We start from the raw sequence: 71,472 nt of genomic DNA, 5'->3' as shown, positions 1-71,472 counted from the left end.
TTAAATCAAAAAGGGCAAAATAGTCAACTTTATGCATAAACCGGGAACAAGCATTCGAATAGGCTAAGCATAGACTCAATCAAAGAAAATTCCAGAAAGTTTAACTAAAATAAAAATAGTCAAAAATACTTTCCAATACAGATCTTGTACATGCATGTACGAGTCCGAATCGATAGTCTACGAAATAATCGTTTTACAAGACTTTCGGTTCCGATTCGTGTCTACACTATAGATTGTCGAGTTGATGATGGTTAAAACACCTTTACATATATATTACAAGTCATTTTTAATGATCAATCAGTTTGCATGTCATCTATATCATTAATCATGTCATTTTTCACAAAACTCACTTCTGTTGACTTTTTAGAAACAGGTTTGACTCGACATTAAGCATGCATGTAGTGGGAATCAGTTAGTAACCTTTAGAGGGTTTGTTTCCCACATAAATACCAATCTATAACAAGTTTCAATTCGAGAAATTACTGAAAGAAATCCGTTTAATCAGAAAGTCAAAGGTTATGAACACCCAGTTTGACTTTTACTAATAATCATAGCAAAAACGGGTTAAAGAACGAATTGAATGCTTACAATAGTTCTATAGGTGTTAAATGATCACTAGGAGTCGGCCTTGAGGATCAGATTATCTCCAGAGAAGCTTTGAGAGCTCTTGCAAGTCTTGGTGTTCTTGTTTACTATGAAAATGCTCAAGAAATGGATGCAAATTCGGATTTAAAGCAGGTAATTGAGGTTTACTGTTGTAGTAGGCTTGCATGTAATGTTATTGGTGCAAGAGGAGGCAAGACCAGCTGTAATACACTTGAATTCGGACCCAAATAACCCATAATTGAATTTCTGGTCGCTGGCAGTCCCACGCGGCCCGCTTGGGCTTTCCCAGGCGGGTCGCCTGACCCTTGTTTCAGCCAAACAACTTTCCAATGTTGACAGCTTTGACCCCTGAACTTGTTCGTGATGTTTCGGCTACTTTTCTCGACCCGTAAACCCCCAAACTTGGTTTTTAAGAACCTTAGGACTTTTACCAACATGGTAATGCCCTCGGATAACTTTGCGCTCAACCGAAAAGCCCTGAATTCGACGTTGACGCTTTTAGTCCCTTAAGTACGGTTTTGGCCATAACTTTCTCATACGTTGACGAAACTTCATGAAATTTTTACCACATATTCTAGTGAGTATATTTTAGCTATACAAAGCTTCGGGTCTGCCAAAAGTTCACTCAGAGGTATAAATTAAACATGTTGACACTTTTGGCCCCTATAGTTTACAATACTCCACTTTTGGGCAATTTCCGCGTCGTATGATCCATGAACCATCCGTTAAAGGTTATAAACATTATGTGGGGTTATCATAGAGCCTATTTATCCATTGTTGTCACTTTGGACCCTTACGTTCCATAGTTTTCACTGTTTGTCACTTTTAGTCCCTCTAAAGTATGTTTTCACATAACGGAACCTTATGACACGTGTCAAGACATTATTGGACGAAATTTTTCGAGGTGTTACAACGATGTATCTTAAATGTGTTAAATAATAATCACGTTTGTGTTTGTTCAATATATGCGTTACATCACGTTAAAACCGAATGTCACCGACACGACCCAATCAGATTCAATACGCACTTGTACGACCCAAAATGACAATATACATCATAATACTACAATTAATGAAAAAATACGTCATGTTCATGTACGGTAGGCGGCTGATACACATAACACTTCTCACAGGAGTACTTGTGCTTTCAAACAATGATACGAAATAACGGAATAAGACATCACACGTAACCGATTTGATCCGGAACTTGCAGTATAGTCCATATATATTAAAAAATGATGTATAATGGAAAAAACATGAAATTTAGACTATTTATCGACGCGTTTGTGAATTAAAAACAATTTTAAAAAATTTAAAAAAGGCCCAAAGCGCCCCGCTTTGGCCATAACGCAGCGTTTTGGACACCAAAGCGCCGCGCTATGGCCATAGCGGGGCGCTTCGGTCCGTCGTTATACACTGAAGCGGGGCAGCTTCTCCCCCACTTCACCCAAACACAAAAAACACACACATAAGGTGCGATCTCACACACTAGAGCCGGATTTCGATTTTTTCAAGCTTTCAACCGCTAAAAGGTAAGATCGAACACCCTTAATCGTTTCGGTATAACCTAACTGTTGATTATTGTGTTGATTTGGGCCGGTTGCACAGATTCGGGGTTGGTTCTGTTCTTCAAAATGAAGAACCAAAGCGCCGCGCCGAGGCCAAAGCGGGGCGCTTTGGTTCATGTTTATTTTTTTTATTTGTTATTAGTTTAATTATTATTATTTGTTTAATACTATTTGTTTATTAATATTTGTTTAATATTATTATTTGTTTAATATTATTTGTTTATTAATATTTGTTTAATATTATTATTTGTTTAATATTATTTGTTTATTAATATTTGTTTAATATTATTATTTATTAATATTGTTATTTGTTTAATATTACTAGGATTTTGACGCGCCGCGCGTTGCGGCGGCGTCGAAAGTTAAAATAACTCGTATTTATACTGTATATTTGACCCGACTCTTTACTTAAAAAAATTACATCGCCATCGAATGAAAACGTAGTATATTTGACCTGACTTGCTTTCAAATACAGTTTACGAACATACACAAAATAAGTAGAACATAGATAAAAAAAATAATAATTTGTCCACCATGCGGTGTAAAGTCGTAAAAGTCATTTAAACCAAAGGAGGTGTCAAGTTATTAAGTAGAAAAGGTTAAGAATGTCAAAGTTGTCAATTACTGAAAGTTAGAAGTGAATATACAACTTACTTAAAGATAAGGGTTAATATTGTTTCATGTCAAAAGATTAAGGGTGTAAAGTGAAAATACTTGAAAGTGTAAGGGCCCTAAAGAAATGAAAAAGTCAAAAACTTGAGGGTTAAAAAGAGAAAGGTCTCCACCGACCTTTCTCTTTAATAGTCTATAAATTTGTTTAATATTATTTGTTTATTTAATATTATTATTTGTTTATTTAATATTATTATCTGTTTATTTAATATTAGTATTTGTTTATTTAATCTTATTATTTGTTTAATATTATTTGTTTATTTAATATTATTATTTGTTTATTTAATATTATTATTTGTTTAATGTTATTTGTTTAATATTATTTGTTTATTTAATATTATATTTTCAATGTGCAGGGATGGATTCCTCCGATGACGAGATTGAGCATATGGAGGCTGAGGGAGAGGTGGGGGACGAGGGAGAGCCGGCATGTTCGTACCTGCAGTTTCCGCAGGGGTCACGGGCGAGGGGGAGATGCGCTAGGTTGCGCACCATAGAGATTGGGGAGCATGTAGGGATAGACTGGGAGCTGCTGACTACCTTGGGAGAGGTCGAGCGGGCGCGTGATATAGTTGGACTAGATACTCCTTGGTCGCGCCTATTTGAGTTAGCGATGGAGGACTCGTACCCTGAGCTTACGGTCAAGTTTCTTTCTACGTTTACATACGCGCCGCATCCGGCGGATTACGTGGAGGACCCGGATTTTCCAGTCCACGAGATTACATTCCGTCTCGCCGGTCAGGAGTTTCAGATGAGTGTGCGAGAGTTTGCTGTCGTTACAGGTTTGTACACAGAGCCTGAGCTTGATACTGATTTATATACGCAGGCGGTTACGATGATGGACAGGCAGACGCTTATCAGTTTCTGGAGGGCCATTTCCAGGGCTCCCTTTGGGAAATCCTAGCAAAAGGCCACCACCATTAGAGACCCCTTGTACCGATACCTGCACCATGTTATCGCGTCGACTATCGTGCCGCGGGGTTCCAACAAGGAGAAGGTCAACCTCAGTGACCTTTTCTTTCTATACTGCCTACTACGCCGCCAGCCCTGCGATCTAGCAACCAGCCTGGCAGATTACTTTTCTACAGCATACCACCGGCAGCTCCGCGGGCAGCTGCACACTGGCTCATACATCACCGCCATTGCACGCTCGCTAGGGATCGTGCCCGAGCATGATCCGCTGCTGTCCGATCCGGTCCCGTCATCCAGGTTGGGCCGTGCGTCAGTATCTAGCATGCAGATCACCCGTACCTTTGATGTCGGTCTGAGGTTCAGGGGTGCTGACGGGCTGATTTGGCAGCCGGAGGTGTTGCCGGAGGTCATCCCGGTTGTTATTGAGGTAAGGCCTGGAGTGTTAGCCCCTCCTGATGTTCAGCAGGCCGCTCGGCAGGCTCAGCTACAGGCTCTGGGCATCGATCAGCCTCAGGCTCAGCCTCAAGATCCGGCTCAGGAGGAGCATGTCGAGGAGATCCCGTTACCACCAGTTCAGCCAGCTCCTGATCCGCCACAGTACCCGCAGCACGTTTACGCTGACCTGCCTCCGGCAGCGCGTGAGGTGGCTCGGGACTTCGACCGGCGCCTCAGACGTCAGGGCGCACACATTGACTGGATCGTCCAGACTCTCGTTGATCTACGAGAGCTCGCTGCGTTGCCTCCACTTCCCCTCCCACCGTCCCCGCCGCACGAGGATTAGTACATTACTTTGTTTGTTTAGTGTTTTGTTATGTATTATGTACTCAGTTGTACCTTTTTGTTGTGTATTGTATGTACAAACTGATATATATATATATATATATATATATTGCAGTTAATCTTCTATTTACATCACGTTGGTTCTGGATTGTTTACGTTTAATTCTTATGGCTTTCTGTACATTTTATTTAACGTGTTCGTTTAATTTAACAAAATAAACAACGTTAAGAACTTATATTATACACATTCTATAAAAATAATGACGTAATTATAAAACAACTATGAATTATATGTAACAAAACTAAAATAAAAATTTTTCCTCCAAAAATCTCTATCAAACTAATTCAAACAAAAATCCCTACCAAACTAACCCACATCAACCCAAATTCAATCTGTTGACCAAGACCAAAGCGCCCGCTTTGGCCATAGCGCGGCGCTTTGGATGTGCAAAAAGACAAAATGCGTGTGCGAATAGACCAGGCCTTAAAAAATCATGTGTATAATCGGGTTGAATAAATCTACCAAATAATAAAAAATTACATCCTTAAAACCCCGTATATTACAAGTGTTGAATAGATCTAAAAAAGTGTTATATCTTTAAAAACCATGTGTATTACACAGATTCAATAAATGTAATTTTGTATATTAAATACTAAAACGCCGTATCTTTCGAAAACCCGTGTATAGTCGGGTTGAAAAATCTACCAAATAAAAAAAAAATTATATCCTTAAAAACCCCGCGTTTTACACGAGTTAAATAAACATAATTTTGTATACCAAATAATAAAAAAGTTATATTTTTAATAAATTAGGATAAAATTTAATATTAATTTATTATTTATATATTTAATATAAGATAAGTAGATAAGAGTGGTATTTGTTTTAAAAATATATTAAATTAACAATTTAGATTTGAGGATAATATTTTATCAAATTATGATAAGATTAATATTAATATATTATTTATTTGTTTAGATAAATATAGATTTGAGAATACCTTCAATGAATGACACGTGTCCAAAAATTGGTTTCTTAGATTAGATTAGATTAGATTTAACTCTCACATAGACGAAAAAAAGTAATTAACTTTAACAATAATAATGTTTATGTTTATCAGTAAAAACTCACAAAACTCAAAATTCATAATATATCTATTTAGATATAAACCACCGTTAGACTGGTGGCAGTCTCCGTCCACCTGAAACCCGCCGGCGTTAGGGCAAAATCACCGCCCTCCGTCCTCCTCTACGCCACCACTTTCAACCTAATTATCTTAACAACTTTACCGGAGAGGAAGGTGTGAGCTTCCGTACGGAGCGATGTCAGACCTAGACAAGCAAATTGAGAAGCTCAAGAACTGTGAACCATTAGAAGAATCTGAAGTCAAAGCTCTATGTTTAAAGGCTATGGAAATCCTCGTTGAAGAGAGCAACGTCCAACGAGTCGATGCTCCCGTTACCGTAAGAAAATAATAGATTATGATTTGTTTGCTTACTGATTGTAGAGTTTTGTATAATTCTAGTTTAATCTGAAGTTTGTGAAAGTGCGATGAATTCGTTTACTGAATCTGTTGTATTTTGAGTTGAAGATATTGTTTTAGATTGATGTGAAATTATGAATGCCAGTCGTGGATTGGTGTTTTTGTTATAGTAGGATTTGAGATTGAAGATTAAGTGATAATTTGTTAATCTGAAATGATTTTGAGCTTTTGGTAGATAAGTGTGGGAAATGATTATATAGTTTACAGTGATTTAGGGTTCTTAAGTTTAGTATGGGGAGTGATTTCCACTCAGCATTGATGACACCGCCGCTTTAGCCTTGGATGGTATAGGATAAAATACACGGAAGATGAGATGTTTTAGCATAGATAGAGTTGGAAGTTTGTTGAAGACTTTCTACTGGATCTAAAGTCACTTTCGTTGGTTTGATATTGTATCTTGGTTTAGTATAAAGCGTGAAGCGCTCTGAGGTGTTTAGGTCCCAAAAGCCAAGTACGCGCATCATATACGTGAGGCATTGCTCTATCACTTTATGTACAAGTATTGCATTATATGCAGAAAGTTTGTCATGCTTCATGCCATGGGAATTTTAAGTGTATTTTGAAATGTCGTGGTAGAACGCTCGTAACTGGAGTGTTTTGTCATTAGCCTTTTAGGATAGTTCTGTTCAAGTTTTTTTCGGTTACACTCTAATGATTTCTTCTACTGTAAAGTGGTATAATCTTAGCCGTAATAATGACTTCTGGTGATTGGAGTTTTCTCCACACAGTTCATTATTCAGTGATGTAACTCACCGTAAGTTCCCAAGCTTTTATTCATAAAGGCAACCCTATGCTTCATAGTCACATTTTATTTCTAGTTTCTCAAACTGTAATTACAGGCGAGTACTAGATGAATACATTTTCCCATTTGCTCGTGGACATATCATACCCTTACCTCACAACTTATTCAGTCGTGTATCCTTATTATGTGGCTTAATAATGCACACATGCCAAAGGTATATTCATTGGTTTGTCACCCTAGGTACAGCATGGGATGGTTCATTTAATGGTTTTTATGATATTTGCTTGATGAATGGAAATTTATGGATGCGTTTTTTCTTATAACCATAAGAAAGTGTTTTTTTTTTTGCATGGAAAAAGAGATTGTCGCAGTGTAACTGTTTTGATCGCATACTCTAATAGTTCTCTTTTGTGCTGTATTAGATATGTGGCGACATCCACGGACAATTTTATGACATGATACAACTTTTTAAAGTAGGCGGTGATTGCCCAAAAACCAGCTACTTGTTTCTTGGCGACTTTGTGGACCGAGGGTTCTACTCTGTCGAGACATTTCTGCTTTTGCTTGCCTTAAAGGTAAATCCGTGCTTTTGATCTATTGAGATGAGTTGTGCAATGTGTTCCAATATATTTGCTTTACTCAAAATAAACAAATGTTGTAATAGGAAATTTTGTATTATCAATAACGAGGCTATTTTCTTTTCACACATTATTTTAATTATTTGTTTTCGATCCGAGTTGTACATCAGTATTGGTTATCAAGCCATGAATAGAATGAAGTCTGAAGAACTTTTTTCCTTGTTTTAGTTTCCTGTTCCAAGAACCGTTTATTTTATTTGGAGTAAAGTACACGGATGGTCCCTGTTGTTCCCCAAAACTTTGAATTTGGTCCCTAGCTTTCCAAAAGTACACGGATGGTTCTTGTGGTTTACACTTTGTAACGCATTTGGTCCCCAACTTTTTTTCCAAAAGTACATGAATGGTCCCTATGGTTTGCACTTTGTAACGCATTTAGTCTATAACTTGGACCTTCTGAAACCTTTAGATGTGTTTGCTGGGGACTAAATGTGTTACAAAGTGCAAACCACAGGGACCATCCGTATACTTTTGAAAAGCTAGAGACCAAATTCAAAATTCCGGTAAACCACAGGAGCCAGCCGTGTACTTTACTTTTTATTTTATAATTTGATATATGTGTACTCTTTTAGCTAAAGCGCTCTTGTAATTAGGTGAGGTATCCGGATAGGATAACGCTGATTAGGGGCAACCACGAGAGTCGACAGATCACACAGGTATACGATATATCATTTTCACCTGATTTGTTGGTCCCACATTGAATTTGTTTGAAAATGTACAGTTATTCCCTATGGTAGGTGTATGGATTCTATGATGAGTGCTTAAGGAAGTATGGCTCTGTTAATGTTTGGAGATATTGCACCGATATATTCGATTACTTAAGGTTTGCTAAATTTCTTTTCCGATACGTAAACTTTTCTGATATATTTGCACCATTTAAATATATAATTTTTACAGTTTGTCCGCTCTCATTGAGAACAAAATATTTACAGTTCACGGTGGCCTCTCTCCTTCCATCAACACATTAGACCAGGTTTGACAAGTCAAAATATATAGAGTAAAATGACATTTTCGTCCCTGATGTTTGGTCAGTTTTGCGACTTTTGCCCAAAGGTTTGTTTTTCCGCATCTGGATCCAAAAGGTTTAAAATCTTGCCATTTTCATCCGGCTCGTTAACTCCATCCATTTTTCTCCGTTAAATCAGAGGTGTTTCCGTCTTTTTTGCTAACTTAAAGGGCAATTTGGTCCTCACTTTATGTATTAAGACTTAATTTACTTGAAAAAGACTAAATTGCCCTTTAAGTTAACAAAAAAGACGGAAATACCCCTGACTTAACGGAGAAAAATGGATGGAGTTAACGAGCCGGATGAAAATGGCAAAAGATTTAAAACCTTATGGATCCAGGTGTGGAAAATCAAACCTTTGGACGAAAGTCGCAAAACTGGTCAAACCCCAGTGACGAAAATGGCATTTCATTCCAAAATATTTTAATCCTTCCCACGTTAATGATATTTTTATTATGTTTGACTATCTAGATTCGATCAATTGACCGGAAGCAAGAAGTACCTCACGAAGGTGCGATGTGTGACCTCATGTGGTCAGACCCAGAGGATATTGACGGCTGGGGTTTGAGTCCACGTGGCGCTGGTTTCTTGTTTGGCGGCGGTGTTGTCACGTCTTTTAATCACAACAACAACATTGATTATATTTGTCGGGCTCACCAGTTGGTAATGGAAGGTTATAAATGGATGTTTAATAAGCAGATAGTTACCGTTTGGTCGGCTCCAAATTACTGTTACCGGTGCGTTTACGTTTACTAACCCTCCATTGTTTCATTGTTTAATGATTAACTATTAGTAAATAATTTTCCGAATTTCATGTTTCAGGTGCGGCAACGTAGCTGCTATTCTTGAGCTGGATGAGAACCTTAATAAACAGTTTCGTGTGTTTGAAGCAGCCCCTTACGTATGTACCCTGGGATCGGACTCGTTTCGACTTATTTATAAGAATTTACAAAAAAAAAATGGCAAAAGCGAATAGTTAGCTGGTCAAATCAGCCCTATTTACTGGGCTGTAAAAGAACCGAACATTCAGCGAACTGTTCGACGGAAAGTTTGTTTATGTTTGTTTATTAAACGAACAAACATGAAAAGGATTTATGTTTGTTTGCTTAAACGAACAAACACAAACAAGTTTCTTGTTTGTCATTTTATGTACAAATATTATATATATATAATATTTGTTATATAACAAATCACGCACGTTGTTGTACGTGAAGTACGTTAAGCCGTAATGTACGATATACTTTTTCTATATATATATATAGGTAGAGGATCCTGTAAAAAGTGCTCAAAGTGTGATAATGTATTATAACACTATATCTATCTACTATAATAAAAGAAACCAAGTTTTAGACACGTGTCATTCATAGAAGGTATCCTCAAATTTATATTTATCTTATATTAACTAAATAACTAAATAAATAAATAATAAATTAATATTAAATCTTATCATACTTTAATAAAATATTATCCTCAAATCTAAATTGTTAATTTAATATATGTTTAAAACAAGTACCTCTCTTTCCTACTTATTTTATATTAAATATATAAATAATAAATTAATATTAAATGTTATCCTAATTTATTAAAAATATAACTTTTTTTATTAATTGGTAAACAAAATTATATTTATTCAACTCGTGTAAAACGCGGTGTTTTTAAAAATATAACTTTTTTAATTATTTACTATACAAAGTTACATTTATATAACACGTGTAATACACGAAGTTTTTAAAGATATAACTTTTTATCATTTGCTATGTAAAATTAGATTTATTCAACACGTGTAATACACGGGATTTATAAGGATACAATTTTTTATATTATTTGGTAGATTTTTCAACCCGACTATACACGGGTTTTTTAAAGATACGACGTTTTTAGTATTTAATATACAAAATTACATTTATTTAATATGTGTAATACACTAATACATATGGTTTTCAAAGATATAACTCTTTTTTAGATCTATTCAACACGTGTAACATACAGGGTTTTTAAGGATGTAATATTTTTATTATTTGGTAGATTTATTCAACCCGATTATACACGGGTTTTTTAAAGATATGACGTTTTTAGTATTTAGTATATAAAATTACATTTATTTAATATGTGTAATACACATGGTTTTTAAAGATATAACTATTTTTTATTATTTGATATATAAAATTACATTTATTTAACCCGTACAATATATGAGGTTCATAAAGATATAACTTTATTATTTAATATATAAAATTACATTTATTCAACCCGTGTAATACATGGGATTCTAACCTAGTATAATACTATATAACACCATATAAACACCGTATAACAATATGTAACACCATATAATACCATATAACACTATGTAACACTATATATCATTATATAACAAATATAACACTATAGTTTGTCTGATAGCATGTCTATGATAGATGTATAGTGTTATATTTGTTATATAATGATATATAGTGTTACATAGTGTTATATGGTATTATATGGTGTTACATATTGTTATACGGTGTTTATATGGTGTTATATAGTATTATATATAGTGTTATAATACACTTCTCACACTTTAGGCCCTTTTTACACTATCCTTACCCTATATATATATATATATATAGGATAAGGATCATGTGAGAAGTAGTAGGCTATTTGAGAAACTTGAGAAGCATTCTAGACCACACATTTTCCTTAAGCAAAAAAAAATGCAAAAAAATGTAAAAAAATGCAAATTTTTTTTTTTTTTTTTTTGGAAAAATCGCTGGTTTTTCTTTAAGAAATTAATTTTTTATTTATTTTTAAAAAAAATGGGATTTATACATATGTGTATATTGTTAATCTTTTTAACTATACATATATGTATATTGTCAATTATACATATATGTATATACATGTTTAAAATTGAAAAATAAGTGTTATTTAGGATTTAGCATTAGTATTTAGGGTTTAGCATTAGGGTTTAGGGTTTAACTTTATGGTTTAGGGTTTAGCATTAAGGTTTAGTAATAGTATTTAGGGTTTAGCATTAGGGTTTAGCTTTTGGGTTTAGCATTAGGGCTTAGCTTTAACTTTTGGGTTTAGCTTTATCTTTAGGGTTTGCATCAGGGTTTAGCTTTAGGGTTTAGTTTTAGCTTTAGGGTTTAGCATTAGGGTTTAGCTTTAGGGTTTAGAATTAAGGTTTAGCTTTAGGGTTTAGAATTAAGGTTTAGCTTTAGGGTTTAGAATTAAGGTTTAGCTTTAGGGTTTAGGGTTTAGGGTTTAGCATTAAGGTTTAGCTTTAGTGTTTATGGTATAAGGTTTAGGATTTATAACACATATTTTTTCAATTTTAAACATGTATATACATATATGTATAATTGTCAATATACATATATGTATAGTTAAAAAATTAACAATATACACATGTGTATAAATCCCAAAAAAAATAAAAAATTAAAAAAAAAATAAAAAATTTAATCCTTAAAGTAAAAGCTGCGATTTTTCCAAAAAAAAAAAAAAAATTGCATTTTTTTCACTTTTTTTTTGTATTTTTTGCTTAGGGAAAATGTGTGGTCCAGATTGCTTCTCAAGTTTCTCAAATAGGGTGGACTTCTCTTAGGATCCCTACCCTATATATATATATATATATAGAGAGAGAGAAAGTATAATGTACAAAAACCCTTAACCTACATTAACGTACGACAACTAGCGTAATTAGAGTCCATGCATGATTATCAACAAGGTTTCATAAAATGAACTAGCGTAATTAGGGTCCAATGCGTGATTATCTTACAAAAATGATCCCATGCGTTATTTTTGTGTTCCATGCGCCGGATCCGACGGTTCCCTGCTTCGCGTATGTGATGTACGATAACACTTAATGTACGTTAACCCCTCCCTATATATATATATATATATATATATATATATATATATATAAAGATAAAACGACCCTTAAATAATATTAGATACATAAAATACGTATAAAAAATGATTGGTTGTCAGGAGCTCTCGTTCTTCAAATTTTTTGAGTTTTGAAGTGATCCTGGCAAAATGAATATTATGTATATTTTAACTATGAAACTTTGATGTTATGGGCTATATGCTATACTTTTGTTTATGTTCTTATATTATCTCTATTAAAGGAACGAATATAAACAAACATATATTCTGAACTAACAAACACAAAAACATGTTCGTTTAAGTGTTCATGTTTGTTGATATTAATTAAACTGCAGGAATCAAGAGGAGCTTCTGCCAAAAAGCTTGCACCAGATTACTTTTTGTGATTTTCTTTGATGATTTTTTGTCCAATCTCTTTGCTCAAATCATTGATTTCATTTTGTTCATGGGTAGTGTACTAGTATTAGTGTGCATGTGCAAGGTGTTTGTATTGGGAACAATAGGCACATACCTGACTTCAACCCTCACAGGGGTCTGAGTTTTCAATTATATTATATTGGATTTTAATGAGATTTTTGTACCATCATCTTAGATTCATGTGAAACCCTAAAAAGTTGTTATATTATGTCATCTACTTTGTTATGTTATTGTCAAGTTTGTAGCTTAGTATGTTCTTCCTCTATATATACAATATTGTTTAAGGCGCACGTTGGGTGAGGTGCTTAAGGCACCCTGAAAAGCGGCTTGAGGCGTAGGGGAGCCGCCCCCTCAAATTGAGAGCTTTTGCGAATTAGGAAGTTGTACATACATTTATAAGGCCATCCGTAGTCATAAGGCCCTTTGGGGGGCGTTATGTGACATGTGGCATGCCACGTCACCACGGGGCTTTATGGGGCGTTATGCAAGTTGAGGCCGTAGTCATAAAGCCCCTTTGTCATCATTACTCATTATTTTAATTTTTCGTTTTTTTTAATTAATTTCTAAGTTTTTTAAAATTAAAAATCATTTCATTAAATAAAAAAAAGAGTACAATAAAATTAAAAAAAAAACATTAAACTAGAATAAAAGTAGAAAATAAATTTAAAAAAAAGCTGCAAATAAATAAAAACAGAAAATTAATTAAAAAAACTAAAATATGTTTAATTGCAGGGGCCAAATATGTTTAAAAACCAATTTTGTAGGGACCAATTATAAACCCTTCTTCCTTCTTCAATACCTACAACAAACAGAAATAAACAGAGCATATATGTATGTATAATTGTAGAGGAGAAAATCTGAAAATAAAAATAAAAAATATTCAAACAATCCAAAAAAATCACGCCGCTAAAATTCTTGCGCCACACCCCCATTTTTCATTTATAGCGCCGAGAGTTTTGGTGTTTGGGGCGTTTTTCCGGCGCCATCTCCGGGCATAGCGTCCCACTACGGATCACCTAATAAACAAGTGGGATAAAACCCGATTTTCATTTATAATACATTTATAGGGAGGGTTAGGATATAATAGGAAGTTTATTTGGCTAAGAAGGCTAGGAAGTAATCTTGACCATCCATTTAGTTAATCAAGGGCTAAGATTAAATGAGGAAAATTGAAGGGAAGAAAAGAGGCGCGTGGGTTTGTTTAGGGGCATTCTAGTCAATCCAAGGCAATAGTTTATCTCTCCTCCAATTTCCCCTCACTTTTTAAACGTTAATAACTCTTTCATACGACATTAATTTTTTATAAAAATTGCAACAAAAAAACGAGCGTTTTTTATCTTTAAAACGAGTATACTATTGCTATATTTTTGAAAAAAAAAATTTAAAACCCAGTTGTGTAAAACGCAATGGAAAAAACACAGTTGCGTAAAACACAATGAAAAAAAAAACCTAAAAAATGACATTTTTCTAAAACGCAATGCACCAAAAACACAAAGAAGTGTCTTATTTGTAAAACGCAATGGCCAGAAAACACAAATAAATGTCTTATTTCTAAAACGCAATAGCCTAAAAACACAAAAGAAAGTATACTTTCTAAAACGCAATGGACTGAAAACACATAAAAATGTGTTTTACCTAAAACGCAATGCACCAAAAACACAAGGAAATGTCTTGTTTCTAAAATGCAATGGCCAGAAAACACTTAAAATGTCTGTTTTCTAAAACGCAATGGACTGAAAACACATAAAAATCTGTTTTACCTAAAACGCAATGCACAAAAAACACAAAGAAATGTCTTATTTATAAAACGCAATGGCCAGAAAACACTTAAAAATGTCTCCTTTCTAAAACGCAATGGCCTAAAAAACAAAAGAAAGTGTTCTCTCTAAAACGCAATGGACTAAAAACACCTAAAAATGTGTTTTACCTAAAACGCAATGACTAAAAACACTTCAAAAATGTGTTTTGTTTTTCTAAAACGTAATGGCCAGAAAACACATAAAAATGTCTTAGTTCTAAAACGCAATGGCCTAAAAACACCAAAGAAAGTGTTTTCTCTCTAAACCGCATTGAACCAGGACAATAGTTTTGTCTGTGAATTGTCTGAACCAGGAAGGAAGTAGGAGATCAAAAGACTGTCTACGAATGCAGTTTTCCAGAGACAATTTACAGAAAATTAAATTTTCTGATGCATTTTTATTAAAGCAATTTAATCGAAAACGACGCCTACTATGTTAACGGACGCATCTGGGTTCCACTTAATGGAGACTTACGCGAGCTTGTGATGGATGAAGCACATAAGTCTCGTTATTCAGTACATCCTGGTTCGGATAAGATGTACCACAACCTAAGGACTACATACTGGTGGCCTGGTATGAAAGCCTGCATAGCAACCTACGTCAGTAAATGTTTGACTTGTGCTAGGGTGTAACACCTCGAAAATTCATGTCCAGTATTATATCGACACGTGTCAGGGACTTAAAACGTGTAAATGATTGAATTAGAGGGACTAAAGTTGACAAACAGGGAATCTATGTGTGTAAAAGGATTCAAAATGTCAACAATGAATAAATATGTCTTTCAATAACCCTACATGATGTTTATACCCTTAAACGAATAAATCATGGATCATACGAAGCTAATCGTGAAAGAAAGTGAGGAATTACAAACTACAGGGGCTAAATGTGTCAACATGTTTAAAGTATACCTCTGGGTGATCTTTTAGCAGACCCGAAGCTTTTTAATGATAAATTATACTCACAAGAATGTGTGATAAAAATTTCACAAGGTTTCGATAAAGTATGAGAAAGTTATGACAATATTCGTATACGAGGGGTTAAAAGCGTCAATATTGAAATTTAAGACTTTTCGGTGAACGTATGAATAACCGGGGACCAAACAAAGTTGGTTTATGACTTGGAGTCCTTAAAAGTCAAGTTTGGGGGTTTATAGTGCAAGAAATGAGCTTAAAATCAAGTTTGGAAGGACCAGGGACCAAAATTGCAATTTATGAAACTTTGTAACCGGATCAGACTAGCCACACGGGGCGCGTAAGATCCTTATGGATCCTTACGCGGGCCGCCTAAGGTCCCCAGATACAGAAAATGTTGGCAGCTGCCTGTTACAGTCGGTTTAACCGACTTAGATGTTTGGTTTTCAATACTTGGAGCTTGTTTGATGGTTTTAAAGAATATAGGGACACTTGGAATGATCCCATAACATTCCTAGACTTGTTTGGCATGATCTTAATGATCCAAGAAACCTATATAAAGCCATGAACTTTGGGTTTTCATTTGCTCATTCACTTGTAACCATCACAACTCACTTCTTGGAGGTTCCTGGAGCTCAAGCATCTTTCCTAGTGATCATTAGTTGTGCTTAGGACTATTGTAAGTATGCTTAACCTCCTTTAATCCAATTTTGCTTAGTTTATTAGTGTTTAGTCAAACCGTCGTAATTAAGGTTTGACTTCGTCATTAATCTTAATCCCCTCAGTCAAAATTCAAATTGAAGGTACCTATGAGTTGGTAATTATGTGGGCATTAAACCCTTAAAAGGTCACCCTCTGATTCCCACTCTAATTAGGTCAATTGTCGAGTCAAACTTGATTATAAAAAGTCAACAAAGCTAATTTTCAAATAAATGCATAATTAGCAATGTAGAAGCTATGCAACCTGTTTTGACATTAATATAACTTGGTAATTAATGTAAGAACATGTCTAAACATGTTCAACTCGACAATTTTTAGTTTAAGCTTGGTTCGGGACCGAAAGTCGCATAGTTTGACTTATGCTTTGACTTTCAGTTCTGACCCGTTTGAGCATCATTTAGGAATGCCTTAGAGCTCTAATAGGACCAAGTTACCTATAAGTATAACCCTCTGAGATTATACAACTTGGTTCATTAGTTATCCGATTCATATGCATGATTCCGTTAAATGCTTAAATGTTGACTATTATGCCCTTATGACCTTAAAACATGAATTTTGAAAATGTAAAAGAGTGGAAACCTTAGGTACTGATTTATAAACTTGTCCCTAAAATTTGACATCAGTTTGAGGTTTAGATTAGGAGTTATGCTCATTAGCGTAAATAAGAAGCTTTTTAGTAATTAAACCGGATAATTAGCATATAGCATATCTAAACCTAATTTTTGATACCAAACTTTTTACCCACTGATGTTATATAATATTTTGGGATTTTTGAAGATTTTTATTTATTTTTAGGCTGAGCATAACTTAGGATTCTAAGCTTGATTCGGTAATTGCCGGTTTTGCCCTTTTGGGCTATAAAATGAGTTTTACAAATCCTTTTGACCCCAAACCTTTTTCTACTGATCATATATGATAAATAAAGTATTTTGAGCCTTCTGGAATAATAAAATTATCATCTTTCCTTTGAAAACCTGGAAATGGCTCCAAATCGCCTTTTTAAGCGTTTTAACGCATAGTATATATTAAAACCATTTTATAAATATAAGGTTTGATGCTTACTGATATTTTTAGTAAATATTTACATTCTAACAGTAAGCAAAGGTCTTAAGCTCAGATTTCCGATTTTGACCTTTTAGGCTTATGTGAAATTACCAAAATGCCCTTAAGATGCATAGTTCGGTCATAAATGATTGATTTCACATATAAGTTATACCTTACTGATATAACTTAGTAAATTGAGTATTTTTACTGATTACATCAGATCCGAAACTCAGAAACATGTTTAAACCCTTTTATAATCTTTTAAATGACCAAAATACCCTTACGAGGCGTAATTCGAGTTTAAAATCATTTGGGGCATAATAGAAGATATCCTACTAATATCGCAACATATTTAAGGCATATTAACTTAAGGAACATGTTCATGACTCTTATGGTTGCCCGTGCATGTTTCGCGTTCGGATCGGTCTATGTAACTAATTTACATATATTAGCCGAAACGGGGCAAACCATATCATTTTTGTCTCAAAATTCAGAATGTGTTTAAGTTACCCATATCAAACATGTATACAAGCTTGTCGGGTCAAAACCACATTCTAAGCAGGTCTTCGCTTTATCATGCGTTTGAACCGTGCCTTCTTTTGAAAACTAACCGGTCTAAGCTTAGGCTAAATTAAAGACCCGTTAGGATTCTAATAGGTTATTAAAACCTTCGTTCCAGATTAGGAGCCCAGTAAAAGCTATGTGCACTTGCTGTATTTGATTTATACATTGCTCAGGTAAATACCCTTAACTTATTTTCCCTATACGGGCTTGGGATACGGTACTATAAAAGCACCGCTTGGTCGGGTATATGTAGTCATTTAAATCGTATTGTGATTGATGTATTTACATAACCTGTTTGATATGTATTATTTGGTGTATGGCCCTTGGGGGTTAAATGACCATGTCCCGGATATCCTTGGCATCATTCATGAAATGGCCACGACCTAAGCACGGGGTGTAGGCGTACACCTGACAGTTTCATTATGTAAAAACTGGTATCCCACTATAAGGAATCGACCTTGTGGGCATTATACCTGTGGCGTGTCAGTTAACTTAAGTCCGGCCCTACAAACCGGCCCTAATGGACGACAAATGAGTAAAACTGTATACAAGATTATTTTGAATAATTGTCCCAAGTTATAAAATATTTTTGCCGAAGTGCATTTAAATCAATTTTCAAACTCTTTTCAAAATGAGTCAGTTAAGTCGTATTTACCAGTGCAAACTGACGTATTTTCCAAAAAGGCTAAGTGCAGTGCAGGTACTAAACGAAATAGGCTGGCTACTCCAGGCATCATTACTCAAGTCTCGCAAGCTTTAGATGTCAAAGTCTGTTGAACAGTTTCCTTTTTATTTGATCCGCCTGTGGATCTGTTTCGACTGTTTTGTGATACTTAAACATTACAATTTATTCAGTTGAAATAAATCTATATATTTTGCTTCCGCTGTGCATTTATATGTTGTGTTGTTTGACTATGATGATATCAATTACGTCACGATACTTCCCACCGGGTCCACCGGTGACACGTGGAAATTAGGGGTGTGACATAGGGTCAAGGACGAATACCAGAAACCATCAGGCCCACTCCAACAACCAGAGATCCCGAAATGGAAATGGGAGCAAATTTCCGTGGATTTTGTTACTGGCCTGCCCAGATCTCAACGCATAAATGATACCATTTGGGTGATCGTGGATCGACTGACCAAGTCTGCACATTTTCTGCCTATCAAGGAAACGGATAAGTTTTCTACTCTAGCAGACATTTACCTAAAGGAAGTGGTATCAAGGCACGGAGTGCCAACCTCCATCATTTTTTATCGTGACGCGCGTTTTACCTCTGAACTGTGGCAAGCTATGCACAAGTCTTTTGGCTCACGTTTAGATATGAGCACCGCTTATCACCCACAGGCGGATGGGCAATCTGAACACACCATCCAGACCCTTGAAGACATGCTTCGAGCATGTGTAATCGACTTTGGTAATGGCTGGGAGAAGCACCTCCCGTTAGTAGAGTTTTCGTATAACAATAGCTACCACACCAGCATCCAGGCCGCTCCATTTGAGGCGTTGTACGGACGGAAGTGCCGATCACCTCTCTGTCGGGCAGAAGTTGGTGACAGTCAAATCACTGGCCCAGAACTGGTAGTAGATACAACCGAAATGATTGCTCAAATACGACAACGAATGGCGGCAGCTCGCGACCGTCAGAAAAGCTATGCCGATAAGCGAAGAAAGCCACTCGAGTTCCAGGTTGGGGATCGAGTGCTACTCAAAGTCTCACCTTGGAAAGGTGTAGTTCGATTTGGCAAATTGAACAAGCTAAATCCGCGTTATGTCGGACCATTCGAAATCATTGAGAAAACTGGCAAGGTCGCCTACAGGTTGAATCTACCTGAAGAACTCAGCGGAGTTCACAATGTTTTCCATGTGTCGAATCTGAAGAAGTGTCTGTTAGATGAGGCCCTCATAATTCCCTTAAAGGAGCTCACTATCGACGACCAGCTGCGATTCGTCGAGGAACCAGTAGAGATTACGGATCAAGATGTTAAGATTCTCAAGCACACCAGAATACCTCTCGTCCGAGTTCGTTGGAATTCCCGTCGTGGCCCAGAGTACACCTGGGAACGAGAAGACCAAATGAAACTCAAGTATCCCCAGCTGTTTAAGAAAAATGCAACCACTACTGAGGCTGAAGCTACTGCAGAATTTCGGGACGAAATTCCAAATCAACGAGGGGATGATGTGACACCCCAGGAAAACCAGGAAACCAACGCAACATAACTAGCTTCCTTAGTAACCGCGTGCTAAATTTCGGGACGGAATTTTCTTAACAGGGGGAGAATGTGACAACCCTCAAAATTCCATGTATTCCGTACAATTTATTAGTGATAATTAAAGTGCTTGATGACTGTGGAATCACTTAACTGCTTTCTGATTTCTGTGTTATACTTACAGGTGCTTGTTAACATACTAGTAGTATACAGAAAAGTTACTAAATAGTCCTGTGTGCTTTCCAGAGTGTTGAAAAGTAAAAACGTTACAAAAATATATATGTAGGACACTTTACGGATTAATTAAGCACTTTAACGGAACAACACCGAACGGAACAACCGGACTTTACCCGGAACACAAAAATATTGTCAAACACATTATTTCTATTTTTCTGAGCTAGTTAGGATCCCCGAACACCCTAACACACTATACATTACACAACACACCATAAGACACTAACTAAACCTTTGATTTCCAACCAAGGTCACTAATCATCCATTACAACCCAACCAAGCAACCCCCCCCCCCCTCTTACGGTTACCAACACAAGGACCCACATGGTGACTTCTTTTGATTAAATAAGTTGGTTTGTAGTCTAGATACCAAACACATTACCCATTAGATTTAGAAATGTTGGAAGACTTCTATATAAACCATGAGTCAATCACTTCTTCATCCACACTTCAACAACACACCATAAAAGCTCCCTTCTTCCCCTTGTTCGACCGCCCCTAGCACCACCACCACCACCAACACTTGATCACTTCCAAGCATTCTACAAGCATACAAAGGTGTTAGAAGGTGCACAACGAAGCTTAGTGTTCTCGGAAGTTGAAGGACCTCTTGCAAGCGCTATTAACCATCACTTTTCTACACTTGAACTTCCCTAGTCTTGAACTAGTGGTAAGAACTTAGATCTTTGCTTCTTACATCTTGTTTAGATGGTTAAAGATATGTAGTGATCAAAATGATAAGGAACTCTAAAGAACCTTAAACAAGTCTTGAACATAAACTAGTCTAGTGAGAAAGTGATGTTAATATGATGTTGTTATGATTCTTGTTGATTTCCTGATAATTTGCTGGTTAATATTGATGTTTGATGTTGTTGTGATCACTAAACATGTTAACAGAATCAATCGAACATGCGTTAGAAGGTAGGGAACTAAAACAGAAAGCTGGTTGGTAATTACAGCCAATTTCAGTTGGCTGTAACCAGACCGTAACTTAGCGGAAAATATATTTTCTGAAGTCTAGATTTATGTATTATGAATTACGGTTCTAATCGCACTAGAATCATAATTTTTGGACTTCGTTTACTATTTTTAAAGTGTCGTTTTGTAACAGCAGCTAAAGCTGCATTTTTGCTGCTGAAAATATGTGTTATATTCTTCATCATAACTTGAAACCTGAGTAGAACTAGGTCACGAAATTGGTACTGTAGATGGACACTGATGTCGTAGTAATTGTCCCACTGGAATTTCGTCAATCCGACTTACAATGAATTTTTAATGAATTATTCCGTAGACTGCAGTCAGAAAGTAATGAATCTGATTGCAGTCCAGAAAATGGTTTTTTATAAAATATTGGCAATGAACTGGACCCCGATATTTTTACACAATAATATTTGGATCGTTTAAGATATTCTGTAAAAAATTGGGAATTTTTTTGAATAAGTTCGCTATTTTATTAAAATGCTCGAAAACAGCCCAGTTTTGGATATTTAAGTTGAAATGACATAAGTAGTAATTTGCGTGTCTAAATGTCGAGTATGTTATCTGTGAATGATCTAACATGTTATGTGTCAATAAAAGTGTTATGTGCAATATCGTATGTTTATTTGTGAGCGGGAATGGATGGGGAGTTTATATGGGCATAAACCGTTAAAATAATGCATGTTATGTGATAGATACGTGTAGGAACTTTGTGCTCTATTTGAAAACCGCTAAATGACTAACTGGTAATCATATTAGGACGTGATTGACCGACCTTGACTGTCACACCCCAACCGACGGCGGAATCATCGGGGCGTGGCACTGAGCGAAACAGATTGTTCAGAAGTTCCCACAACAACTATCATACAATTCAGTTATATAACACGTCCCATACCGTGTCCCAAATAATAACAAGTTATCATAGAAATCAACTAAACAATATGGGAACTGTTCCGACAACTCAGATTCTTAATTATTACAGACCGAATTAAATATTGTCTTAAGACTTCTAGACGGTTAACTGTAGATCTTACTGACTACAGGTGCCAGTACAAGATCTACAGAGAATTATGGCCCTGGAGCAGGTATGTGGACACTGTCCTAAGGTCACAGGCTCCTAGAAGCTTATTATTGCCTCGCTTCCCTAGCACGCTAGTAGCTTAAACACCTGTCACATACGTTAAAATAAAAGTCAATACATATAATGTAAAGGTGAGTACACAAGTTTGATATAGCATATAAAGTTCGAAAAGTTTACGCATAACCAAGCACATACACAAGGGCAAACGATGCATGTAAATTATCAACATGGGACCATCGATACCAATGACTTCGAGTTGACTGTCCGCGACAGTTCGCAATACATGATTACCACCGTAATCCATGCAAGTAATTGTCCTTAGCAACCCCCGTGTGAACGGGTGCTGAGTCCAAACTATAGTACTACGTTGCTAAAGCAGGCAGATAGCACTCCACGTGTAAGCATAATAAACAGCAATCATTTAGACAAGTAATACATGCAAGTAGGTTAGCGTTCAAATAGTTTGTGTTGTTCGTGAATTTGATAGATTACGTATGTAACACCCAAAAGTGCTGAAAGCAAAAAGGGATCGAGTATACTCACAGTGGTTGGTTGTGGATTGAAAGGAGCACTGAGAATAGGTTAGCCTGAATAGTTCGATAACAATACCATGAGTAATGCGGAAAAAGTGAACAGTGGAACTGGATCGGATAGACCATTCGATCGGACGGCTGTTCGATCGAGTGGGCTGTTCGATTGGGTTAAAGTCCGTTCGAACGTCCCGTTCGATCGGCCGGCTGGCTCGATCGGCTGGTTCTTTCAAGTGGATTGTTTCTTCCTTTGATGTGAAGGATGTGTTTGTGTATGATGGTTTGTATTACCTTTCAAGTTGGCCGATCGAACAGCTGTTCGATCGGTTAACCCAACCGATCGGTTATCAGCAAGGACTTGACAATATGTCACTCGATCGGGTAGCATGCTCGATCGGGTGACATTCCAATGTTTCGAAAAGGTTAAGTGTTGAAGTATAGTATCTCATGATTCGAGCAGTAATGTTCAATCGAGTGGCGTAGTCGATCGAACAGTACCTTGTCAATACTACACTTTTGTGAGTTGGTGGGTCTGAGTGCTAGTCGATCGGTTAGCCTAGTCGATCGGCTGGTGTTGCTCGATCGGTTGGGCTGTTCGATCGAACAGCCTAGCCGTTCGGCCAGCTTCTCGATTCGGTTAACCTATCACTTAACACTTGGTTATTCCCGTTAATTGTTGATGTTTTAGAGATATTTTGACTACGAGTTGAACCACAAAGCTGAAGTCCCTACTTAGTCTACTGACTCGAGCAGGAATCACCCAAGCTCGGCCAGAGGCGGTTTGGAACTTAAGTTTAACGTTTAACCCGAAATCGGTATATCTCTCGGTAGAACCCGAATCTTGCACCATGTGTTTGTTTAGAATGGTTTATAAGTCGGTTCAAGCTTCGTTTTCACCGGTTTGAGTGTAAAAGAGTTGAAAGATAGATGAAAACCCATCTTCCAATCCTTTCCCACCGTGAAATGTTAAGATCTTTGGTAGATTTTAGGTTATTTATGTGGAAATCGGTTAGATCTAAGCTGTTCATGGTGGAATGATGTCAAAACTTAGTGTTCTTGAAGAACACCATGATGACATCACCCAAGAACACCTAGATTTTGGTGATTTCACGGTTGGAATTCAGATTTTGAAAGATAGAAAGATGTAGAATCGATTATTGAACAAAAACGTACAAGGATTAGAGCGAAATACTTACCGGTTTGAGAGAAATCTGAGATTTAGTGAGAAGAAGAGGCTGGTCGGTCAGAGCTTTTCCAAAAGTGGAAAGTTTGACAAGGACAGCCCTATTTATAGGCTTCCAAAAGAGGAATGGGTTGGCTGATCGAACAGCATCCCTGATCGAGCGGCTGCCCGATCGAACAGCCTGTTCGATCGGCTAGCCTGTTCGATCAGGTTGCCCTGTTCGATCGGCTTGCCTGGTTTTGAGTGTTTCGCGACGATTTTTTTGATATTCCGACTTAGAACGATGATTTGAGGATGATAGAATTTCCTAATCAAATTACTTTTAGTAGTAGTCGGGACTATGTTTAACATACAAGCATCCTTACAACTTATTTCCAAAGTCGGTTTCGATTGAGTTTGATTATCCTTCGATTCTTGATTGATTTTGATTGATTCACCACACCTTTTAGCATAAAAGTAACATGCACAAGTAACACGTAAGGCACACACACACGTATAAAAGCATTAAAATTATCCACACTTGAGTTCGATGATTGATTTGATTGGCTTGATTATTGATTGACTAGCTTTATTGCATTGTTACTTCCTATCATTCACAGTCGGTCGTTGATTCACAGTTCGATTATCAGCCGATTAGTTTGATTATACAACACTTACTCCAAATAATATAAAAATCAAAATGAAACTAAAATAAAATTAATCTTTATTGACCTTTAATTCCAATAACAGTCAACTCTTGACTTGACTTTGACTTCTGGAAAAACACGGGGTGTTACATTGACTGTTAGCTATATTTGAGAATCTAACCGAGCAAACCGAGGTGAGTTCACACACTTTCTAAGGCATGGGATTCCCGGTGGTTGGGAATGGGTTAAATAATTTAAAACGGAATCTACATATCCTCCTTGGGTAGGATATGTGCGGCCATCCTCCATAGGTAGGATGCCAATATTAATCCTGCGTATTCTCCTTGGGTAGAACTACGTACGTTCGTCCTCCTTGGGTAGGACAACAACCTTAAAACTTACTAGACAAAAACTCTATCATGAAGTCCCTCAATTTATATCGACTTAATCGCCGAGGCCAATGGCGAGCGGGTCATTAGTTAGTAGCGCTATTAGGTTTAACAAACCTCACACCGTGCCAGTCGGACGGGCATGTACTAATGGACTATGGCAAACTGTCAGTGATGATAGACACTGATGTAGGGCACAACTTATTTGCGTTAGTAGTCGATATGGTAAGGTCTAGTGGTTCACATGGGGAAGCCCCCACTGATCATGGATATGGTTTGGGTAATAAAGAATGAACTGGTTAATTTTACTTTCAACTACGGGGTAACCCCCACGACAATTACGCCAACGAAAGACAAACCATGTTTTCAGAAATAACTTAAAACTAAACAACCAAACGTGAACTCACTCAACTTTGTTGTTGACTCGTTGTTACATGCCTTACAGGTTGTTAAATGCTGGAGCTTGCACGAGGAAGGAGTCGTTGTGGGATACGGACTGTTATGTTCCGTGCTCAATATATAAATCCTTATGAACTTATTAAACTTACGCCTTGGACTTTAAACTTATGAACTATGGACTTATGTTTTTGGATTTACGTTTATGCTTCCGCTGTTTAATTGAAACTTGGTTAACTAGCTTTTGGTCACCAATTGTATTGTGGTTGGTTTTATTTACTTAAATACGTTGTTCAATATGATTGGTGGCTCGATCCTGGTCACGTCACGCCTCCAAGCGGTGGTACTCCGCATGGTGGATTTTGGGGGTGTGACAAAAACCCCAGCCAGGGGCTCTGTCCCTTGGACCCCGCCAGGGGCTGCCGCCCCTGGGACCCTGCTACCAGGGACGCTTCCCCCGGACCCCCGCCAAGATCGTAAAACGCAATGACAAAATCAAAAACCCAGATAATAAAAATGAAATTAAAGAATTTCTTACATGGATCGAAGTCGGTTTCTTCAACGATTGATGAAAATTGAATGATTGAAACACTTATCAGAGATCGAATCAAACGGATCGAGTGATTATTTTCAAAATCACCGGAAAAAACGAGATTTTGTATGAATTTAAGCTGGGTTTTCTTCAAAAAAGCTGAAGAACATGTTGATCGGGTGTTTGAATAATTGATTGGTGACGAAAATCGCACTATAGTGTAGTCATTATTGAGATAGAAAGTGAAGAAATGGTTGAAGATGGTGGGTTTTGATGTTACTAGGAAGAAGAAAAAGATAAGATTGACTAAAATACCCTTCCTCTTTATTTTAAATTTTGCCACATGACCTAATCCTATTGCTTCCTATACTTCCTAGCCAAAATAAACTTTTTATTTGATCCTCACCCTTTATAGGGAATAACCCTAATTATTAAAAAAAAATCTCCATTTTAATTAGGTGACTTTTATGGCCACTTTTCTAAGCCTTCAGTGCTCTCCAGCTGGCTTTTATTGGCTTCATACTAAGTTACCTGAAACACGTGTTTAAAAACATTTTATCAGCAAGAAATACTGGTGAGTGCATCCCAGTTTAATCAAAACAAGTTTTATCATTTTAGAGTACTGAGGGCAATCTCGCAATTACATTTGCTTATATCTCTACTTTAATTACCATCCACGGTACTGTCAATCTTGACTGGTGGTAATGTTACTACTCACAGTGTAGTAACAAATTTTGTATATAAAACCCCAACATACCGACGATAATTGTAGAATTACTGATACTTAATCACTGTCAATTATAAGATAAAAACAATTGAGGTTTTGTAAAAACAATTTGTGAAAAGAGGAATCACTCACATTGCTACTTTAGGCATTTCCTTGTGACTTCCTGGTTATAATCTATTAAATTAAACAATGCACACACGTTAGTATAATAACCCATATTTACATTAGTTATACCCTCCCCGAGACAGAACTCCAACGACTGAGTCAGGCAGAGCCTCGACATACGTTACGGAGTACTAGATCAATCGGGCAAGTATCTAATACGTAAACGGGGGTTATAATACTTACAACGAGGCAGAGCTTCGCTATTTAGGGGGGGGGGTATTATGCCCGGGAATTATTTTAGCTATTCAGAAGTTGAGAGGATTCGAGAAATGTGAACGATTTCCAACTGAAGCCGTTCTCATCTATTTATAGGGCTGTTCAGTCGCTTTCTCGCGCCCCGCGAGGGAAATAAGGGGGCCGTCGCGCCCCGCCAGAGCCAAAAAGGCGGCGACAGGGTTTGCTGAGTCACCGGTGGTCTCGACTCGTGTCATGCCACGTGGCATCACCTGGTTACGCCACTCATCGCTTGGTCGCGCCCCGCGACAAATGAAGAAGAGTCTGTTGCGCCCCGCGACAGACCATTATTTTTGTTTTTATTTGTTATTTAATGAAATAAAGGTATTTCGGGGCTGGTTTTCGTATACGAGGTGTATTTTAAGACATTTAGGGGTGTCTAAAATATTTTAAGGAGGGTTGTTATAGGTTCTCTACTTGTGTATATATGATCATTGTAAACGATGAAGGGTGGACAAACTGTATTGAAATCAACTGATTGTTGTGTTTCATTCTTTGTTCTTGATATGGATCATGTGGAAATTAATACCTACTGAAGAAACACGGGTTCACCGCCGGGATGACTGGACCAGTTTCTACATGAGGGTGAAGAATCACATCTTGTTCTTCCTCTTGAACCTAGATCTGCAATGGAGAAGAGAAGAAAGTGGAGCTGTAGAGATTGCCGGTAGGAGAAGATTCTCCTGTTTCCAGCTACAAAAAGTGTGGCGGCTCCATATGCTCCCCTTATTCAAGAGGTGAAGACCTCTTTATATAGGGGGATATGGGCCTCCCCTAACCTCAATGGGCCAGGCCCAGTTAGGGGTTATCTCTACAAGCCCCGACCCAAAGTAGTGTAAACTACATCGCGTTGGGCCTCGCGGTTGGGTTAGTAGCAACAATAATAAATAATTAATATAAAAGCAATACGTAACGGGAAGTCTGACCGCTCAGGTCGGGTTTAATACCATACCCCATCAAGTCCCCCAGTCTAGTGCTGCTCCGCGTGCAAGTGTGGTAGGAGTACTAGACTTGTTAGGAGTGCTCGAAAGTAAAGATTGAGTTTTCGGCTTACCAGTCGCCCAGATGCGGGAAAGTTGTTGTCCATGCTTGTTGCGTCTGTCTTTTACTGTGAGTAGAGATAAATGGGATAATGAATATCCCCTGGTTGTTCATCGTGGAAATTGATTGGGCAAACCTGGCGCACACTGTTTGATTGCGGGTAGTGGCTATTGGCGCACTGCCATGAGCTTGTCAAGGTTGCGCGTACGTAACTAGTTTTGGGTTTATGTTTCGACCATAAGGGTTAATCTTCTTAATCCTTCCTGAGCTTAGCTACGGTCCTTTCTATGTATGAAGGACCCTATCTTTAGTCGGAGTAGTTTAGAGGGAGATGGGCCTGAAGACGACGACAAAGAATATCCGCTCTTTCCCTTTGGTGCCAGCCGTTTGTGTCTTCTAGAAGATCTTTTGTGCTGGAGCAAGGCTTAGGGATTGAGGGCCTTCATTCAGGATGCCAAGTGCTCAATCTGATCTTCAATCCTGTTTGAACCTCGCGCTCGGCTTAGGTCTTGTCCAAGCAGCCCGCGCGTGGTCTGTAGATTAGTTTGATTAACGTATAAGGAGTATGGTCTGCACGGCTTTTTGGGACCATACCCCTTCAAGTCCCCCCAGTCCAGTGTTGCTTCCATGCGCGAAGTAAATGGTTGGAGCTCTGGACTCAGAAAAAAGAAAGTGTGTTGGTCTTCAAAGCATTTGTTAGGTCATGGTAGCCGGCGCACGTGTAAGTGTTTGTCAATTAATACGGCGCGGCCACCAGGCTTGCTTACTGATCGGTGTTGCTTTTGAGGGTTGGGGCGCATGATCATCGACTGATGATGCATACGGCGCAACCCTTGCTAGCTTCAGTGTGAAGTCTCGTTGTAAGTTTAAGCGGGAAATTCTTCGAATTTTGAATTCTGACAGGTTGGTGCAAATGTCGTTTGATGGCGACCCTTGAGTTGACTACTGACACGACGATCATCATGCTGACACTGACGGTTCGTCTTTTGTCAGGCGAGTGAGACCAAACTCTAGCAGTGTGCACACAGTCGTATGGTTACTCTAAAATATTCACCTTTTGGTGACTTCTGTTGGTTAGCGCAAGGTGCGCGCGTGTCTTAAGCCATGAAGCGTATGTATATATAGTGTTTGAATCTTTGTAAACTGTTGTCTACAATATTTGCACGTGTTAATCCACTTTGAAAAGGTATCGCGAATGAGAATTGGCATAAAGTTGCGTCAGGAATAATGAACTGGAGATCCGAGCCTGCGCTAATCCTCTGGTGTGACATAACAACAATGTGGCATGACGCAAGGAGATGTGGCTTGTCTTGAAGATTGTAAGTGTAAGCGAAACTTTATTTCAGCCAATGCGTTTTTGCGTATACCCAAAGTGGTGCGTGCATTTGTAGCACAGTTTACGTTTTGTAAGCGCTTTCATATATGGCTAAGCATGCGCGCACGGGTGACACACACGCTCGTATGTAAAGCAGCAGGGTCGCGTGAAGATTAGCGTGCTTATATGTGCAGCAGCAAGGCTCGCATGGAGGCTGAGATGATCGTATGTAGAACAACAGACTCGTATGGAGATCGACGTGTTGGTATGTAAAAGAGCTTGCGCGCATGGCGACTTATGTGCTCGTAAGTAATGGAGTATGCGCGCGAAGCGACTAACGGGCTCGTATGTAGAGGAGCATGTGCGCGTGGCGACTTACGTGCTCGTCTGTAGAGGAGTATGCGCGCGTGGCGACTTACGTGCTCGTATGTAAAAGAGCATGCGCGCGTGGCGACTTACGTGCTCGTATGTAAAAGAGCATGCGCGCGTGGCGACTTACGTGCTCGTATGTAAAAGAGCATGCGCGCGTGGCGACTTACGTGCTCGTATGTAATAGAGCATGCGCGCGTGGCGACTTACGTGCTCGTATGTAAAAGAGCATGCGCGCGTGGCGACTTACGTGCTCGTATTGTAAAAGAGCATGTGCGCGTGGCGACTTACGTGCTCGTATGTAAAAGAGCATGCGCGCGTGGCGACTTACGTGCTCGTATGTAATAGAGCATGCGTGCGTGGCGACTTACGTGCTCGTATGTAATAGAGCATGCGCCAGCCGGCGACTTACGTGCTCGTATGTAATAGAGCATGCGCGCGTGGCGACTTACGTGCTCGTATGTAAAAGAGCATGCGCGCGTGGCGACTTACGTGCTCGTATTGTAAAAGAGCATGCGCGCATGGCGACTTACGTGCTCGTATGTAATAGAGCATGCGTTACGTGCTCGTATGTAAAAGAGCATGCGCGCGTGGCGACTTACGTGCTCGTATGTAATAGAGCATGCGCACGTGGCGACTTACGTGCTCGTATGTAATAGAGCATGCGCCAGCCGGCGACTTACGTGCTCGTAAGTAAAAGAGCATGCGCGCGTGGCGACTTACGTGCTCGTGATTAAAGGAGCATGCGCGCGTGGCGACTTACGTGCTCATATGTCTTGCACCCTTTTTAAGCCTTCATCGGTGTGCGTGAGGATTGCTCGCCGCGTTTTCCCGATTGAATGTATGGCCAAACCTGCGAATGACTTGACAAGGTGAGTTATAATAAAGTGTTTGGCATACGGAAAGTATTGTACCGAAACGTTATCCTTAGGGGGCGCATGTTATGTGCATCCATACTCCGCAAAATGTGAAAGAAATTTTGACCCTTGAAATGGTGTTGCACCATGCTAGTCTCTCAGTTTTTTGCTACTAAATAAAATGTTAGTAGCGTTATATACCCAATACAAGCACAATATATAGAAATAATGCACTTTATCGCGTTTTTTTATAACAACTCGACAAAGTAAGGACCTTTTTGCAAATGGTCTTTGATTGACATATTTTCTTAAAATTGGATATGAAGACAAAAATGCATGGCAGGTACTGACACCATAATGGAGCATCCTGACTTGTCCTTTTCATTGTATTAAAACCATCTTTCTAGAAAACGAAAGTTTTAATAAACCGTCACAAATTCGTTTGAATATTAAAGACGACGACCACGCTGGGATTGTTTATGATATTGCTTGGTGAAATACGGCTGACTAGAATGCATGTGTGGCGCGGGACTTTGCTTGCATGCGGTGGCGCCTTTTGGCGGGAACAAGTTTGTACTTGCTTGGCACTGTTATGGCAGACAAAAGCATGCTCGCGCGGTAGAAGTTGCTCGCGCATGAAAGCTTGGTCGTGCGACGTAACCGTGCCCGCGCATAAAGGATTACTCACGCGGCGGGACCGTATCCGCGCGTGAAGGTCGTGCTCACGTATGAAAGTTTGGTCACGCGGTGTGACCGTGTCCGCACATGAAGGTCGTGCTCGCGCGTGAAAGCATGATCACGCGGTGTGACCGTGTCCGAGCATGAAGGTTTATTCACGCGGCGGGACCGTATCCGCGCATGAAGGTCGTGCTCGCGCGTGAAAGCATGGTCACGCGGTGTGACCGTGTCCGCACATGAAGGTCGCGCTTGCGCGTGAAAGCATGGTCACGCGGTGTGACCGTGTCCGCGCATGAAGGTTGTGCTTGCGCGTGAAAGCATGGTCACGCGGTGTGACCGTGTCCGCGCATGAAGGTTTATTCATGCGGCGGGACCGTATCCGCGCATGGAGGCCTTGCTCGCGCGTGATGGAGTTGTAATTGTTTGAGACATAATCGAGGTGGAGGCAAAGTAGTACCTTGTTTGAAGCTAACTTGTGTCACATATAGGAGATGACTAGTTGATGCGCGCGAGTTCATGATTGCATGCGCAGGTGACTAATCGAGTTCATGATTGCATGCGCAGGTAATTCATTGTGTGCAGGGTGAAGGAGGCGTATCCTTGTTGCGTGACTCATCGAGTTCATGATTGCATGCGCAGGTGACTAATGCACGCGACGTAGTTGATGCTGGAGATGACTAGTTGATGCGCGCGACGTTGTGGAAGAGATATCTTCCTTTGATGGCCGGTGGTGGTAGCGCGACCGGACTCCAGTAATATTAATATTGGGGGTAAATTAGAGAGATCATTTCTCCAGATGGGTGACTAATGCACGTGACGTTACCTTGATGGGTGTAACTAGGAGTCTAGGACATGGCGACAAAATAGGGGAATGTCCAGTACACCTTTTCTATCTTGTCAGTTTGTGTCCCCTCAAATGGAAGTGTATGCATCTAGGGGTTATACCTTGTGCAACATGATTTGTAACTTGACAACTGTACACACTTTCTAAAAAAAAAAATTAATACAGCTGTATACATTCATTGTGAGATATTTTGACTAACCCATGAACAATATGCTTATACATCACGCATAATCACTTGTACCTTTAGGTTACAGGTACATCATGCATCATAACTTATATCATGTATAATTATCATTATAATTTGATACCATGGGGAGTGGTTTGAGACAAGCAATAAAAGGGAATTGTGCAACTCTCACTTGTACATCATGCTTTACCACCTGTAACTTCACTTTTACTATGTGAGAAAAATAATGTAAAATATGATTTAACATTGACATGATAGGATGGACAGGTTTCAAGTTGTATGATAAAACAAGAAGGCAAACATCATCCCATCAGGTCGGATCTGAGTCTTATCGCAAAGAGAAACTTTGAGTTTCAGATCCAAAATTTTATGCCCCCCTCTTTTTTTTTTTTTTTTTTTTTTTTTTTTTGCTAAAAATTAAAAGTTTCCTATCTGAAGCAAGATTCAAGGGTGGAATTCTTCTAGAACTAAGATTTAGAACTTTGTGAAGAGAAGAACCACAAGATGTGTTTTTGAAACCGTAGAAGTATCAGATCTAGGAATAAGAAAACTCAAACCTGAAGTTTTTTACCGATAACCATTTGTAAAAACTCAAGGAAAACAGATCTGGAAGGTCGGGTAGAGAAGAAACCGAGTTGTGATTCTTGTTGGGTTTAGAATTTGATATGGTGGGCGCCAATGAAGAAACACGGGTTCACCGCCGGGATGACTGGACCAGTTTCTACATGAGGGTGAAGAATCACATCTTGTTCTTCCTCTTGAACCTAGATCTGCAATGGAGAAGAGAAGAAAGTGGAGCTGTAGAGATTGCCGGTAGGAGAAGATTCTCCTGTTTCCAGCTACAAAAAGTGTGGCGGCTCCATATGCTCCCCTTATTCAAGAGGTGAAGACCTCTTTATATAGGGGGATATGGGCCTCCCCTAACCTCAATGGGCCAGGCCCAGTTAGGGTTATCTCTACAAGCCCCGACCCAAAGTAGTGTAAACTACATCGCGTTGGGCCTCGCGATTGGGTTAGTAGCAACAATAATAAATAATTAATATAAAAGCAATACGTAACGGGAAGTCTGACCGCTCAGGTCGGGTTTAATACCATACCCCATCACCTATGTTTATCAATTCTTGGTTGGGGTGATTTATAGTTGTTCTCGGTTTAAACGAAGAAAAAAAGGTCCATTTATATAAAAAATTTAACCTAAAAAATAAATTATATGTTTCAAGAATCATCCATGTCACCCGTTATTGTATATACACTTAAAAAGAAAGGTCGGTGGCTGTCACATCACAGCCACCACCTTCCTTTTCAATATAATAAATTGTTTGGCAATTTTAAAATGAATGTCAATCTGTCAAGTGGTTAAGTGCATTTATTGCTAAGCCAGGTCATGGTTTCCAACCGTGTGCTACTCATAATTTTTTTTATTGGACGCCGTTCTACAAAATTCCACTTTTAAGTAGTTCCACAAAATGCCACTTTTACTATTTTTTTAACGGTAAATTTAAATCTGACAAACTACTGGAGTATCATCGTGCCATCAGCGGAACCAGTCAATCATATTCATCTCCACTAAGCATAATGCCTATACACTAATTCAGGATGAAAACTGATAAATAAGGGTGAAACACCGTTGTAGGAATAAAACCCAAGACCTATTAGTCACAAAACCTTATTCTACCCGCAAGATGTCACTAGGTTATAAAGTCATGGTCAAATGCCCTTTTTACCTCCTGATTGAAATTAAGTGTTTTCACCTTTCAGTTATAATACGATCAATATATTCGTATATAAATACTAAATTTATTATTAGTCAACTTGATAACTAATGTTTTTTTGATATATGGACGACCTTTCTACACCAAAATTTCACTTATCTATGAACACACACCATTATATCGTGAGCCAAACATCATACTACTAGACCATAAGTGTTTTTTTAATTATTTAACTAAATAAATTTTTAATTGTTAAAGTCAATTAATTCTTTTAGTTAAATAATAAAAAACCAACGAATCGAATACATGTCAATATTAGTTTTGGCACATTACGATTTTATTTTGTAGGTTTTCTCTTTCAGTTGCTATAACGATTGTTGGTACCGATCTGGTACCTTACCATTCCTATAACAAATCAAACCAATATCGAATTAGTAAAAGACAAGAAACCACCCCAATCTTTCTTAATTGACAAAAACAACCACTAGCTTTTAAAAACTTTCTCAAAAGTTTATAAATTATCATTTTCATCCCTTTGGTTCTAACTTTTGAAATTTACCCTACCCTTCGGTACTTTAATCTTTAGAAGATCTTTCAATTCAATCTGAGGGTTTTTTTTTTTTTTTTTTAACATGGATGTCTTTCTTGGATGTTATAGTATAATAAGTTCAATGTAAATTCTTATGCTTTGATGTCAAAAGACTACAATTCATCAGTTTTTAATAGAATATCATCATACATTAATAAATTCAAAAGTATGTACTTTGGTATATATGTATGCGTAAATTCTTAAACTTTGATATCAAAAGATTACAAATGTGTTCATGTTGAAATGACTCGGTTTAGAAACTTAGGTGAAGCCGCCGCAACGCGCGGCATATGGCACCATTCTAGTTGTTAGTGAAGTATAACTTCCCAAACCTAGATACCAAAACCCTAACATAAAATTTGATTGATCGGGGGTAGACATTTCGTGTTATCTTTGTCCTATTTGTTTGTATGAGGAGGAATCGGCTGTCCTATTTGGTTAGAGGTTGTTTGTTTTTGCTTAAACCGTTTGAAAGGAGCTTATGTCTGTAGGCGGACAGACATAAGACCTTGAAGACTGTTTGTTTTATTTTTTTAAAAAAATCTGAAAAATGCTTTTATTAGTTTAAAAAAAAGCTAACATCTAAGAGCATTCACATCCAATCCACCATTTTATACCCTATAAGACCATGTGTAGTGGTGAACTAACATAATGCCTCCATCATGGGGCATTATCCGACACGTGGCATCCTAGTCAGCGTTGAGGCATTATAGCAAAAGTGGCGTAGTGGGGCATTATCCAATAATGCCCCTTCCAATCAATAAACAATTATTTTTTTTATAGAGAAAAGAAAAAAAAAATGACACTACACTTGGAAGTCTCCCATTGGCCCATGCATTTGACTCATCCATATTAAAACGCTCAGCTTGCCTCCAACTTAGCGTGATTTTTAAAACGCCAGGCTTCAAATTTTTTGAATTATAACGCCCAAAACGCCCGGTGTAGTGGGGGGAGGGGCGTTTTGGGGCGTTTTTTTTTCAATTTTTTTAAAAAAATCACGCCCCACTACACATGGTCTAAATACACTAAAAACAACTAAATATTCTCTCCCCTTTCAATTAAATAATAATATTTTATATCTTTATTATTACTTTTTCTCTCTCCTATACTCACAACCACTTTCAAAATATATTAAAAAATTATACAGGGTGAACAGTGTCACTCCAAATATACAGATGAACAGTAACATTTTCTTTCTCCTCCACTCAGAACCACTTAAACCACTTATTATAATTTAAAAACCTCTCTCTCAAGATTTGATGGATAGAATGTGAATGCTCTAACATCTTCACAACCCATCAGATCTTCAAATCTTCCTCCTCTCTTTCTCCCTCTTTAAAACCCAGCACCACCACCACCTCCACCTTCAACCCACCTCCACCGTCACCTTCAACCCACCACCACATCCACAATTCACCGCGCAAACAACCACCACCCCAGCAACGACCACTCAAACCCTCTGGAAAAACAAATCTGGGCGGAAAAGGGTATTTGGCTGGAAAAACGATTTTGTTTATGCAGCAATATCTGCCAAGCATTACGATGTCGTGACCCCGGAGATGATAAGAAGGGCGTTTCTTCAAACAGAGGATGGATTCACCGCTCTTGTATTGAGTCATTTAATGCACGCCCTAGCATTGCAACCGTTGGATCGTGTTGCTTAGTTGGAGTAGTATATCAGCAAACTCTTTTTATTGCAAATCTTGGAGATATCGTTGCCATGAAGCATGGGGTCTGGAGGGTCAAAAGCATTATTCAGGTTATTTCTAGTATTTTTTGGAATTATAGTTATAAATTATTGTTATTATTCTTGATCTAGTTTATGATATTGTTTGATTTTAAAAGTCAAGGGTTTTTTTTTATGGGGGATTTTGGGAATTTGGATATTGGGTTTATTGAGATTGGATCTGTGTTTGAGTTTGATAGGATAAAGTTTTGAAATTTGTTTGATTTTTTTGTAGGTTTGGAAGATTAGTGGATATTGAAGTTGTTATTTTTTTTTCTGGCCAAATTCTTTTTTTTTTTCGGGGGTTTGAGTGGTTAGTGCTGGTTGTGGTGGTTGTATTATGCTTTTTTTTTTCAACTTATATCCAACTTATAAAACAAACAGTATTATATTTTCAGCTTGCAAACCTTCAGGCAACATCTTCAGTTGCAGACATAAAATCAGCTGAAATCAGACTGCAGACAGTTTTTGTTTGCAAAAACAAACAACACCTAAATGTTTCGAATAAGAAGTGAAAGCTTATTCATGTTATTATTTTAGCAACATGGTGGACGCTTTGGAGATGTCAGAATCAAGACTCTTTTTGCAAGATGTCAGATGAAAACAACATATTCCAACATATTCTTGACAATGTCATTAATTATGTCTTTTGGTGGTATGTCAATAGGAACAGAAATTTAAATATGAGTTAGGTTATTTTAAAATTCACTTCTTGTTTTAGCTATCTCCTTTTAGGGTGGCATCGTCATGTTAAATGTGAATCGAAGTACCTATTAGCTAGCAAACCCTGGCTATAAACTATTTTATTTTATTTTATTAATTTAAAAGAAGTTCAATGCCTCAACCAATTAAAACCCACTAACCAATCCCAAGGTCAACAACATCCTTAAACAACCAATCTCAAGGTATTATGGCACTCGTTCGAACTCGGGAGGCGAGTGCCTTCACCCTAATTCTTCCAAACTAATATAACTTGTACAACTTTATAAAAATCCATGCAAGGACCATTCATGTAACATATACATCAAAAAAAAAAAAAAAAAAACTCAAAATAATATTCTCCTTTTCAAAACTAAACCAAAGCTCAGCGGCTATAGTTGCAAAGCTCTCCGGCTCCATCTTCAACAACATTCATCTACTCTTCAATTACCCGCTTAATACTAATAACAACAATAATAATAAAAAGGTCTTTCTAATTTCAAATCCTCGTAACGAACATAAACCCTAACTCTCTCTCGCTCTAGGGTTTCAATTTCCCCCAATTCTCATGGCATCTAATCTCCTTCAATCTCGCAGGTTTTCTCACAAATTCTCCATCAAATTCATCAATCAACGTAACAATCGATGGACGAAACATCAACCACACCGTTTGTTGGATCAAAGAGAGCGTTCGAGGATGAAATTGGGACCGATTTTGTGCACAAGAAGGTGAAATTGGCGGGAGATTTGAAGAAAGTGGCGGAGATAGTGCTGGTGTTAGCGGCGATGGGGAGGATGAGAGGTGGAAGGGGGCCGACGACGGCGGAGGCGGAGATGATGGTGGAAGCGAGGGGGAGGTTGGTGGAGGTGTGTGAGGAGTTTGCTCCGAAGGATGTGTTTTGTAGAGATGTGTTTGGGACGGTGGTTGAGGATCTAGGGTTTGGTGGAGTGAGGGAGGTGAAGGTGGGGGTGCTTTCGGTCTCGATTAAGCAGAAGTTGGAGCTTGCAAAGCAAAAGGTGATAGCTATTAGTTACTGTTTAGTTAGTTGTTATGATCTATGAACTCATGTTGCCTAATTGCTAAAATTGCTAGTTTGTCAATGCTATTATGTTTTTGTTTGTGTATAGGACATTTTAGTTATATCCTTGGTTCCCACAAAGCCCGAGGTCTACGTGTTATTTAGGACCGTAAGCTTGACTTATAAACCTATTTATTAAGTAAATCTTTGGTTGTTTTTACATATAAACCTTGTGCAGACTCAAATTTGACCCAGAACTACATGGGGTGTGTATTTTCAAGCCAAGGTTTTATTTACATTATGAGGTTATTAACTTTGTGGCTAACCTTTGCTCTTGTTGCTGTTTAACCATTTATGGCACAGAATCATGTGCACTTCCCTCATAGTTATTGCTGTTTAACCTTCTAAATTTATACATAAAAGGTATAAAATTAATTTCTTAAATCTTTAACTACCTTATCGATAAACACGAAGTAGCGGGCACTATTTCATCGCTATCGCTACGTAGCATATAGGTAACTTGTCGCTATATGTCGCTATTCGCTATCGATGACTATGACTTCACTTGCTTCCCATTTAGTGGAGCTGTTGAAATTGAAATAAAAGTATCAAACTCAAAAGAGGTTAACCACACAATGTGGCTCAGTTTTGGTTGGAAAAATGGTGACCCGCAATCCGCATTATTTTGTACTGTTTTGGTTTGCTAATTAAGAAGCGGTTGGTCAAACCAAAGAAGTGAAATAATTTAAGCTGTTGTTATGTCAACACTCAAATTTCTAATGAACAAAGTAGAAAACCGTGACATTTTCTTAGTTTTGAGTCTAGACTTTTTTCATTGATATCTCGTACTCACTTTATATTTACCATTGGCATCAGAATAAACGTAATCTTAGTATACTTAGTAGAGTGGAGTAGATTCAGAAGTTAAGTCTTTTTTTATTTGTATAGAGGTTGACCACTAATAAACATTTCCTGAAATGTGATTAATCGCCAAATTACTTCTTTTACCAAGTTTAAGTATTAAATTCTATAATGTGCTTCTCACTGATGCATTTTTCCCTGTCTTTGCATTTTCAATCAGATGGAAAAATCTGAAGCGTTTGCATTACATTCTGCTACTTATATACCACATGCTGTTGAAACAGTACCATCAGGTAAAGCTGATCATGTACCCGTTTCTTCTAGAAGCTTCCAGAACGTTTCATATGTGGTTCATGCTTCCCCGAATTCCGATTCAAGAACTTTACCGTATCAGTTGCCCACAAGTGAAGTAAGACCTGTGGGGCCCAACGTTTTGACTGGCAGTCATCTCGGAAGATGTTCTATCGCATCGCCTATTGATCATTTGACAAACGTAAATCATCATAAGCAACATCAAACGAACTTTGTTCAACCTCCTGCTGCTAACACGCACAACGAAGTCGCTAAAATCGTTCAAAAAGTATTACAGTCACATATGCCAGATCACCACACATGGAATCCACCTTCAAGAGACTACATGAACAAGCAGTTGACTTGTCAAACATGCAAAAGTATGATCAACGAGGTGGATACTGTACTTATTTGTGATGCTTGTGAAAAAGGGTATCACTTGCGATGTCTGCAATGTAATCCAAAATCGATTTTTGGAGACGAGTGCCGTGAGTGGCATTGTGCAAAGTGTTTGGCAATCAGCAATGGGAAACCCTTACCGCTTAAGTACGGTCGTGTTATGAGAAACGTAAATACACCGAAAAGACCTACCAGCTCATCGGGAGGTCAACCGTCTTTAGAGAAGAAAGTGACATCATCTGATGAGAATTTTAACCAGTGCTTGATGTCAGCAAATGGTGATTCTGTTTCACAAACATCAACAACTCAAAATGGAATAAAATTTGATAGCAACTCGAAAGGTGAAAACGGGAAAACTGAGGAAGTGGTTGAGAAGGGTAATATTGTCAAAAGAAGTGAAAATTGTACGACAGTTAGGGAGAATGAAGGTTCTTCACCGAGTAGTGTGCAGGATGTTGAATGGGTTGGTGGTGTAATAAATGAAATTGATGGGAAAGTGTATTATGGATCTTGCTGCATAAGTGGAACCACATATAAACTGCAGGATTATGCTTTGTTTAGCTTTACTGGCAACCTTATGCCTAATAAACTACAGGTAAGTCGTGTGTTTGTTGCTGTAAATGCAATTTTGTTGCTTTATTCACAGCTCTGCGGCAAGAATCTTATGCCCATCTTGCAGTTTGTTTTAGATATATATATATAGAGAGAGAGAGGCCGATTATTGTACAATATACCTTATCGTACGACGCGTACGAGATTGCCTTGCAACAAGCGAAATTTTCTTTACAACATGCGATTTCCGTCTTTCTTCATTTTTTTTGGTACATGCAATTTTACATTTTTACATTATTTTGTACATGCGATTTTCCCTTTTTAAATGTACATGCGATTTTATTTTTTTAATTTTGTACATGCGATTTTATTTTTTTAATTTTGTACATGCGATTTTATTTTTTTAAAACACAACGTGCGATTTGCCATTGCGTGCGCGTCGTACGTTAAGGCATATTGTACGATATACTTTTTCTATATATATATGGTTAGGACTCCTATGAGTTGTGAGAACTCGGCCAAAACAAGGCTTTTTTTTTACCATAAATCCTTAAAATCAAATTTTCCAAAAAAAAAAAGTTTTTGTTGATTTACACAACTGTAAAAAACCCTTACAGTGGGTGTAAATGCTTTATGTCAGCAGCTATTTCAGTGCTGTAAAAAGGCTGTAAACACCACTCGGAAATTTTTTTTTTACAGCTGTGTTTATAACATTTTTATCGACGTGTGTGCAAAAAATGGTTTTCTTGCAGAGCATGTGTATATATATATATGAGTGCGTGCGTCTTTCGATTATTTTTCTCCCATTACTTGCATATTGAACAGTTTTGCTGCTCTATATGTTTTATTTTACTAAATGTTCGCATAAGATGATAAAAAGGATTTTCTTGTAGAGCATGTGGGAGGATAATAAGACAAATGAGAAGTGGGTTACTGTGACTCGCTGTTTCTTTCCTGATGATTTGCCTGAGGGTGTTGGGCGTCCTTGTGCTCCAGAAAGCAGTGAGGTAGTTAAATCCTTTGACTCGTTAGAGATATCGCCATCTCTACCTACTGTGATTGTATCAAATTTTCTATTGCTTGTTTAGTTTATTGATTCTTACATTTTTCCTACTCTCAAGTAGCTCATTAACTTCACAATAGTTGTCAATACCGTAAACTTTTGCACCTATCATCTTCCTTTATGTACTTTCAAGCAAGCGTGCCGTATTTTTTTTTTTTTTTTTTCGAAAATCTGACATGACCTCATGTTTAGGTATATGAATCCAACCATGAAACAACACTAGCAGCTGGCATGATTCATGGTCCATGTGAAGTTCTTCCTCCACACAAGTTTTCTGAAGAAAGAGTGATTCAAGCTCATTCACAGACAAACGCCTTTGACAAACCAAACCGGGTTTTTCTCTGCAAGTGCGTCTCTTACCTTCACCCTTGCTTGTTCTTTTGTGTTTATTGGTGATTTTATAATTACAGCTTTACTGGATTCTATGCGTGATAATTATGAAAACATTAAGGGTATGTTTGGCATGGAGCTTTTAGGAGCTTCAAGCTTTAAGCTTTTAAGAAAAAGCTCCTACTTAATAAAAAGTCTTGTTTGGTTGAAGGAGCTTTAAGCTTTTAGGTTAGGAGCTTGAAGCTTTTGGTTGAACGCTACTACTAGTAGCGTTTAGAAGGAGCTACAAGCTTTTAGGGAAAAATGACTATTTTAACCTCTCAAAATAAGAAACTTTTTAATGCACCAACTTTCTAAATTTTTAGTTATGTCCATTTTGGTAATTTTATACATTTTATTAAAAGCTTCAGCTACTCTACCAAACACCAAATATATCTAAAAAGCTATAGCTAACAGCTACCAGCCATCAGCTACCAGCCATCAGCTACTTTTGCCAAACATACCCTAAGTAGAATAAGACTTGTTAAAACACAAAGGGTCGACTTCTTTTTAGCTTTTGCTTCCTATAACAACACTTGGTGTTATTTTAATCAGCTGTATGGGGATGTGATCATCAGTATGATAATGAATTATACATTTTTTTTTTTCAGATGGTTTTATGATGAGAAAAAACGTCTGTTTCGAGATGTGACGTGTTAGGAGGGAGCACGATAAATACATATTAGGAAATTCTCCTCTCTTCCAGTGGTGCTCAAGGTTTTCTTTTTGCAGGTACAACTCACATGGTTCTACAGTAGGTAAAAAAAATTCTTTGTTTTGTTTGCAGGGTGGGGGTTTGGAGTAACAAACGGGTTTGGGTCAAATGTGTCAAAATTGGATGGGCCAGCACCCAAACACTTTTTAATCCATTTTTTAATTCTTTAAGTACACTCGGGTTGACTTTCAATCCGTCTTAACTCATTTCTGTTTGATTAGATCTGCTACTTTGTATTCATTTGACCCGTTAGAGATGAAAACATAGCCCAAAACTGACCCATTTACGTATAAATGGGTTGAAATTTGCTCTTGCTTGTTTCGATGTTATAAGTTGCTATGGATTTTGTACCAACACTTGCCACATCTTTTTCTTTTGTTATAGGTCTGATTTCAAGAACGTGAAGCAACAAGCAAGAACTATATTTTTGAGCTGTATATTTATCAGTGTATGAATAAGTTTTCATGGCTTTGATCTAGACGCATGTTTAGTTGTTGAATATAAATACAAATTACAGCTCCCAACATGTGTTAGATCTTTAAGTTGGTGTTTGTTTGCATCTTTATGGGTCTGATATGATATTGTTTGTTAAAGATGGTCATTCTTAAATGTCAAAATACCATTGAATTAATCTAATGTATGCAGGTCAAGGATCACTGTGGTGTGTCAACGGCAGTGGTTAGCAGTGTTGGAGGTGACAAAATGGTCATGGGTGGCGGTGACCCGTTTGAACCTATTTTTAAATTTGCAAGTTTTTAAAAGTGGCCTATTTCTACCCACTGTAACCAAAATTGACCCGCTGGTGCTGTATAAGCTGAAGGGTCCTAAATAATTTTAGTTACAGTTTTCATTTATCCAAGAAAAAAAAACTACTTTTGAAGAATGAGTTATGAGTGTGCAAATGGGTTGACCCCATAAAGTTATGTACAGAAACGATTACATGTATACTCTGAAATCGCTATATGCAACATTCTGCATATATACATTTTTATATGCAGAACGGGTTCAGGTCAAAATTGGTTATGCGGGTCCTGGTTAAAATTGGATAACTTGTGAATGTGAAGCAAGAATTATGTCTTTGAGCTGCATATGTATCGGCGTCTTGAATATGTTTTCATTGCTTTGATCTAATGATAAAAAAGACATGTTTAGTTGTCAATACAAATTACAGCGCCCAACAGTGACGGTGTAGGTGGCACAATTGTGGCTGCAGTGGCTTTGGTAGTAGCAGAGAAGGTGACAGAATGGTCATGGATGGTTTGTACATATTTTAAGCCAGCCAGCAAGCTATATATAATAACCATCTATTTTGACCTAAATTGACCTGTTATAATCTAATGGGAATTTAAACAATTTTCAATATTCCAAAACAAAATATTTTTGAAGAATGAGTTATCATTGTCAACCATATGTCAAAATGGATCTAGAAACTGACATTATCAATACGAAAATGCCTTACGGATGTGACATTTTCCAACTTGATTATCCGTAAACAGTTTGTAACAGGTCAAGCGGAAAAATTAAAAAAAAAAAAAGATATTCTGAATTTCACCCAAACACGTCAATTACAGTCACTGGAAAAAAAAAAGAAAAAAAAACCCTTGCAAAAAAAAAAAAAAAAAAAAAACAAATATCTTTGCAATTTAAACACTCGCAGACGGATTAGTAAGCAGTTCAAGAGACTTTTTAAGATAATCTACAGCAACAAAAACATCATCAAACGCCAAAGCTCCAACAGCAAACCTTGCAGCCTTGTGTGCCTCCGCGATTTTCTCTGGGGCAGGTTGGTAATTACTGTCATACTGATACGACTGTACAGAGGGCGGCGCTGGTGCAGGTGCAGCCACAGGCGCAGGTTCCGGAACCGGACCTGGCCCGTTTGCTGCATTCGGGTTGTACTGAGATGTAAACGGATAATCCGCCGGTCTAGCGGCTGAATTGTAGGATTGTTCAGAGCCCTGATAGTAAGACGATGGGTAATGAGGTGGCACCACCGGAAGGGTAGTTTCGGAAAAACTAGGGTAAGATTGGAAATTTGGATATGAAAAAGACGGATCTTGCGGAGGGTAATTTTGGGAAACGTGATGTTGAGGTTCTTGTGGATAAGATGATTGATGGTGATAAGTCTGAGAAGGATGTTGCTGATAATTATTTGACGGGTAATCATCAGAAGAATATGCTGGCGGTTGCGGTGGAGGCGAGATGGTTGAAGATGGTGGTTGAAAATTTGAAGGTGGGGGTTCGTAATTTGAAGGTGGTGGTTGGAAATTCGACGGTTTTTGGATGTTTGAAAACGGTGGTGGTGGAATATCCTGCTGTGATGATGGATGAGTAGCTGTGAACTGCTTGGAATCACTTCGTTCGTAAAACTGCGGTGCCGGATGGGATTCTGGCGGCGGCCCGGTGGTTGGTGGTGGCTCGCTCCTGCTCGGTTCAAGATTCTGCCAAAAGTAAAACACCCAAAACTTTCAGGCTCGGTTTGACCCACTTTGTAAAAATGTAATGTTATATAATTACTAATAAAAAAGTTATGTTTTATAAAACATATGCACTGTACGTTTGAATAAACCCGTGTACTATACTAATTAATATTAATAGAATAGAATATAATGTAACTTGTTAGCATATACAGTCGTCAAGAAATTTATTTAAAAAAAAAATTGACGTGACAATTATAAATCTTGTTAAGTTAATTATTAAAACACTATTTCTTTCAACTTGGTATTAACTTTGATTTTATAATATCGTCTACGTTTTATTTAACATGTATATTTTTTTTTATCATTTCTTACCATCATACATTCCAACCACATTAAATATTTGAATTTTTTTGGAAATCACTCATAAAAACAGTAATCATACTATCATAGTTATTCCTCCTTTCTTAATATTTTAACCAACATAATTTAGAACTTGGAGAAGCTTTCAAGTGAAATATATAAGTTTTACTTAGAAAACTAATAATTAATTTCATATTAAATTCGTTAGGTTAATGATATAATAATTATTTTTAATTAAAAAATAAGTATCCATAATTAAGTTGGGTAGAGAGGCGGGAAAACCAAAAACTAGATGACTCCAATGGATGACACGTGCCCTTCATTGTTTCTTTTATTATATAGATATAGATATATAAATATAATATATATATATATGTACACAATAAGATCTTACGTATCCGGTGCTTGATGTATCTGAGATATCTTTATCACCACCAGGGGGGCCTGGTACAGGCTTCCTTCCTTCTTTAATAGCTTTTCTTATATCTGCTGCTTTCCATGCTGCATATTTCTGTTTCTGCTCAAGCTTTTATAACAACAAACCAATCGCAACATATCAACATTTTTTTTTTGTTTTGTTCTCCTTTAATTACTAAAAGCAATGAAGCAGATAAATTGCTAGTGACCAGACAATAAGACATATAGAACTGAACTCACATCAGGCTGGAGATCACCGAACTGGTTAAGGATTTCAAAGAAAATGCTGGCAGCATAAAACGTCTTTGCTGTATTACTACAATACGTTAAAATCAAGTTAATACATTAAACTAATAATCACCACTACAGTTATTTGTAGGGGTCGGGTAGAAAGATGTGAGTTTCTAAGATGTACAGGCTTAAAGCATATGAATGAATTCTTTTGCAAATTATTGGTAAAATAAGTTGTAATATAAAAAGAAAACTTATCATACAGATCAGCTTTCCCAGCTCGGTCTTGCTTATCGGCCTTTGCAAAGACGTTTGATGCAAATCCTTCGAGGTGGAGATGGTCATCAGGCCCCAACTGCAGTGACTTCTTATCCTGTAAATGAACAAGCAACCAAAACATTGAACAAAAAACAAAATATCCGCAGCACACACAACAAAAATACCTAACACCCTATCTCAACTTTACAAAATATTATCAGTATTCAGTAGCCACTGCCATAAAATGCAGCATTTTCATAAACTAGGTTGCAACAGAGATTTCCAAATAATCAGACAAACAGAATTTATTTAACACATCACTAACTCTAAACCTTGAACTAACTTATCAAAATAAACATACAATGCGTCAAGAACACAACCGTCTAATAAACTCCAACCTTGATCAAAATCCCTAGTTTCCTCCCACTTTCCCTTTCTAATCGTAAAAATGGCGAACACAGAACAAAATATTCACAACACAAAGAAAACAAAATAACCTAATACCAGAGATATGCAGCAGTCAGTAGCAGTGTGGGATAGCGGTTATCGGGCCTTCCAAAATAGCGGTGCTCAAATAGCAGAACCGCTATTATCGGCGCCATTGACTGATATTGACCGTTATTTTAGATATTGGCACTTTTGAGTTTTGACTTTTGATATTACTATTAATATTATATACATTCTTGGTTTTAAATTGCGTGATGCGCTCCAATGCGTTTAGTCCAAAAATCTGATGCGTGATGCGAGCGCATCACGTATGTGATGCGTTCTTTATAAAAAAAAAAGTTAAAATTTATTTATACATAAAAACTTATAAAAACATACTTAAAGTAAAACAACTGACGTAATTAGAAGATAAGAGTTGTGTTTTTTGGTTCAAATCAAGCATACTAAGATGTTAATTATGGAAAAAAACCGAACACAGTTCATAAAATCTGGAAAAAAAAAAGCATAAGAAACAATGTTGTGTGCATCAGAGCGCATTATGCGAAATGCGCACAATATTCTCGCATCACGTAAACGCATCGCATCAGCTGTTGCGATGCGCTCTCATTAGTGCATCGGGCGCATCACGCATTATGCGCGCATTTTAAAACCAATACATTTTATGTTTTATATATGTACATATAGAAATTCTGCATGATATAGAATTACTGATATCCCACCGCGATAACCTACATAGGCCCTTGACTGCTATTTGATTATGGATTGCTATAACTGTATAGGCAGCAGTTTCATAAATTTTGCTTGCAACAGAACTTCCAAAACAATCAGACTACATGATTCAACCAACTGCTAACTCTAACCCTAGATTCGACTTCCGAGATTACAGAAAACTAATTCATCAAAATAATCATCCCTTAATTAACATCTACAAAACACAACAAAGTAAACTCAGTAGGACTAAAATCAATCAAACAACCAACTCCATAATCCCCAAAACAAAGTTTATAAACCCTAATTTCAAAGGAAACAGTCTCCAAGAAGAAATCAGACCTTTTCAAGCTGTTTTATAAGCGACACAAGCAGCGAACTGGTGGTTTTCGTTCGCTCACTCTGCGGAATCTTCAAACCTCGTTCCATGGCATACAATCGACCTGAAAACACAACAAAAATAAGTGAAATTGTTGGAAATTAGGGTTAGAGTAAAGTGAGAGATGAAATTGAAAGAGTATGCACAGTAGTAGGCGACAAGAGGTTCGTGTTTTTGCAATTCATCGGCACGTTGAAGGTATGGTAGCAGAAGTTTTGCTGGTTCGTTCTCGTTCGCCATTTTTACGATCGGAAAGTGAAAGTGAAAGGAAACCAGGGGTTTTCAACTTTTCGTTTGATCGGTGATGGAGTTGGTTGATTTTGGAAATAATGATATGAGAATAACGACGTCGTGTTGTCATATTTGTAAAATATTATTATCTTGGTACCTAAACTTATATTATCCTGTCAGGGTTGTTTACGAACCGAGTCGAACCAGGGCAAGCTCCGGCTTGACTCGATTATAAACCGAGCTGGAGATCTAAGTTTGAGCTCAACTTGGTTTTAAACCGAGCTGGCTCTGTTTGGCACGATTTTGAAAAAGAAAATTAATATATAGCTCTCAAAATTCGATAATCTAAAGTATTTAGTTCAAAAGAAATTTCCAAAATAAGTTCAACCTAATACATTACAAGCTAAAATCAAGTTCAACAACACAAATTACACTTCTAAATAGATGTGTGTACACTTCTAAGCCGAGCCAAGCTACCAAGCAAGCCAAACTGAGCCAATTCGACTCGTAACGAGCCGAGCCGAGCTAGACTCATTTTCTAACCGAGCCGAGCCGGCTCGACTCATTTTCAAACCGAGCCATATCGAGCGAGCTTTTTCCGAGTTATATCCGAGCGAGCTGCGAACTTTTTGAACAACCCAAATCCTGGTTTCATTGTTTTTAAATTTTAACTCAAGCGTTCGTCACATCAATGTCATCTAGGTATAAACTTTCACTCACTTTTTTTCATCTTTAGTGTGTAATAACTTCACAACTTTTAGCTACCCGTCACGCCATTAAAATAATAACAAATTTAATAAGCTAAAATAAAAAAAGAAAGAAAAATTATGATTGGTTGAAAAGGTTGGCCCATCAACCACACCTTCTCACGCCCGTTAGTAGCATAAGCAAGCGCCCCATAATGCCTCTTATCACGCCCCTTCACTTGCACATCATGGGGTGTTAACCCATAACACATAGCCATATAATGAGCATACAGGTCTTGTTCGTAGAGTATTTTTAATTTTTTGTGTATTCGTATAATATAGTGTTTGAAAACGTACACATGACACCTAGTGGCGACATGGTGTTTGATATAGCACAACACCACTAGGGTGATTTTTTGTTGGTGGTGTCTAGATGAGCGTTTGGAATTCATACGAGAACAAATTGAAAAGTGGTGGGTCTCTCTTTTTCTCTCTCTCTCTCTCTCTCTCACACACATATATATATTTAAAAGGCGTTTGAAAGTGGATGTAGCATTGGAGAGGACATAGGATTGTTTTAAATATATGTAGAAATTTGATAGGGAAGCTAATATAACGACGTTTTAAGATACGTTTGAAAGTGGATGCACCGGAGATGGTCTTATACAATAACACATATAATTGTTTGCAACAATTTGGTTAGTTTGAAACTATAGAACTTTACTCATATATATGAAGTCAATTTTAAAGTGTTTATTATGGTAAATTTATTATATTTGATTTGTAGATTATGTGTTTTAGGCTAGCTAGCATAATCAAATACAATTTATAAAGCAGAGGTTCAAGCTCGTTTTTAAAATACACACAATTTAGGCTTGGACTAGAACTCGTTTAAGTTTTACTTGATTCGGGTTTGAGCGAGCCAATATCAAGCAGCCCACGAGTGGCTGAGATTTGTTTTATCACTATCAAATACTTTATCACTATCATATATTTTCTAACTATAGCGAAACCAAAAAACAATTCATGCAAAAACAGATTAGGAGTTTGAGGACCAAATCTGAAATTTTATAACTAGATGGGTTATTATCAAAATGTCAAGCAGTAAGTAACCAACCTGTTGGAAAGAGCATTGTGAAAGTAGTAACTAAACAACCCCATGTCTGTTCACTTTTCAAAGCTGGCCATGATAACACGACACCACAATAGGTATACATGACTTTTCACATGTACTTCTCTCAACAAAACACCCCTAAGGTGTAATGGGAGACGGGTCCATTTTCGATATAGCCACATAGTTCAAAGGAGCCACAGGCCTCGGGTTGTCCCTCTTCACTGACCTTGGCCCACTTTGATTTATAGATAACCGTCTATTAAGACCTCCATTTAGGGCCGCGTTTACACGTGGACCCAACACCTTCTTCGAGCTACTAACGGGCCGTAAAGGACTAGGTTTTGTACCAAACATGGCTTCTTGCTCTGCGTTCAACTGTTCATTAAATTTCTTCTGATCCTGTAGTCATAGTTTCAGAAATAAAGTGAGTTATAAATGCTTGAGAAATATTTTTTTTATAAGTGGCGGAAATACCAAAACTAACCCGCATCCGTCTTTTCTCTTCTTCTCTGTCATGTCTCATCACAACATATTTGTCCAGCATGGTGAGAAGCGGTTCACCGTCATAAGCAAAAGCCATTCCATGTTCTTCTTCCCATGTTCGGGTTTTGGCAACCAATGTGTCAACAAGACCTGCATACAGGCCATACGGGTCAACTGAATATTAGCTTAAAAAGAAACAGGTTAGCAGTCACACAGAGGGTATTTATAAATTATAATGCATAAAATCACCTGAATTGATTTTTTTAAGTATGTTTTTTATTTTTGTAAGCATAGTTTATTATCTATGTAGCCTTGAGTAAATGGTAAAGATCTAAGTTGTCCAAAAAGGTCGTTAAATTCTCTTAAACACCAAAGTAAATAATATTTGCCTATCGGTTACCTGGGATTTTGCTGACCAAAATTCGGGCCTTTTCAGCCCGCTTGAGATTTAAGTGTGCACCTCTGCTTCCATTGTACCTGTTTTCATCCTGTCACACATATTTCAAACCATCAAAAATGGAATTCTATGAAGATTAATGTTAAAGTTATCAAGCTACAGTAAGGTATACAGGTCGTGATTCTGACCCTTTGAATGGTCAAACAGCTAAAATAAATAGTTAGTCAAACGGGTCAGAACCCAGACGTCACCAAAAACACTTTTTAAGGCACAAAACATTCCTAATTATCTTACTCTACAAATAATTTTTTAACCTGAACAGCATGGCTTCTTTGATCATTTTTAATTACTTACTATTTATAAATAGAAAATAAAATTTGGGAAATAAAATGTTTCCGGTCAGTCAACCGGACCCATACAAGAGTTGAAAGACTAACCATGTTGTAATCCTCAAGCCAACTCTCTTCTTCACAAGCTAACATCCACTTATCTACTTTATCCAATATATCTTTTCTACTAAGAGCTTCTTCTTTTGCTTTAGCGATCTGCGCATCCATGTCAGCTAACAGCTTAGAAGGTTCAACATTCCCAGATTCAATCATTGCCACAGTTTTCTCCCTAGCAGCCTTCATGTCGATCTCGATGTGTGCGCGCGCAAATATCTCTTCAAGGTCCCCTTGCTTCTTAAGAGCAATCTCTTTCATTCTGCTAGCTTTTAGCTGATCCAGTCTTTCAACTTCCACCTCAGCCTTGAGAATGAAAAAGAAAATGTCGATGATTAACAATAGGTATCTACTTTATACTATATTATTATATTTTTATTCTAAGATACCTGTTCAATCAAATACAGTGCAAGAGCCCCTGGGGCTGTCACATCATCAACTGAAGATGAGATGTTGCAGGTAAGATGATCAAACAACCTTCTTTCTTCTTCAGATGTATCCATCAAATTCCAAAGTGCGATTAGCTGAGCTGCAAGATCTTGATGCTGAAGATGGCAAGAAACTTTTAATGTTTAGGCCATAAACAATGGAAGAAGAAATTTCACAAAGTTAGTTAGAGGATATAAAAGTGACAAAATCTATGGGTTGGGTGGGTTGTGTATATGATCAAAACTTCTAAATTTTAGTTTCGGGCAGACCCATAAACACCTTTTCTTTTTTTGGGATGTATAAATAAGTAACATGCTAAACATGACTAAACAGCTATATGATTACAATGATAAAACCGAATTGACCCGTTCAACCCGTTTTCAGTTTAGCTAATTAATAAAATCTGCTCATTTGACCGACCAAAAGGATCTAAGAAGTGAAAGTTTAGGACTTTCAAAAGAAATGAAGTAATGTGAAAGTGTATAGTGTATACCTTGCGTAACCTTTGCTTCTTAACTTCTTCTAAAGATACATCAGACTTCGCAAGCCTCGCTAATGTGTCATTGCTAATGCTTTTAGATTGCGCACCTGTGGCATCAATCAAGCTAGGATGGACATCTTTAAGTGTACTATAAAAATCAATCCCAAGTACACCACACATATCATGTAATTTGTTCACAAATTCAAGAACTTTGTCCAATCTCTGGCTCTGCAAAACAGAACTCAGTATTTATCACCACATATACAAAAGTACCTGTATATATTCTTTGCTCAATAGACGACAGACAAAGTAAAAATATATATTTTATATAAAAATGGAAATAGACGAGTCAAAAGTCACTTAAAGTGCATTCAAACAAATAAAACCTTCTCAGTCATTTCATACAAAATGTTATATCATTATTCAAACAATATAGTTTTTGTAATCCTACTTAACATTTTCATTACCTTTTCTTTATGAAGTTCTTGAAGATGATCATGAAATTCTTTCAACTTCTTCAAGGATAGATCAGATTCATCAACTTTAAAGCTTTGTGTAAGTTTATCACTCCCTGCAATTTCCACACATATTTTCTGAATTTGTGTCTGCACATCTGAAAACTGTTTTATCCTTTCTTCCTTCTGCATCCACAATTGTTCTAGAGCCGGTGCAACAGCAGCAAGACGTGCTTTGATGGTTCCCGAAGCCTTGTCAGGCTGCAATTACACCACAAAAAAGTTAAAAAACGAACACGAAAAATAAATCGATGGGGCCCACTACCCACAATGTTAATAGATGATTTCTCTCCTAGAGATGCAAGAAGGGCGTTGACTTCACGGTTAGCATCTGCCAATGCTTGAAGAAGATGAGCCTTTGACTTTGCAGCCTGGTCAACTTTCCTTTTATACACATTTAAACACTCTTGTTCTAACTGAAGAAGCATCTTATCTCTTTCCTGATCACTTTCTCCAACTTCATCCCATATTTTCTACATCAACACAAAACAGGTTCAACACATCAAACAACAATTACGAAAGAAAACGACATATGACGCTCTTAATGTGGAAAATAACATATAACTAGAGTTAAATAAGTCCCACCTGCAATTGAAGTAGTAAAGATCCACAAGTTGTTTCTGCAAGAAGCGGATTATGAACATCATCCACTGCCATCTAGAAACCTATAAAGAAGACAACAAGTATAAATAACCAAATCTACCAAAAGTCAAAAAAAAATTACCAAAAGCCAAACTACTTTGTTCAAGCTAGCAATATATATAGCATCTGATAATAAGTTGCATGAATCAAAATTCTCTAAGTTACAGATAAAGTTTATCAACACATCAAGCAGCAATGAACTCAATTATTCATGAGACAAAAAGTATAAATGTACCAAGAGTTAACTATTTTGTTCAAACTAGCATTAAATTTCGAATCTGAAAATGATTTTCATAAATCAAAATTCATATAGTTAGAGGTCAACTATTTGTATATCAGTATAGAACAACCAAACAACATACAAGTAAACATTAAGCAGCAACTGTTCTAAACTCAGAAGTCAAATATCATCAAGAACAAACAGAGTATACTCTCACAGTACACAATCATCTCATAATCACTTACAGCAATACAACACTTTATTAGCACCAATTTCAAGCAAAAACTAGAACAGAGTATAGTCAAAAGTACACAATCATATCAAAATCGCACAAAAACTAGCACATTTGTACACAAAACGAATCAAACAAGTAACACAAACACTTAATTAGGGTTTTATCGAACTTCAGACTTAATAAATCACAAAACGAGTACCAATTTCAAGTGGAAACAAGAACAGAGTGTGATAAAAGTACAGAATCATATGAAAATTGCACAAGAAACTAGTGGATTTTGAGAGATAATGAAAAAATTTAGATATACTTACAGCTATACAACACTTGATTAGGGTTTAGTTTTGTGGATTGAGAGAAAAAGAACAGAGCGTGTTTGTGAAAAATGAAAATGAAAATTAAAATGTAGTCGTTTCAGTTATAAAACGTTCTTGATTGTTTTCCTTTTTTTGAAATGGAATATTTAATTGCAATTAAAGTGGTTGGTTTTTTTTTCTTCTACTTTCTATAAATACAAAAAAAATGTAAGTTTTTTTATGTTAAAAAAATTATTATATAACCTTATAGAATCATCAACCTGCTAAATAAAATCGTTTCATTCTGCTACCCAAAAGAAAAAAATAGATTTTTTAGGTATAAGAATTTATACCTATCACGTGTTATAATTAAGTGAGGCTTAAATTATTTTTTTGATTTATTTTAGTTAATCTTTCGTATTCTATTTCTTAATATTAAAAAAAACATAGATGGTAACAAAAACATGTATCCCGCTTTTCTTGTATGTAATTTTAATATTGTATATTATTTCAATATGTCGTTTTATAATTCGTAAAGTGTCATTACTAATCATTTGATATTTTTTTTATTTAACGAGTGTAATATACAAATTTCTAACCTGAAGTATAATAATACATTTGCTTAAACTACTTAATTTCTTAAGTTTAAGGATGAGAAAGTCATTAAATTAAACAAGTTAAATGAAATTAATAAGATGTTACTAATGGTTCTGGTGATAAGTTGAATATGATTTTATAGGAGACGGATACTATCTATCATACTATGAGATTTAGAAGTGAAAACTTTGAATTAATTACAAAATCCAAAACGGCTCCAAATAGTCAAGAACTAAACCTTTACATTTAATTGGTAATTAAATAATTTTAATATGAAAACCATTGTAGTATTTTAAAACAAAAGGAAAGACGCTCCATATCGGTGGAGAGCACATTTTATTCCGAGATAGTTTATGGAAAAGTTATTATTGTTTTATAACCAGGATATAAACTTCGTTTTCTTTCTAAATTGGGATCCCACCATTACATATCATGGGGATGGCAATGGGGCATTACACATGATAAGACATGGATGTTAGTGGGACGCGTTTTAGATGATTATTGATAATTTTAGTATGATATTTGGTTGTAAAACCATGTCTCATAACCATTGGATATGTTGAGTAATTATGCGTTGGGATTTCGAAATGCATGTTTTTTTTCCTTATCATTCTAACTTTTATATTAAACGTATGTTTTAACTACAACAAACTGAAAAAGTTTGAAATGTCTTACATATGTATAATTCATGATATATAAATCTATAAAGATAAGTTAATATACTTCGTATCATATTTGTATATAAATATGATATTATCAAATACATATTCCAAAGAAAAAATATGATTCAGGTAGACGGGGTATATATTTTTGAGTAATCGGGTGGGTATTATCTAATCCCATACGTGTTTCATGTCCGTCAAAAAAATTCTAAACTAATGCCATTCTTTGTCCCATTTGGAAATACCTGTCATGGATCTTTCGAGTTTCAGGTTTGTCCATTAGATTCTTGTTTGATTGTCATCCCTACATCTAGAAAAAGACAAATAACAAATGAAAACTATATCAGAACATGGGTCGATTGGGTCTACTAGATGAACTAAGGCTATGCGTTGTGGGTTAACAAAAAGTGTGTCACGTCACTGCTACGTGGGCAGTGAGATTTTAATTAACCCACCCTTCACAAGGTTGTTATGGTTTGACCATAAAATTATATAAAAGAAAGAGTAAACTGCCAAAATAGTCTCTGAGGTTTGGTCGTTTTTGCCACTTTAGTCCAAAACTCAAACCTTTTGAATCTGGGTCCATGTGGTTTCAAATTTGTTTCCATTTTCATCCAAAAGCAAAACCGGGTCAGATTTTTCAGTTAACATCCAGTTTTTTTGTCTTTTTCCTCCCTTTTAATAAAGGGCAAAATGGTCAGATTTTTTTAATTTGTTATAATAAAACGTTAAAAGACCATTTTGCCATTCATTAAAAGGGAGGAAAAAGACAAAAAACTGGATGTTAACGGAAAAATCTGACCAGATTTTGATTTTGGATAAAAATGACAACAAAATTGAAACCACAAGGATCCAGATTCAAAAGGTTTGAGTTTTAGACTAAAGTGGCAAAAACAACCAAACACCATGAACCATTTTGGCAGTTTACTCTAAAAGATAAAGAAAATTGGTGATTGGTTGATCAAATTATATAAAGAAAATATAGACTTCAATAATGACTTTGAAAAATTTGACGATATCCAATATACATGTATCATACAAGTATGCCATGCACATTTATTTGACTAGACATAAAAGCACACTGTTACTCAAACCCAAAATGTTGGAGGTGTAATTTTAATATGTTAGACAAACTATTGTAATATGTTATAAACTTGTGCGCCAAAACACACAACACTGGGTCAACGTGCAAAGTTTAACGCACCATTGTACATGTTTGAAACCAATTGCAACACTATAGTAACACTGCAACTTTGACACACTATTCTAAAGGCTGTAGTAACCTTGCAATGTTTGACACGCGATTCTAAAGTTTTGAGCGTATCGTTGTATATTTTTTGCACATTGCTATAAACTTTTGCATCAAAACCAATTACAACATTGGAGCAACATTGCAATCTTTGCTGTCTTGTTCTAAAGGTTTGGAGCCACATTGCATACAAACTAATTTTAAGTAGAGAACTACGAGAATCACACAAACATATATAGTATATACATAATGTTTTTTCCGTGATACATAAGACGTTTATGTAGCAATGAACAAGTATCATGGTCTGAGTGTTGAACGCCAACACATTATCACGATTTCATACACTTCAGCCATTGAATCTGTTATGTATGTCATTATTTGTACACAACTCGTCTTCTATGCATTGAGCGTCACATGAATATTCGAACAATACATAGCATAATACGTAGCTAAGATGAACTAAAGAAAGGTTCTTAGTACGCAATGGTTTAGAAGAAGAACTTAGTTTTTAAGGTTGTTTGAAAAAAAATACATTACAGATACATATACAAAACTAGCCGTTTAGATGTTTTTTTCAGAAATTACAACGAAAAAATCTTCGGGTGCCAAGTAATATACTTATTTATTTATCTTCTCTGCTACAAAGGTTCTTGTTCATTTACCGACATTCTAGCTAAGCTACACTTGCCTCCAAAGCTTGATCAGATAGATGTACCTGTGACCAAAAATATTTGTTTGGCTGCTGTTGTTTCTTCATTCGGTTACATACTTAATATCCGCTTGTTCTCTCAACCATTCAAGCACTTTTGCTCCCTCTAATACCTCTTGCACCTAACAACAACAATTGATGAAAAGACAATGCATATAAATTCATCAAGAAAATAGGGTGGGAACCTAGATATTAAGATTCTACAATTCAATATAATTTATATTTTGGATACAATTCAGTTTTACACACACACACACACACAAAAAAAAAAAAAAAAAAAAAAAAAAAAAAAAAAAAAAACTGATAAAAAGTGTATATTTTGTTTTTTATTAAATATTATAAATTATTAGAGAAAAACTAAATTATATCTCGAATAAAACTGTAGAAATAAAAAATTTATATATGAATTTAGGTGAAAGAGAAACCTGGGTTTATCATAAATTAAAATCTACAAAACATGAAGATGGTTATTTAATCACCTGAAAAAAGAAATATTTAAAAACTTATGCGACAAAAGAAAAACAAAATTTTCATTGAACAAGTAAAATACCTGCTCTTGAATGCTTTCCTCATCATAATCCTGCTTGTGTTTTTTGAACTCTGCAACCGAGCTCTCAACCTCTTTCACAATCTCATCAGTTGAAACCTGTGAAAAATCAAATTTTTGGGTAACTTATCATTAGTTCAACACACATTTTTTTTTACTATTCACTTATTTATTAAAAAACGTGCACCCTCCGCAGGACACAAATTTGTGTTTTACCAGATATCCAGGGAATATACTAACTAGGCAGTCAATAGCGGTGGGATAGTGGTTATGAGGCTCTTCCAAAATAGCGGAACCGCTATTGACCGATACCATTATTTTGGATGCTTTGGTCGTGGACTGGGAGGAAGATTTTATGGCTTACAATTAGATCATGTTTCAAATATTGCCACTTTTGAGTTTTAACTTTTGATATCACTATTAATATTCTATATGTTTTACACTTTTACGTTTTACATCTTACTATACTAATAAATAAAAATCTTTTTTGGACACATGTCACTTCCTGGTGTTTTCTCATCTTATTTTCCTGGTTATCTTTCATATTAAACAATAATAATTTTAAACAAAATATTAGATAAGAATAAATATTTAGATAAGAATAAACATTTGTTTTTATTGTGATCATATTAAATAACAATAATAATAATTATAGTAATTTTAAACAAAAAATTAGATAAGAATATGAACGTTTGTTTTATTATGATCATAGTAGATAACGAGTTTTTTAAAGATATATCTTTTTTATTGATTATTATATAAGATTACATTTATGCAAAATAAAAAAAAAAAACAAAGTTAAATGTTACAATAATAAATAGTACATCAATGTTCATTTTTAAAATATAAATCTTGATGAATATTTGTCTTAACATATGACATTATAATTTATTCAACATGTGCAATATACGATTTTTTAAAGATATAACTTTTTTTATTATTTAGTATATAAAATTACATTTATGCAACTTGTGTAATACACGGGGTTCTAACCTAGTATGTACATATATAAATTCTACATGATATTAAATTACCGATATTCCACCACGATAACCTATATCTCAAATATCGGCCCTTGACCGCTATTTAATTTTGGACCGTTATAACTGCATAGTATTTCCTATTGGATACTTATTATTATGTGTGTATTAACATTTTATGATTTGTTAAGGTTTTATTAGATTCTAAAGGTTGTGCAGAGGGTTCAATTTCAAATATTAACATAAGAATTTAAGAACGGGTGTGAGATTTAAAAACATGCACCTGCAGATTTTCACGTTTAAAGATGTCTCCAACAGCAAGATTCTGCTTGATAATATTTTCTATATTCTCCCTCTGGTTTTCCAAGTATTCTCTTACGGCTTTGGGGCTTGAAAGCGTTGCTATTTGCTCTTCATTCAGTTTCATGTTTGCCTACATGTACATTTGACTTTTTCAGGTCAAAGGGAATTTATCTAGCCCCATTTAACTACCTATCACTACAATAAAAGAATCATTTCCGAGAGAAAAACTCGTCTCGATAGTGTTATGTTATTAGACCTGTATTTGTAGTAGTTTGGCTCCGTAAAGCTGCCTGCCTTGTTCTTCAAACAGCGTTTGAGGAATTTCAACTTGAACCATCTGGAAAAAACTTATTAATATGGATGAAAATATAATTATTAGTTAATTCTTGTAGACGCTTAAACACCTGTCGAAGCTGGTCAAGAATTGCGTTGTCGGTTGCTTGATCTTTAGCTGTTTGCTCCAGTTCTATACATCTCTCCAACAAGGACTCCTTAACCTGAAAATCCAAACATCCAAAAAAAAAACATGCTGGATGAGGTTAAGTATTTGTAAAGGTGGAAAATTGGGCGGGCCCCAAACAGTTTTTGCTCATATTAAAATTTTTTAATTATATGAGTAAAATGTCATTTTCGTCCCTGAGGTTTGGCCAACTTTGCGACTTTCGTCCAAAGGTTTGTTTTTCCGCACCTGGATCCGAAAGGTTTAAAATCTTGCCATTTTCACCCAGCTCGTTAACTCCATCCATTTTATCCGTTAAGTCAGGGGTGTTTTTGTCTTTTTTGTTCACTTAAAGGGAAATTCGGTCTTTTTCACTTTATGTACAAGCATTTAGCATAATGTACAAGTATTCAAAAGACCGAATTGCCCTTTAAGTGAACAAAAAGGACAAAAACACCCCTGACTTAACGGAGAAAATGGATGGAATTAACGAGCTGGATGAAAATGGCAAGATTTCAAACCTTTTGGATCCAAATGCGGAAAAACAAACCTTTGGACAAAAATGGCAAAATTGGCCAAACCTCAGGGACGAAATGGCATTTTAATCTAATTAAATACTTGAAACGTTAGTTATGATAACAGAAAAAAAATATTATAACGACTAACCTGGTCGATTGTGGTGCAGCCAGGAAAAAGCTTATCAGCAATGGCATCATTCATTTCTGGTAATTCTCGATAAAATAGTTCTTTACATTCAACCTAGCAATAAATCAAACAGAAATATAAACATTTCTCTACATTTTCACTACGGCTTTACAGGAGAAAACTTACCGTAAATTGACATGGTAGACCGCGTAAATCTTCTTGTTTCCACGTATCTGGAAACACGAGCGGGAAAGTTTTTGTTTCACCTCCTTGAATTCCGATTATTGCGTCGAGAAAACCGGGAACAACTCGATCTCCGTCTTCTGTATCAAATTGGAAACCTGCAGATCCGAAGAACATGACGTTGTTTGACTAAAAAGGTCAAAGGAATAAAGTTTGACTTATGAAAGTGGATGAATATTGAATATACCTTTACTCTCTGCAGCTGGAACGTTTTTTGCTTCTGCTCCGTCTTGTTCCACTGTTGTTGCCGATATATCTAGGACCGTTACATCACCTATCTATGGAAGATGTCATTTACTCGATTTGAACTCATCTCTAACTTTCGTTTATTAGTTACGGTCAATACAAGCGGGTCAGGTTGGGTTGACTCGCAAACGAACCAAACTTTCAACGAACAATTCATGAACCGTTCAACGGAAAGTTCGTTTGTGTCATTCATTTAATAAATGAACACGAACAAGAAATTCCGTTCATTTAGTTTTAGTTAAAGGAACGAACATGAACAGAGGCCGTGTTCGTTCATTTATGTTCGTGAATGTTTGGAAACGTGTTCGTTTGTGTTCATTTGTATTCATTTGTTTAGTTACGGCCAATACAAGCGGGGTCAAGTTGGGTTGACTCGCAAACGAACCAAACTTTCAACGAACAATTCATGAACCGTTCAACGGAAAGTTCGTTTGTGTTCATTCATTTAATAAATGAACACGAACAAGAAATTTCGTTCGTTTAGTTTAGTTAAAGGAACGAACATGAACAGAGGCCTCGTTCGTTCATTTATGTTCATGAATGTTCGGAAACGTGTTCGTTTGTGTTCATTTGTATCCGTTTGTGTGTAGGGTTTTTAACTTTATTTATATATTTTCGTTTGTGGGTAGATGCCGATTTTATTTGAAATTTAATTATGTTCGTTTGTGTTCATAACGTTTGTTAGTGTTTGTGTTCATGAACGTTCGTTTGTGTTTGGTACCTAAAATTAACGAACTAACGCGGAAAAGTTGACTTCCTTAATGAACGAACACGAACAAAAAATCTGGTCCGGTAAGTGTTCATGAACACATGTATTTCCTTAACAAACGAGCACGAACAAGACCTTGTTCGTGTTCGTTTGGTTCATTTGCAGCCCTACATATCATAAAGTATTATGATAAATAACTAATGTGGTAGTTATGATAAAGAAAAATATTAAAATAACTAATTTTAAGAGTTAATTACTGTTTTCGTCCCTGTGGTTTGTCAAAAATCACTATTTCAGTCCATTAGTTTAAAAATTGCGATTTCAGTCCCTGTGGTTTCACTTTCCTAACCATTTCAGTCCCTGTACTTAACAAAATAATGGATTGAAATGGTTACGAAAGTTAAACCACAGGGACTGAAATGGTTGTAGAAGTGAAACCACAGGGACTGAAATCATAATTTTTAAACTAATGGACTGAAATAGTGATTTTTGACAAACCACAGGGACGAAAACAGTAATTAACTCTAATTTTAATCTTTAAATAAAGCATTTTAGGAGGTCGTAGAATTTACATTAGCTAAAAACTTATTAGAGAGAAAACACAACCCAAGGCGACTCATTCATAAGTAGACGGGTCCAAGTTGCCACCATTAAAAGATACAAATAGACCCATTTTATGTAACGAGATCTTGAACATTCTCTATAAGAATTAGAGGACCGACGGTTAAAAAATTAGAAAGAAGGACTTATGAAGCATCTAGTACCTGTAGTCCTCTATTTGTGACGATTCTCATTATACTTAGAGCCTTGTAACGACGCTTTAATTCTCGTTCAGCTGCTGTTTTTGCCTCTATTTCATTGTCAAGCTCAACCACAACCTTCAAATTCTTGTAGCCATCCTCTGGGACCCATTTCACTTCAGGTGCTACATCCACGATAATATCATACCTATAACCGCAACAAAAGATTCAAGAAAGAACATACACATACTTTTCAAAAGATGCCTGTCTTTACTCTTTACTTAACTAGAGTAAAGTACACAGATGGTCCCCTGTGGTTTACTAAAATTTTGGATTTGGTCCCTAGCTTTTTAAAAGTACACGGATGGTTCATATAGTTTGCATATTGTAACCGTAAGTCCCACGTCGGTTGAGGAGGAGAACAAAGCCTTCCTTATAAGGGGGTGGAAACCTTCTCTACCAAGACGCGTTTTGTCTGGGCGAGCAACTCGTCGGGTAAAAACAAAACCGTGAGTTCCTGGATAGGCAACCCATCGGGGGCAAAGCGGAAAATATCTTGGCACGATTTACTTGGGTTGTTACAGTAACACATTTAGACCTCAGCCAATAAATTTAAAGGTTTCAGCATGTCCAAGTTATGGACTAAATGTGTTACAAAGTGTAATCCGGTACTTTACTCATTTAACTATAAACATAGGAGCTTTGACATACCTTAGGGTGTTCGAAGAAGAATAGATTTTTTCCATCTCTGCAAATGTGCTCGTAATGCGGATCGAGTCCTTCAAAGCCCGCGACTCTATCTATGAAATAAGATGTTTGAGATTATAGCATAGTTATAATAGAGCTTGAATTGTACATGCACAAACATTTAGTAGAAAAAGTTTTGAGTAAAGTACACGAATGGTCCCCATGTTTTACCAAAATTTTGGATTTGGTCCCTAGCTTTTCAAAAGTACACGGATAGTCCATATGGTTTGCACTTTGTAACGCATTTAGTCCCTAGCCAACAAATCTAAAGGTTTTAGCAGGTCCAAGTTAAGGACTAAATGTGTTGCAAAGTGCAAACCACGAGGACCATCAATGTACTTCTGGAAAAATTGGGAACTAAATGCGTTACAAAATGCAAACCATAATGACCATCTGTGTATTTTTAGAAAGCTAGGAACCAAATCCAAATTTTTGGTACTTTACTCTTGTTTGTTTATAGTTTCTTAGATACTATGTGTGCAAACCGAAAAATTCGATAATTTTTTTATAAATGTGAGAACCCGTTATTGGTAAACTCATGGGACCCGGCTAATACCCGATGAATGTTACATTTTATGGCTTGTTGGTTTCTAGCTCATTAAACTGCATAGATATTTCTACATATAAAAGAGTAAAACGCCATTTTCGTCCTTGACGTTTGGTCAGTTTTGCAACTTTCGTCCAAAGGTTTGTTTCTTCGATTCTGGATCCAAAAGGTTTGAAATCTTGCCATTTTCATCCAGCTCGTTAACTCCATCAATTTTTCTCCTTTAAGTCAGGGGTATTTTTGTAATTTTACTTGTATTATCTCTGTTTTTTTAGTTAGTAAGGGTATTTTAAATGCTTGTACATAAAGTGAAAAAGACGGAATTGCCTTTTAAGTTAACTAAAAATGACGGAAATACCCCTGACTTAACGAAGAAAAATGGATGGAGTTAACGAGCCGGATGAAAATGGCAAGATTTCAAACCTTTTGGATCCAGATGCAGAAAAAACCTTTGGATGAAAGTCGCAAAACTGGCTAAACCTCAGGGACGAAAATGGCATTTTACTCTACATTTGAAACTTTTTATTTTCATTTCAGCATCTAAGCTTTTGAAAGTCTAAACAAGAAAAGCTACATACTGATGACATGGCATGTGGAAGAGTTCTCTTTAAAATAGCTTCAACAGCCGCCTTTTTAACATTGTCCTTCCCGATATAACTTACGAGAATGCTTTCTGGAACCTTCTTTCCGGGACGAAATCCTGGAACCTGAACGATAAGCAAAAAAACATTATAGAAACTGTTTTTGCGCTCGATATAAGAATACAGAGAAAATGAAGCCTGCAAAGGGGATTATGAACTTTAATTGCACCTTTGCCTTCTTCATGAACTCATTTATAACCCTTTTGTAACAATCGTCGCATACGATAGGTGGAACTTCTACGCTCAACCGAATCTGCAAGCTTCAAAGGTTAGAAAATGCAGAAAAAATGGCAGTTACAGAAACAATTAAGTGTACTTGCCAAATGAACAGCTATGTTTTGACTTTTGATGTCAAACTTCGTAGGTTTCAAATACAAACTATGGATTTAGTCTCTTATTCACCACCAAAATGATTTGATTGTACTATGGGTGTTCATAAACCGCTGAAACCAAAAAATTCGACCCATCTGCCGGTTTAAAATATTTGCGGTCTGGTTTAATAATTTGACGCTTTGAAACTAGCTGTGTAAACTGAATTGGCCGTTTAACATTTATTATTATTTTTTTCATTTTCGGAATATAAGTTACGTGTGTGTGTGTGTGTATATATATATAGAGAGGTCAGTTAACGTACAATTGGGCTTAACGTACGATGCGTACGCGATTAGAAATCCGCACGTTATAAACCTCAAAAGACTTCACAAACCCGGACATGTTCATAAACTCGCATGGGACTCACAAATTGGTTGTTCGCATGTTATATCTCAAAATCGCATGGCTTCGCAAACCCGGACATGTTAATAACTTGCATGGGACTCAGAAAATGGTTGTTCGCATGTTATATCTCAAAATCGCATGGTCATAAACTCGGTCTCACAAAACTCGGACAACCAAAATGTACAAAATCCGCATGTTATATTACTCAATCCGCATGTTATACACTAATCGCGTACGCGTCCTACGTTAAGGGATATTGTACAAGGGTGGGGTTCTAGAGTGAACACTAGTGTATTTGTGAACTGAGTGAACAAATCCTGACCATTGATTTACATCATCAAATCGTAAAATACACTAGTGTATTTTTATCATTAAATCATGACCATTGATTTACACTTGTGTATTGATAATCAAGGGCAATGATTAGTTCACTAGTGTTCACAATCAAGAGGGTTGTTCACAAATGAACCGAACCCTATATATATAGTGTGGGGTTCTAGAGTGAACACTAGTGTATTTGTGAACTGAGTGAATAAATCCTGACCATTGATTTACATCATCAAATCGTAAAACACACTAGTGTATTTTCATCATCAAATCGTAAAACACACTAGTGTATTTTCATCATCAAATCTTGACCATTGATTTATACTTGTGTATTGATAATCAAGGGCTAGGATTAGTTCACTAGTGTTCACAATCAAGGGGGTTGTTCACTAATGAACCTAAGTCTCTCTCTCTCTCTCTCTCTCTATATATATATATATATATATATATATAGAGTAAGGTTAACATACAAAAAGCCTTATCATACATCACGTAGGAGACAATGGTAACCGTTGGATCAGGAGTATAATCACGCATGGGACCACATAATCACGCATGGGACCACATAATCACGCATGGGTCTATAATCACGCACGTTCTATGATAATAACGCACGTTATATTTTTTGTCATGTATGTTAATGTAGGTTAAGCCTTGAAGTACATTATACTTTCTCTATATATATATATATATATATATATATATATATAGTGTGAGGTTCATTGGGGAACACTAAAAAAATGGGGAACAGTGGGGAACCGACTCAAACGAACTCCGATTGGACTCATTCCAGCGGCGTTGGAACCGTCTCGTCGAACCCTAACTAGGATCTCTTAACCCTAAACCCTAAACCCTAAATCCTAACCCCTAAACCCTAAATATATTAGGGTTTGGCTTTTAGGGTTTAGCTTTAGTGTTTAGGGTTTAGCTTTAGGGTTTAGCTATAGGGTTTACCTTTAGGTTTAGCCTTTAGGGTTTAGCTATTAGGGTTTATAGTTTAGATTTCACGGTTTAGCTTAACTTTTAGCCTTATTTTTTAACTTTAGGGTTTAGAGTTTAGAAGTTAGGATTTAGGGTTTAGGGTTAAGAGATCTTAGTTAGGGTTCGACGAGCCGGTTCCAACGGCGCTAGAATGAGTCCAATCGGAGTTCGTTTGAGCCCCCCCGTTGTTCCCCACTTTTTTAGTATTCCCCAATGAACCTTCCCCTATATATATATATATATATATATATATATATATATATATATAGGGAAAGTGTACTGTACAAATGCCTTTATCGTACATTACGTACGCTACAATCTCAGCCGTCAGATCATCTTCCCGCATTGTAAAATCGCATGTTGTTTTTTTATAACATTTTCGCATGTGATAATTTTGATGAAATAGCATGTTGTTTTTTTATAACAATTTTGCATGTGATAATTTTTTATGAATTCGCATGTTGTTTTTTTATACCAATTTCGCATGTGATAATTTTGATGAAATAGCATGTTGTTTTTTTGTAACAATTTCGCATGTGGTAATTTTGATGAAATCGCATGTTAAAAAACCAACATGCGAAATTGTTACAAAAAAACAACATGCGAATTCAATGCGGGAAGATGATCGGACGGCTGAGATTGTAGCGTACGTAATGTACGATAAAGGCATTTGTACGTTAACCTAACCCTATATATATATATATATATAATCCTTGTCATTTTTGAAGATCAATGTTAAATTTTTTCACAAGCATATTTCTGTGTTCCAAATTGTGAAAACCAGCCGGTTCAGTTTCTCTTTTTCAAAACCTTAGCACTTCAGTTCCTTTTTTTGTGTTAAAACCGGAAGGTAAACACCCCTAATTTTGTAGTGCTTATTTTAAAACAGGTGTCACTGGGGACTTTTAACAAACACTTGCAATGCATATAGACTATCAAGTATGAACCCAAAAACCCAACTCAATTCACTTACCCAAACACTAATTCATAAAATTCAAAAACCAACAACTCAATTCATCTAAAAATTCAGACATAATTCCATCAAACATCTCACCCTGCAATTCGGTTCTTGGGTTTCTTCAACAACAAGGTCCGCCGGCAGCGGGTCTTTTACGGTTTCGGTAACCGGTGGTGCGGCTGCAGCTCTTGCACAGATTGATAGCTTCCTTGGAGAATGAGATAAAGATAACTGATGATGGGTGCGAGAAGGGAAACGGGTGGTGGGTTTGAAGGAGTTTGGTAAAGAGATTGGGGGAGAAATGGTGAAGGGTTTTAAGTGGAATGATGTTGGAGAAGATGAAGTGCAGAACGCCATTGGTGCACAAAGGTTGTTTCAAGGTTTGTTGAAGATAGATAGGTCAATGGATAGGATACTAAAATATGGTTATCGGTTTTTTTTCCCCTACCAATCTTCTTTGTTTTTACTTTCTTTTTCTTTGTTTTTACTTTGTTTCAAAGGAGTTGGGCACTAGCGGTACCGGTTATGTTTTAGAAAAGGTAAAAATGTCATGTGCGAACAAAGAGTTTTATTAAAGTGGGTCTTCGACTAATGAATTTTCTTTAGAATTGATGAATGGTCGGGAAACCAACGCAACTTTGTTGGACGTTAAAAAAATATGACTTTATTATGATATTGGTAAATAATAAACGGTAATGGTAAAAAATGTAAATACATGAAGAATTTAAAAACCATACTTGTCTGAGAGGGGTTATTGGGTTGTTTTTAGTTTATACAAAACATTTTGTGAGTTGATAAACACATGAAAATACTAATAAGTTAATTTAAGAAATTAGGAAAAGAATGATATCGCTATACAAATGTGGTTCTGGACGGTACGTTCTTGAATTCTGTTTAAGAGTTCTCTTTTAACTTATGTTTTCAAATGTCGGTAAAGAATACAAATGTGGTTCTGGACGGTACCTTCTTGAATTTTTGTTTAATAGTTCTCTTTTAACTTATGTTTTCAAATATCGGTAAAGAATACAAATGTGGTTCTGGACGGTACGTTCTTGAATTCTGTTTAAGAGTTCTTTTTTAACTTATGTTTTCAAATATCGGTAAAGATAACTCTTACAACTTCTCGCTAAGATTGTGTCGATCATCAAGTGCTTTTCTCTATGAGGGTTAAAACATTACAAACGGGGAAATCTAGAAAATGTCCCTTTTGACTTGTTTTCCCAGACTTTTTGTTGCCATAAAATGTCCCTAGAACATGGGCGGCGGCGCCGGTGTATTAGGGTCGAAATACAACATTTAGGTCCAATCAGATTGTGCCACGTGCCCAAAACGCCGGTATATTTAGTAACATTGGCGGCTCCGACGGTGTTTCTATCATCGAGGTCACGGGTGGCGTCGTTGTTCTTACACCCATTTCACAAACACCTTCGTCGGTGTTGTTTATGAGACCACGTACCCTTTTCAAAGCAATAATTTTGTTGTCTAATAGATCTCAAGTCTTGTATACACTGCGATAGAAATGTCAGGCATGAGTGCTGAAGATCTTAAAATAAACCATTCAAGATAAAGATAACTACATAGTGTATTGATAACTATGCAAAGAGGTGTTAATTACAAACTCTTCTTGAGCAACACTGTCATCCATTATAAAAGACCGTCATTCGCCATAAAACACCCTCATCCGCCTGTAAAACACTACCACCGCCTGTGAAACACTGTCATCTGCATGTAAAACACTGCTACCGCTTGTAAAACATTGTCCTCCGCTCGTAGAATATTGCCCCCACCTGCCCAAATTGGTAAGATGAAAATGGTTAGACGTTGGATTAAATGGTGTTTTGCAATATGTGTTCTATAAAGCTCTAGAGATCTTTATATGGTCTCAAACAATCTGGTCGTATGTGGTACAATCGACTTAGTGAATATCTCAAAAAAGAAGGATAAAAGTCTGATGTAATCAATCCATGTGTCTTTATAAAAAGAACACTCTCAAATTTCACTATAATAGCAGTCTATGTTGATGATATCAACATCATCGGATCTCCTGAAGAGATAGAGAAAGCTGCTCAGTTGTTAAAGAAAGGATTTGAAATGAAAGATCTTGGTATGACAAAATTATGCATCGGACTACAATTTGAGTATCTGTGCAGTGGCACATTTGTCCATCAATCAAACTACATCCAGAAGATGTTAGTACGTTTCAACATGGATAAAGCACATCCGTTTAGCGTACCTATGGTTGTCCGACCGCTAGATCCACACAAGGATCCTTATCGCCCTCAAGAAGAAGGCTAAGAAGTACTTGGTCCGGAAGTATCGTACTTAAGCGCGATCGGTGCCTTTAAGTATCTCGCAAATAACACAAGACCCGACATTGCATTTGCAGTTCATGTACTAGCGAGATATAGTTCTAATCCAACACGTAGACACTGGAATGGCGTAAAACATATATTACGGTATATTTGTGGGACACAAGACTTAGGTCTTTTCTATCAGGCAGATAAAAAGTCCAAGCTTGTTGGGTATGCTAATGCTGGATATCTATCAGATCCTCACAAAGCAAAAGCTCAGACAGGTTATGTATTCACATACGGTGGCATAGCAATTTCTTGTCTGACAACCCTCACAATTACAGGTATCAGTACAATTAATTAATATTAAATTTGTGCTTAATGACTGTGCTTGATTACAACTGATGATTAAACTGCTTTCTGATTTCTGTCACATACATATATATGCATCATATTTCATACTGTCACTCCATATATTACACACAAACTTTAGTGACAAACTTAATGCACAAAGCACAGTTAGCATAGTGAGCGGATAACTCAGAAACATGCTGACAATGCCAGCACGTAGACAGACAATGTTTTTAGAGGCCAGTATGAGCTAGAGTCAAGGTACTACACTAGTATGGAGTGTAGGAAAGTGAGGACCATAAAACTGCGTCACTAGGTGATAATTTAAGTGCCGGAAAGTGCCTAAAACCCACTCTAATTGCAGAATTCTGCATCTATTAACAAAATTCAACATTTAAATGTGCTAGTAATGTGCAAAAACATGACAGAATGGTCCTGTATGCTTTCCTAAGTGTCGGGAATTAAAAGTGTCACTAAAAGTTACATAAATGACACTATATGACACAACTTAGCACTTTAACGGAACGGTACCCAACCGAACAACCGGACATTACCCGGAACACAAAATATTGTTAAACACATTGTTTCACTTTTACTAAGCTAGTTATGGTCCCCGAACATCATAACACACTATATTATTACATAACACTTTAACACTTAACTAGTTCACTTACATTCCAACCATAAACTAACCAACATAGTTCAAATCTAATCTACTACCCCCCCCCCATGTCCACGGCTCCAACAAGGGACCCACCTTGTTGATTTGTTTCAATTTTTAATTAGATTGTGTTGGCACATAATGGACATATTACACAAGGGTTATTATATTGGAATGGTTATAAGAATGCACCAAGGGTTCTAGCTTCATATCATCTTCATCACTCCACACCAAAATCTCTCTCCCCTCTCCCTCTTGGTCACGGCCGAAGACCACCACCACCCTACCATCACCTTCATCTCATCTTCATTCAATCCAAGCTTATACCAAGGTGCTACAAGGTGTTCAACGAAGCTTGGTGTTCTCGGAAGTTGAAGGACCTTCTCTACTTGCTATTAACCACCATTTTTCTTCTCTTGAACTTCCCTAGCCTTGAGCTAGTGGTAAGAACTTGAATCCTTTCATTTTACATCTTATGAAAGTGGTTAAAGTAGAATACATGATGTTAAACTTGAAGAACACTAAGAATCAAAAGAATAAAACCTTTACATAAGCTTAAATCATGAAGAAACCGTGTTATTTTAGTGTTAATATGCTTGTTGATTATTGATTGTTTGTAGAAATGATGTTGATCATCATGTAGTCTTGCTAGATCATGATTAAAAACATAATCTAACAAGATGAGAGGATGAACATGTTAAAGGTTATGGATCATCCTCACAAAAGTCATGAACTTGAAGGAATATAAAGTTTCTTGTAAAATGATGAACAAAGTAAGTTTAAAGTCTTGTAAATCTAAATGTTCAGGTATGATTTACCAAGAAACCAAGTTAAAAATACAAGTTTACTAAACCTTGGCTCTTACATAAATATACATCATTTTTAGTGATTAACAAAATAAAGAAACACATGAGTTACAAGAAAAATGCATGAAGAAGCATTTTTAGAAAATATGAACATAAGTTGTAAAGATCTATATTCTTTAAAAATGGAGTTTTTAAAGAAGTAAACACATTTAAAGGGTAACAAGACTTACTAAGAATACTAGTAAGTTAGTACAAAATTTTATAAACTTTCAAGTTCATGATCTAGAAATTAATGCTTGTTTTTAACAAAACTGTTAAGTGAAGATTGTATATTGTTGATTGATGATTGTTGAATGAAATTTTGAAAAGAAAATAATATGCTTATAAGCATGGACACCTCCATTTACAAAGAAAACTCTGGCGAAATTTTCTAAAAATCCGACATTTAGAAAATATTTTTCTAACAAGTGTTTACAAATATATTTTTGACTTTGCTTTTTAAAAACAAACTTCGCCATAGTTTTGTTACAAAAATACCAAGTATCGGAGGTAGGTTTTTGTAAATAAAAATGGGTAAACATATATTTAGAATATATATTTTCTACTAAGACACTTGTGTGAATATTTGTA

At 36.6% G+C, this 71,472-nt stretch overlaps 5 protein-coding genes across 11 annotated transcripts; 2 read left to right on the top strand and 3 right to left on the bottom strand.

Moving 5' to 3' along the window:
* Window positions 1-5,678: 5,678 nt before the first annotated feature.
* Window positions 5,679-12,916, top strand: LOC110898990 (serine/threonine-protein phosphatase PP-X isozyme 2). 2 transcript variants are annotated; one of them, XR_002569832.2, is made up of 8 exons: window positions 5,679-5,997; window positions 7,242-7,394; window positions 8,048-8,110; window positions 8,192-8,277; window positions 8,387-8,427; window positions 8,932-9,197; window positions 9,283-9,361; window positions 12,666-12,916. XR_002569832.2 is itself a non-coding variant. In XM_022145853.2 (8 exons), exons 1-8 carry the CDS (start codon window positions 5,857-5,859, stop codon window positions 12,714-12,716), a joined length of 915 nt encoding a protein of 304 aa, XP_022001545.1. In that variant the 5' UTR covers window positions 5,679-5,856; the 3' UTR covers window positions 12,717-12,916. The 2 variants fall into 2 exon arrangements, 1 of the variants encoding a protein (XP_022001545.1); XM_022145853.2 differs by having other exon boundaries at window positions 8,352-8,427.
* Window positions 12,917-35,921: 23,005 nt separating this feature from the next.
* LOC110898988 lies at window positions 35,922-43,373 on the top strand. 6 transcript variants are annotated; one of them, XM_022145848.2, is made up of 8 exons: window positions 35,935-36,422; window positions 36,788-37,044; window positions 37,686-38,105; window positions 39,189-40,253; window positions 41,104-41,217; window positions 41,466-41,620; window positions 42,254-42,374; window positions 42,742-42,958. In XM_022145848.2, the coding sequence occupies exons 3-7, from the start codon at window positions 37,734-37,736 to the stop codon at window positions 42,300-42,302; spliced, it is 1,755 nt and encodes a 584-aa protein (XP_022001540.1). In that variant the 5' UTR covers window positions 35,935-36,422; window positions 36,788-37,044; window positions 37,686-37,733; the 3' UTR covers window positions 42,303-42,374; window positions 42,742-42,958. The 6 variants fall into 6 exon arrangements, with proteins under 6 accessions (XP_022001541.1, XP_022001540.1, XP_035837380.1 ...); XM_035981487.1 differs by having other exon boundaries at window positions 36,774-37,044; XM_022145849.2 differs by lacking the exon at window positions 36,788-37,044 and having other exon boundaries at window positions 35,922-36,422.
* A 504-nt stretch (window positions 43,374-43,877) lies between these two features.
* Window positions 43,878-47,939, bottom strand: LOC110898989 (protein HOMOLOG OF MAMMALIAN LYST-INTERACTING PROTEIN 5). Its single transcript, XM_022145852.2, has 6 exons — window positions 47,724-47,939; window positions 47,541-47,641; window positions 46,049-46,158; window positions 45,795-45,870; window positions 45,532-45,663; window positions 43,878-44,798 (listed from the first exon to the last, which is right to left on the bottom strand). Exons 1-6 carry the CDS (start codon window positions 47,815-47,817, stop codon window positions 44,001-44,003), a joined length of 1,311 nt encoding a protein of 436 aa, XP_022001544.1. The 5' UTR covers window positions 47,818-47,939; the 3' UTR covers window positions 43,878-44,000.
* Window positions 47,940-49,540: 1,601 nt separating this feature from the next.
* On the bottom strand, window positions 49,541-53,885 carry LOC110898987 (65-kDa microtubule-associated protein 1). Its single transcript, XM_022145845.2, has 10 exons — window positions 53,765-53,885; window positions 52,942-53,021; window positions 52,626-52,829; window positions 52,309-52,557; window positions 51,854-52,069; window positions 51,321-51,476; window positions 50,926-51,237; window positions 50,492-50,579; window positions 50,093-50,241; window positions 49,541-50,007 (listed from the first exon to the last, which is right to left on the bottom strand). Exons 2-10 carry the CDS (start codon window positions 53,011-53,013, stop codon window positions 49,747-49,749), a joined length of 1,707 nt encoding a protein of 568 aa, XP_022001537.1. The 5' UTR covers window positions 53,014-53,021; window positions 53,765-53,885; the 3' UTR covers window positions 49,541-49,746.
* Window positions 53,886-56,724: 2,839 nt separating this feature from the next.
* Window positions 56,725-67,269, bottom strand: LOC110898986 (trigger factor-like protein TIG, Chloroplastic). The gene is made up of 13 exons (XM_022145844.2): window positions 66,830-67,269; window positions 63,920-64,003; window positions 63,688-63,816; window positions 62,527-62,615; window positions 61,840-62,023; window positions 60,308-60,398; window positions 60,064-60,218; window positions 59,899-59,991; window positions 59,198-59,290; window positions 59,050-59,130; window positions 58,774-58,923; window positions 57,514-57,609; window positions 56,725-57,085 (listed from the first exon to the last, which is right to left on the bottom strand). Exons 1-13 carry the CDS (start codon window positions 67,088-67,090, stop codon window positions 57,008-57,010), a joined length of 1,584 nt encoding a protein of 527 aa, XP_022001536.1. The 5' UTR covers window positions 67,091-67,269; the 3' UTR covers window positions 56,725-57,007.
* Window positions 67,270-71,472: the final 4,203 nt, after the last annotated feature.

The sequence above is a fragment of the Helianthus annuus genome, chromosome 13 (genome assembly GCF_002127325.2).
Source record: "Helianthus annuus cultivar XRQ/B chromosome 13, HanXRQr2.0-SUNRISE, whole genome shotgun sequence".
Classification (NCBI taxonomy): domain Eukaryota; kingdom Viridiplantae; phylum Streptophyta; class Magnoliopsida; order Asterales; family Asteraceae; genus Helianthus; species Helianthus annuus.
This window is presented reverse-complemented; position numbering and strand designations above follow the sequence as displayed.

Bases quoted from the DNA above. Each gene is read 5' to 3' on its own strand.
- LOC110898989 (XM_022145852.2), bottom strand. From the start codon at position 47,817: ATGGCGAACGAGAACGAACCAGCAAAACTTCTGCTACCATACCTTCAA. The intron at 46,159-47,540 runs GTCTGATTTCTT...GTTCATTTACAG, and splicing joins TTATAAAACAGCTTGAAAAG to GATAAGAAGTCACTGCAGTT. The intron at 44,799-45,531 runs GTAAGATCTTAT...TACTTTTGGCAG, and splicing joins ATACATCAAGCACCGGATAC to AATCTTGAACCGAGCAGGAG.
- LOC110898988 (XM_022145850.2), top strand. From the start codon at position 37,734: ATGGACGAAACATCAACCACACCGTTTGTTGGATCAAAGAGAGCGTTC. The intron at 38,106-39,188 runs GTGATAGCTATT...ATTTTCAATCAG, and splicing joins TGGAGCTTGCAAAGCAAAAG to ATGGAAAAATCTGAAGCGTT. The intron at 40,254-41,103 runs GTAAGTCGTGTG...ATTTTCTTGTAG, and splicing joins TTATGCCTAATAAACTACAG to AGCATGTGGGAGGATAATAA.
- LOC110898990 (XM_022145853.2), top strand. From the start codon at position 5,857: ATGTCAGACCTAGACAAGCAAATTGAGAAGCTCAAGAACTGTGAACCA. The intron at 8,111-8,191 runs GTATACGATATA...TCCCTATGGTAG, and splicing joins AGAGTCGACAGATCACACAG to GTGTATGGATTCTATGATGA. The intron at 9,362-12,665 runs GTATGTACCCTG...ATTAAACTGCAG, and splicing joins TGTTTGAAGCAGCCCCTTAC to GAATCAAGAGGAGCTTCTGC.
- LOC110898987 (XM_022145845.2), bottom strand. From the start codon at position 53,013: ATGGCAGTGGATGATGTTCATAATCCGCTTCTTGCAGAAACAACTTGT. The intron at 51,238-51,320 runs GTATCTTAGAAT...TTCATTCTCAAG, and splicing joins CACTGTATTTGATTGAACAG to GCTGAGGTGGAAGTTGAAAG. The intron at 50,580-50,925 runs GTTAGTCTTTCA...TATGTGTGACAG, and splicing joins GGCTTGAGGATTACAACATG to GATGAAAACAGGTACAATGG.
- LOC110898986 (XM_022145844.2), bottom strand. From the start codon at position 67,090: ATGGCGTTCTGCACTTCATCTTCTCCAACATCATTCCACTTAAAACCC. The intron at 64,004-66,829 runs GTGAGATGTTTG...TGAAGCTTGCAG, and splicing joins CCCAAGAACCGAATTGCAGG to ATTCGGTTGAGCGTAGAAGT. The intron at 59,131-59,197 runs GTGTTTAAGCGT...AGTTTTTTCCAG, and splicing joins TTCTTGACCAGCTTCGACAG to ATGGTTCAAGTTGAAATTCC.